This window comes from Callithrix jacchus, chromosome 8 (genome assembly GCF_049354715.1).
Source record: "Callithrix jacchus isolate 240 chromosome 8, calJac240_pri, whole genome shotgun sequence".
NCBI classification, from domain to species: domain Eukaryota; kingdom Metazoa; phylum Chordata; class Mammalia; order Primates; family Cebidae; genus Callithrix; species Callithrix jacchus.
In genome coordinates this window covers 56,323,302-56,395,390 of record NC_133509.1, presented here as the reverse complement: position 1 = coordinate 56,395,390, position 72,089 = coordinate 56,323,302, and the positions used below count along the sequence as shown (strand labels likewise).

The window sequence follows — 72,089 nt, the reverse complement described above, 5'->3', positions numbered from 1 at the left end:
TTTGGTATCAGGATGATGCTGGCCTCATAAAATGAGTTAGGGAGGAGCCCCTCTTTTTCTATTGTTTGGAATAGTTTCAGAACGGATGGCATCACCTCCTCTTTGTACCTCTGGTAGAATTTGGCTGTGAATCTGAACTTTTTTTGGTTGGTATACTATTAATTACTGACTCAATTTTAGAGCTTGTTATTGGTCTATTCAGGGATTCGACTTCTTTCTGATTTAGTCTTGGGAGAGTGTATGTGTCCAGGAATTTTAGCATTTCTTCTAGATTTTCTACTTTATTTGCATAGAGGTGTTTATAGTATTCTCTGATGGTAGTTTCTAATTCTGTGGGATCACTGGTGATATCCCCTTTATCATTTTTTATTGTGTGTATTTGATTCTTCTTTCTTTTCTTCTTTATTAGTCTGGCTAGTGGTCTAACTATTTTGTTAATTTTTTCAAAAACCAGCTCCTGGATTCATCAATTTTTTGAAGGGTTTTTCATGTCTATCTCCTTCAGTTCTGCTCTGATCTTAGTTACTTCTTGTCTTCTGCTAGCTTTTGAATTTGTTTGCTCTTGCCTCTCTGGTTCTTTTAATTGTGATGTTAGGGTATCAATTTTAGGTCCTTCCCATTTTCTCCTGTGGGCATTTAGGCTATAAATTTCCCTCTAAACACTGCTTAGAGTAAGTGTGATGTGGTACTGAGAAGAATGTATATTCTATGGATTTGGGTTGGAGAGTTCTGTAGATGTCTATTAGGTCTGCTTGGTCCAGAGCTGAGTTCAAGTCCTGAATATCCTTGTTAATTTTCTGTCTCACTGATATGTCTAATACTAACAGTGGGATGTTAAAGTCTCCCACTATTGTTGCGTGGGAGTCTAAGTCTCTTTGTAGGTCTCTAAGTACTTGCTTTATGTATCTGGGTGCTCCTGAATTTGGTGCTTGTGTATTTAGGATAGTTAGCTCTTCTTGTTGCATTGATCCCTTTACCATTATGTAATGATTTTCTTAATACTGTCGTTTGATGAGCACCATTTTAAAATTTTGTTCACATCCTGTCAGTTTTTCTTTTTTAATTAGTATATTTAGTATATATAGTTTTAAGTATACTAGTTAATATATTCCATATATATATATATATATACATTTCTCACTTCTAAACTTACATGTCTCAATTGAATTGTGTACAATTTCTATTAAATCCATTGGTATTTTTAATTATATTTATTTTAAAGTACATATGATAAATCCAACACCTGGGTCATCTCTTTTTGGGTTTGTTTCTATTAAATGTTTTCCTTTTTGACCATGGGTCACATTTTTGCATGTATGGTTTAATCTCCCAGTAGTTCTTTTTTTTTTTAATTTATTTCTTATACTTTAAGTTTTGGGGTACATGTGCAGATCATGCAGGTTTGTTACACAGGTATACACGTGCCATGGTGGTGGTTTGCTGTATCCATTGCCCCATCATCTACATTAAGTATTTCTCCTAATGCTATTCTTTGTGCTTCTTATATTTGAATAGACCATTTCTTTTAATAATTTTTTATTTTATTTTTTATTCATTTGTGAGGTTTTTTTATATCTTTTTTCCCCTCTTGAGAATGTGACTTTGATTATAGTTTACTGTAATCCAGTTTGGCTCCGGGTGCCTTCAGAGGTGGATTCTGTATGAGTTCCTTGGTTACAGGGTCTTTGCACAGTGGCTTTCTTGAACGCTGGTTGTAGTAGCAGTGTTCTCAGTATGTGAGCAGGTTCATTGTCTCCCATGGGGCTTGAATGGCAGAGGTCCCTTGGAGCTTGTCTTATTCTCCTGTGGTGTGCACCTTTTTATTCATTCACTTTTTCCCCCAGAATTTATTCACTGGGTGGAACAGTTCGGGCTTCAGGCCAGTAGGAGATGTCCAAGGGGGAAAAAACAGCTGTGGCTAAAGCAGATGGGTAAATGCAATATTTAGTGGTGGACAAAGGTCCTAGCCTTGACAGAAGCAACTGGGGGAACTCTTAGTAAGATGCACTGAGTCCTTTTCAAGGGGAAGGGAGAGAGCCATCTCAGCTCCCCTGCCAATTGAGCAGGAAAGTGATCTACCTCCAGTCATACTCCTGACCCAGTATTCCAGCTATACAGATCATATAGGCACTTTTTCTTCACCTGCAAGAGTGCTGATGTTCCATGCAGACAGGGATTGTGATTCTCCCCCTTGTGTAAGCCTGAACCTGGAAGGCATTTTTCCTGTAGGGGTGCAATTACCCTGAAGTATTCCAGAAAGGTTGTCTACAGATACACCGACACTGAGCTTCTGTGGGAGAAGCTCCAGATGTGTCTTCAGTGGTGGATGAGGGGGGAAAAGAATTCTGCTTTTCAAGACCCTTCACTAGCACCAGGGCTGCCTGACTGTTGAGTTACAGCCACAAGCTTTCCCTGCTGAGTCCAGCACTGCACCTGTGCCTCTGTTGAAAGAAACTTCCCAGAAGCAGAAAATTCTGGGACTCAAGTCCTGTCATCTGAATTCCTTTGTCCCACAGGGTGCTCCCTTGATGTGATACACCCCCTTTTCCCCTAGAAGTGGGAGTCCCTGAGAGCCAGACTACTGTGAATGCTGCTGCTCCTCTGGATCTGGCCACCCAGTGGGGCTGCTACAATCAAGCAAGGCTGGTGCTGCAGAATGTCTGCAAGGGATCTAGTGATGTGACCTGTTCTCAAGTCTCCCAGAAGTGCATACCAGCACCAGCTCTGATGGGAGTGGCAGGGGAGTGACTTAGACTCTGAAGGATTGCTTGGTTATGAATAGCCTTAGCATGTTGGCTTTCTCAGATACCAGGTATACCAGTAATGAACTGATCATGTGGACAGATTGAGGAACTCCTGGTTAGCCAGGGTGATAAAGGCAATGGTGATAGTTGAAGTCACACTCAAGTTTCCCCCTTCTTGGTGCTGTTTGTTCTCCCTACAAATGCCTTAAAGGACTGTGTTGGTTGGCCTCCAGCCAGGAGATAGTGCTTGCAAAGGGGCCTTATCAACTGTGGTAATAAGGGTGGAATATGTGCTTCCTTTATGTTACTGGGAGAGATACTCTTGTGTCTCAGCAATGGGAAGGGCTACAGAGCTCACAAAAGACTCTGTCCTTTGTGTTAAGCAATCAGAGCTGGTGGAGGGGCAAAGCTAGGTGGGGGCTAGGTCAGGGAAGCCCTGACCTAGCACATGCTTGTTCCATGTGCTGGCACATGCAGCGGCACAAGCTGGCACAAGCAGAGGAGCACAGCTACCTCTGTTGCACAGAAAGCACTTCCTCATGTGGACTTTTCCACATGGGGAGTGAGGAGTAGCAGGCAGAAGTAAGCCTCATTCAGCCCCCACACACTTGGCAAGGCAGGTCTCACACCTGCAGTGTGTCACTATCAGCAGCTAGCTGGATTTCACACAGCCTGTGCTCAGAACTCAAAGCTTTTCCAGGCCATAAACCTTCCCCATAGAGACAGAAATTTTGATTTTCAAGCTATTCCCTTCCTGATCCAGCTGCAAAGCAGGGGTATTTAGCTCCTGTGTTCATGGTTACAGTATACTTTCTGCTTGTACCTCAGTTCTGGCCAAGGGGATATATCCCCACTTGAGATTATATTGCAAATCTCAGTTGGGAGCTTCTCTCAACCACCAATTGAGCTACTTGGCAGAAGTCTGCGAGGTCCCCTGTGAGGATTAGAAATGGCCTCCCTCTGGTCCCCACTGGAGACTGGGAATGCATGCAAAGCACATCCCGATGATGCTCCTTCTCATGTACCGCCTGCAGCTCACTAAATCAGCTCCAGGGCTTGGTAGGATTAAGGCTTGTCCCGTGGCCTGGATTGACAGGTTCCCCAGTGGGTATGTGTATCCCAGAAGCAGTTTCTAGGCCTCTCACACTCTGGGGACTTATTTTCATCCTGGCTAACAGTGCAGGCTGCAACCTGCTGCTTCTTTCAAAGGGTATGCAATTTCTTTTGGTTTTCTTGTTGAGTTTCTGTGTTGCTTCTTGGAAGAAAAGCTTACAGTGTGAGTCTCTACACACTATTTTGTCTTTCCAAGTGGGAGAGGCATGCTGACAATGCTGCCAATCCACCATCTTGGAGAAAACAAAAACCAAAAGGAATCTTGACCCTGTTTTTATAAAATAACTTCAAGGGTATGTAGCTATCTAAGAAGAATGCAATAGGACTCTAAGAAGAAAGCACTAAACATCCATTTTATAGATTCACAACAATAATTGGGGCAATCTTCAATTATTACTTGCATCATTTTCTTCTTGAGTACAGATAATGATCCCAAATAATTCCAGGCACAACTTTTAAGTAGAAAAGTCTGAGGCCTCTTCCTTGCATATGTCCTTATAGTTCTCATGGGACAGAGAAAGATACATCTGCCTAGAAGTCCTCTCTACTCTCCTTTATTCCTTTGCCTGAATCGGTTCTATTAAGCCCCCAAGACACAATCAGCATGCCATTTTATAAACATGCTAATGCATGCTTGAAATGTTATCTACCGTGGCTCTTCTCAAATAATCTATGATAAGAATCAGTGTTTTCACCAATTCATCATGGACCGATACAACTGTAAAATACAACACAAATAAATTACTTTGACATTTGTTTCCTTGATAAATGTACAGTGCTACAGAAATTGATCTACAAATTAAAAAGCTGGACAAAATAAAGGAAATTTTCAGAGCTTGGACTACAGATAGTGCAGAGATAATGAAAATAAATGAAGTGAGTCCAAACATTGCTTCCACTTATTTCCTGGAGGCAGTTTCTAGGCAACAGCACAGGGAGGATTAACCACAGCTCAGCGCAGCTCCCTCATTGTGTTGAGGAATATAATAAGAGTTTGGGGATCCTAAAGCATCTAGGAGTGTGAACACGTGTACCAGAGAGGATAGACTTGGGGAGAGGGAAAGAGAGAGAGAGACGAGAGAGAGAGAGACGGAAAGAGAGAGACGAGAGAGAGAGAGAGAATGAGAGATGGGGGAGAGAGATTCAGAAGAGAACCCTGCTTCTGGAGGCGTCACTTTTGTCTTTGGCTGATCTGTACATGTATGAGAGGAAACTCAGGCAAAGAGAAGCAACGGGCCAAATAATTTCCAGAGTTCACACAGTGCTGGGCATAGTTTGTATTCCCAGCATCCAGGATTCAAGAGACATTGTAATACATGGAGCAGGCACTAGAATCCTCAGAAAGGTGATACATTAGTAGTGAATTAAATTAGTCCCAGAATAAAGGCTGTTCCAATAAAAATTAAAAGAAGTCTCAAAAAAATCAAAATAATAAGCAAATTATTTTAATGATTCATACAATGTCCAATGATGTCTAAAGTAATATAATGAAATCTGCATCCAACAGTGTAAAATAAGTAATATCAAGCACCCAATCCAAATTATCAGGCAGGTGAAGAACCAGGAAAATAAAGTCTCTTACCAGGAGAAAGATCAACAGAAAAGGAATTTTAAAATGACACAGGTTATATAATTATAAAAGGACTTTAAAACAGGGCATGTAAATATATAATAAAACTAAATTCAATTGTGTAAAGAAATATAGAAACATAGGAGGAGAAAAATGAAGACATAAAAAGATCCAAATGGAACTTGAAGAAATAAAAATAATTAAATAAATAATATGAAAAACAAGTTGGACCAGATTAATAGTAGATTAGAAATCACAGGAAAAAAGCTCAGAGAACTTGAAGAAAAAGCAATAGAAATAATCTAAACTGAAGTGAAGAAAAAGATTTTTTAAAAAAGAATAGTGCCCCTGAACTCTACAAAATCAAATAGTCTAAAATAGGTGTAACTGAAGCCTCAGAAGAAGAGAGAGAGGGAAGGATACTTAAAGAAATAATGGTTGAAAATTTTTCATGGATACAGGGAGGAAATATAGAGAAAATTACCCCAAGGCTCATTGTAATCAAGTTTCTGAAAACCAGTAATAAAAGGGAAAATTTTAACAGCAGTTGGGGTGGCAGGATAGAAAGATAGGGAAAAACACATTAGGTTCAGGGCGTCAAAACAAAGAATAACAGCCAATTTTTCATCAGAGACAATGTATTTCAGAACAGAACTTTAAAGTGCCAAGAAAAACTTTAAAAGATAATCTTTTAAAGGAAAAACCATTAAACTGCATTGTGGGGCTTTTAACCTATGCAGAACAAAAATGTGTTGACAACAATAGCACAGAGAAAGGAGGTGAAATGCTGTAAGTTTATTACACTGTGTGTGAAGTGGTCAAATATTATTCAAAGTCATATTTGTGATAAACTGAATTTGTAGTCTGTGAACCATCTGTTCTCAAACTTGTTGGTCTCAGGAACCCTTAATAGTTTTACTCAGAGATTACAAGAAGACTCTAAAGAGGTTTTGTTTATGTGGAATAGAGATAGAGGTAGAGTTATATTCCATTAACCATCAGGGTGATGACCTTATCACATATCATGTAGACTGGAAACCTTGCATATATGCCTGCAAGACTTTGAAAGTAAAAAAGGAAAATAATGTCTTTATTATCATTATAAAGATAGTTTTGGAATGCCAGACTCCCTGAAAGGTCTGTCTAAAAGGAAAGATTACACACATTGTATGTTTGCATCAGGACAGCTAGGTCTTGTAAGATAAGAATGGTGACTATACATTTTCTAGGACCACTCTGCATTTTAATAGTTGTTCTTACAAATTATGAAATGGCAATAATTCAGTGTCTAGGCCACATCTTCTAGACTATCAACCAGCAAAGCAGATGTCTTTTCTCACCTGCTTTCCTTTCAAAAAATACAGTCATAGGAGGTTGAGACAGTTTAGCCTGTGGAGATGGAAAAAGGACATTCTGTGCAATGGGGACAATTTAAGCACAGACACAAATCTGTGACCAGACGCAGTGTCATCCATATTTCTGTTAACAAGCAGAAGAGTGAGGAGGTGTCTGTGCTTTGGGGTGGATGAAACCTTCTCCTAGCTTCCTGGAACAGTTGTAAATCTCCTCTCAATTGCGTGACAGCTTGCATTTAAACTAAATACAGGATGAGAATATCTTCTGTGTCAATAATTACCTTATCTTACAAAATATATTAATTCAGCAATCAATAATATTTAAAGTATATTTTAAAAGTGTTTATATACTCTCAGAGTAAGAGGAGAAAAATCTCCATAACCTATATTTACTGCTTCACAAGTCATCTTTTAGGTGTATATTTGCTCAAGGGGAAAATGCCATTTCTTTGTTATTTTATCTTAATGTGTGGGACTTCACTGGGTTGTTTATTTCAATAGTGTGAAAGACTGAAACCAAATTGGTTTGAAGGCTGATGTGAATATTGATTACATCTTAGAGCATTTCTTCTTGGTCTGTTAGCAAATATGAGAAATAAGAAAATGTACCTCTAATTATCTAGCTAGGGGAATTGAAGCATCCCTGCCTGCTCCCTGAATACACTTTTATGTTATATATCAACCATGTGCAGCTTCTCTGATAGGGCCTGAGGTTTATCAGCAGGGTGGGTACTGGCGGGGGGTGGGGGACAGCTGTAAATAGGGATATTTACTGGAGGGCCTGGAGGCCCCTGTGGGGGTGATTTTCAAGCAGTGCCCAGATAACAATGAGTTTTGGCTCTTTCCTTTGAAAAACAGGTCAAGAAGCAGTGTGGTGTTATAAAACTAGCACATGATTGAAAATCTCATGTAGGCCCTGAGCAACTTTCACCCTTGACATGAGCATTGGCTGTCACAAACTGATGCTCTACTGCATCAACATGCCATGCTATGTACTGTGCAAAAACTGTATCTGGGTAAAGTCAGGTATTATTTAATTTAAACATATAAGTATATGTATATAATTTAATTGTCAACTCAACTTCATGAGGCAAATTCTATCATCACCATTTAATGGATGAGGAAACTGAGGGATCAACAGGTTAAAGAATATATCATTGTGTGCTGCAATGGAGATGACAGGATTTGAATCTAGCCAATTTCTATTTTTAATTTTATTAAGGAAAATTTCTCAAATATATAGAAAAGTATAGAGTATGGAACAATGAAACCCCATGTACCCATCACCTGTGTTCATCAAATATTGATTCTTGGTCAGTCTTGTTTTATTTATGCCCAGCTACATTTACCCATTCATATATATATATTTAAACCCATTCATATATTTTGTAAATCTTATATTATATTGGTTTTGGTTATTTTATTACATATCACTAAATTTTCACTTTTTAAAAACACAACCAAAATGGTAAATTTGTTCACATTTTCCTTCTTCTTCTTTTTTCTTCTTTCTTTTCTTCTTCTTCTTTTTTTTTTTTTTTTCTTTTTTTGAGTTGCAGTCTTGCAACTCGAGGCTGGAGTGCAGTGGCTTGCTCTCAGCTCACACACACAAGGTGTGTCTGGAAGTTGCCTTTGGTAGAAAAAGCTCAGCCACAAATCTTATACCGGAATGGTCTTTCCCTGGTATGTGGGTGCGTGTGCAGTAATACATTTTGAAAGAGCTTAGGAATCATTAGAAAATGAGGTCAGTGGCAACCAGCTGTAGCAATTTTAGGATCTCTGGTCCTGGCTGGGGATCCCACTTACTTAGAAACCACGAATCCTTGGTGAATTATTAGTTGTCCCCACCTCAGGGAGTGTGGGTCTGCCCTCTGTTTCTGCAGAAGGCCTGGGCTGCAGATCAATGGGTAACAGCCACCCATGAGGTTCGCAGGGTTAGTCTCTTAGTGAGATTCTGAGGTAGCCCCAGAGAGGAAGTTACAAGGACAAGTTTGCTATCTAAAGATAGATTCGATTCATCTATGGGGGCAGGTACAGAGTGCATATGGGTTGCCATTGCCTGTTGCCATTTCATCCTGGAACTCAGCAAACAGCTGGGGGTTCACCTTCCGTTGAAGGTGTTTGTGAAAGCACACCCTGAGGTTGCCCTTGGTGGTGAAGCAATGACTACAGACAGAGCGCATGAACAGTCTCTCCAGTGTGGGAGCAGAGGTGGATCTACGAGAAGCTATCAGTCCCAGAAACCTTGCTAGAGTACTGACACGTGTGCTTGAAGATGTTCTGTGGCTTTCCTTTCCCTTTCTCAGTTGAGTGTAACACCATAGTGGAGAAAGGACTCTGGAAGAGCACCAAGCCCAGAGTCTGAGGGAGTGAAGCACTCAGTAGGGGAAACATGATATCATCCTAAACAGGGAAGGGAAGGGAGCACCCTTTTCCCATCTAACTTCAGAGCACAAGGTATCAACCCTGGGGAAGAGTGTTGGAGGTGGAAGGAATATTGGCGTGTGGCATATTGGCCTGTCGCCATGATACCTAAAGACAGACCTTGGCTTCTAGCCTTCTGGCTGAACAAAGCCACAGCTGCAGAAACCTGCTGGTACATGTGGCCACCCAAGGTCTTCAGGGTGTCAGCACCTTCCCTGCCTCAGTGGAGGACATGGGAGGCCCACGTGTCCACCTCAACGTAGAACTGCTTGGTGATGTGGATCTGGATCTGCTGTTGCTGCTGTTGCAGATATAAGCTCTGCTGCAGGACCCACAGGATGCTGTTAGCACTGGGCCTAGGCTGGCAGTGCACCTGCACTCCACTGAATCACTGCCACTTTGGTGCCCCCAAAGAGCCTGCAGGGGCACATTAGTGTTGGCCACTTTGCCTGTGGATAAATAGCTTATTTCCTTAGGTATGGGTGGCAAGGCCATCACTGTCTGACTCCACACCCGGCTTCTCTTTCATGTCCCCTGAACTGCCACTGTTCTCCCTGTGGCCATCCTTACTACTTGGACTGGGTGGCTGGTCACTCAGTCCGGCTCCAGAGAGCTGTCATGGCCTCTCACTGTCATTCCTGATGTGGACAGGGGAATTTTTAGTGCAATTTTTCTTATGTTCCAAGAACTCAGAGATGCTAAAGAACTCCGCACAGTATCTCTCACAGGTATCCATCTCCTCCCGATGAAGCCATTTTACTACGTGGCTTTGTCCTCATGTGCTTCATCATCGTTCCCTTGGTGATCCATTGGAGCATCCCGGGCCCCCACCACTGGCACCATTCAGGCCACATCTGTGAACTTTGGATTCAGTTGCTGCTCACCCTGGTCCCCCTCCAAGTTGGCATGCTGGGGTTTCGCCTGCTTGCACCTCTACATGGTGTGAGCATGGGGCACTGGGAGAGCCACAGTTCTGGTTGATATGTTTTTAAAGCCTCCTTTATTCTGTAGATCCCCTCACTCATTCTTTGTAGCTTATTGTGGGAAGAAAAAAAACCCAGGCTGTTTGTCTTGCAGAGTTTTTCATACAATAAATTTTGCTTACTGTATACTTGTGATGGGTTTAATACGTTCTGCTGTCCTTTGTACTTACTATAAATTGCTCATTGGATCTAGAGGGCAGTATTTTTTTAAATACAGTGAATAAAACAAAGCTATTTTTCACTTCTGTGGGAAGTATATTAGATTAAGTTACTATTTCAAGTCCACCTAATTTTTCCCCACTGGAAGTTCTGACAAGAGACTGGAGGTTGTGGAATAAAGACAGTGTCATTAAGAATTCTACTCTACTTCTGGGAGAGTACACATTTGACAATTTACTGTTCACTCCCAAGGGTATCCAATTCTAGTGGGAACCTTTCCTCTTTTCCAAAGAAAAGGAAACTTTAGTTATGAAATGAGGTGGAAAAAATCAGTGGTAATGCTACCATTTGGGGTTGGAGCAGCACCAAGCTGTTGAACTTGTATCTTATTGTCTGGAATAAGACAGAAATGATGGCAAACACACAAAGGATGTAGCTGGTAAGTAGGTTGTACTAGGGGTCAGGCAGGAGGCAACTACTACATGTAGTTCAGAAAGAAAAGGTAAGGTTCAGAAATTATTGTATCACACATATTATGTGCTCAATATTTGCTTTCATTCTTTTATAAAAAAAATAGATCAGATCCAGAACAGAAGTTGTGTAAGCCAAGTGATTAAGGACCCTGGACAGCTCATTAGCTTGACCAGCTCTGTGTGTGTGTGCAATGTGCTTTATTTGAACTCAGTCAAACTTTAGCCCAGGGATACTGGAACAGTTCTTCAGTGAAGACATCCACCATATGCAAGATCAAAGGCTCTGTGATGTGGGGTATGAGGGTGACTAATTTCAGGGGACACCTGAAGAACTTCCCTGAAGAGAATCATTAGGAAGAAACAAGGGCTACGCCTAACGATATGGTCATTATCACTGACTTTATTCACAGAGGCTGAAATAAGCCTCAGCTGTCCTGCAGGCTATGATGGCTTCATCTCCTCAGCCCCTGATCAAGAGGCATTCTGTATTATAGCTCTTGTGCATTGGCCTGTCTACATCTAACAGCTTGTAGCCTGACTTAGATAGGACTCGGGCAAAATGACAAAGCTTCAATCTCTGGATAACCTTTCAGGACACCCACTCTACTTACACCCACTCTACTTATTCTTCATAAGGTTTACTGCATCGTTTTTGTTTATCCTCTGATGCCAAGACCCAGTGCCTAATGGAAAATTATCAGGCCTGCCTGTTTGATACACTTGGACAACCACACTCATTTCATTCTACTCTAGGCACCTATGAGCATTTGCATTTGCTACTCAGCTCTAGAGAGCTCTAATATTGAACCAACCTTTCCCAGTTACAATGCTCTTAGTTTCTTTAGGAACAGATGAATTATATTAGCTTTACAAGGGACAACTGGAATTACTAGAAAATATATCTCTTGACCTGCCTTAGAACTTAACAGGAGGAGCTGTGTCCTCTGGAGTTTCAGCCAGCTAGTCCAAGTTCAGCGTGACCGCATGCTTGTCAAATGGGAATCTTCTAATTTTTCTCATTCTCTCAAGCTGAGGAAAGAAAGTGTGTCTAATGCCTTGTAAAAGAAACAATAACTTCAAATTCAAATAAAAATATTTGCTTTTTTTTTCCCTCCCTCCTTCTCTGTCCCTCATTCTTCCCTCCTCCTCTCCCCTTCCTCCTCCTCCTTCTCATACTTCTTTCTTTTCTGCCCTTCCCCCTCTTCCTCTCCTTCTTCCTCTGCTACCTGGATACACAGAATAGTAGTTTCTGTGTATGGAAAGCAGGTGACTTCCCAAGCCACTCTCCTCTCCTACCGTTACATTATCATGCAACATGTGGAACAGTATAGATACATCTATAACAACTAATGTTCTTTCCCCCAAAAAGAGGGGTAGTTCATAAGTATTAGACACTCAAAAAGGCAGTGGCCTGTATGCTCTTGTGAGACTAGTAAAATTTTGGAAAGGATTATTCAATAGCAACTGCCTAATTAAATCTCTATGTTTTACAAATGAGAGAACAGGGTTAGGGGAGTTATAACTTTCTTAAGGTCACATAGATTGTATAAAACTTTAGTTCCCTCTGCCTGCCATTCTATATTGGATACAGCCCCCTAGATCATGACCTCCATAAAGGCAGGAACCATGTCTGTCTTATTAACTATCATTCTCCAATGCTTACTATAGCTACAAATATCTTCTGAATTAAGAATAAACTACACTTACGTTTCTCAAGCTGGAATACATATGTGATACATAAAATCATGAGGGAAAACAGGTGGTCTTGAAGATTAGTTCATGTCTTGTAACTAATAATTTAAATTTTTACTTTTAAATGAATTCATACCATGAAATGAATAGTAAATTTGCATAAATGTTAAAAATAAAATACGTATACATCAAAGCCATTATGTGTCTAAACAGAACTTTTGACCTCTACCCTAGGGAGTGTAATGTTCCCAGATCTTCCCATGTTTATAGGTAAGATAGAAATCCAGTTTTTAATCTGATGTCTTCTTTTAATGTGGAAAACTCAGGTTTATAAAAACTTGTGTGAGCAAAAGAAATAAAAATCCTTGTTCCTGAGCACCTGTTGTAAGAGCCAGGGAAAAATATATGTTTGGACAGGAAGTAGGCACTGGACATGCCATCTGGGCTCTGGTCACCATGGCAGCTGTAATTCTGGCCCTAACTACCTCTCAGCTTCAAACTGACCAGAACTCAAAGGGGAAAGGGTGAAGGCAAGATATTCAATAGATTAGGACAAGTTCCCACCTTAAACAGCTCTCTTTGTAGGCAGCCTCTAAATGAGGGCAAACTATTTAGATACTTTTTAAAAAATCATAATCATGTCACAAAAAGAGAAGCCAGAGAAAGGAAATTTGGGGAACATTTCACATCTATTCTGATGTACAAGAGGTTGCTGTACATCAGGAAAGAAGTCTAAATTTGATTGTTCTACCTCATTGAGTAATGATACCATTCTTAAGAAAAATCAATGACAGATATTTATATAACAGATACTTAGATTAAAGCATTCTAGATAATAATTAATGCATAAATGTATGAATGATTCTGGAAACTTAACAGCTTATCAATGGAATAATCCATTTAGTCTGAAGATAATTGGATAATTTTCCACCCTCAACAAAAGCAACACAAGATTAATATATTGCTATTGCACCTTTTGTTGCATAATTCTATATGTGATATAAAAATATGCACTATATATTCTGTCTCTATTCTAAAGAATGGAAGATACACATGCTTCTAATAAATGATATATCTAGACAATGGACATGAATTGAACTCAGGTTTCCCTGCCAAACCACCTGTGCTGACACAGCCCCTCCTTGCTTCTTCCTGTTTGTGATGGAGTCTCTCCCCAGGAGGCCTATCTCTTGTTGAGGTTTTTGTAGGGCTCCCACAGGCACCCATCTCATTGTGGCCTCACTCAGAGCACAGAAATACACTGCTGAGTCAATGACTTGTGAGGCTGTGATGGTTAGGTTGAAGGAACTGGTGGATCTCTGGAAGTTCCAAGAATACCGACCATTTATTTCATTTTGCTCATTAAAAGAGTTCTGACGAATAAGGAAAATCATTTCTCGAGTTGGTGGTTGCTTGTACCAGTATAAGTAGTAAGTAGTATCACTGGTTTTATACAAACAGTCCAAGGTCACATCTTCCTTCTCCACCACATAAATTTCAGTCTGAGCTTGAATTACCTTCTGGGCCATACTGGATCCTGCAGAAAATAGGAAAAAAAAATAGACCGATCCCTTATTTGTAACCCTGGGGATAAAACAGATTAAGTGGCTTAGGATCTAGTGCTCTGATTCCATTGCCCATTACCCCTTCTTTCTAAGCCTCATTAGACTACAAAGATCTGCCTCTCTCCATATCATTCCAAGCTAACAGGAGGCTGAGTCCTGTGCTGGTGGTCATCTTTACCAAGACAGATGGAGACTATGACTGCCCTCAGCAGGCTAGCAGTCAGCATGTTCGTAGGTCTTCCCAAGTGAAATGTTCCGTGCTGGGTCTCAAATCCAGATCTTAATTCTCCACTTTGCACTCAAGAGGTACTAGCAAAGTTGCTGGGCTGTGTGATGCTTCTGCCTTTTACAGGAAGTACAGTTACCCGATATGTGATGAGTTTGACTGTGCCATGTCACATGATTCCTGTGTAAGATGGAAGATGCTAGACCATCCTAAGTGCCAATTTTGTCTCAATATAGCTTACTGGACTAGAAATATACAATGGTAAAGTTGAATTGTGGTTAGTTAATTCATCTTTGATAAAAAATGTGAGACTTACAATTTATTATGAACCATAGCGAATACATGGGATGATATAGTTATGCACCTTTTGGTCTTATGTATGTCTTTTTCTCTAGATAAAATCAAGGTGCAAAAACCACACAGAGTTTTCACTCTCTAGAAGGAAGGCAAAACTTTTGTCTCAATCTTTGTTACTACTTTGCCAGTCACAGAATCCAGCAAAAGTTATATAAGAAATAGTTTATTGTTAATAAATGATTTAACATCATATCTCCTGAGTCACAAAATCTGTTCAGTGTTTGCCATGTCAAATAACAGCAGAGAAAAATACATACATGCTTATTTGCACACGTATTTTTGTGTGTAAACAGAAATAAATTCCAAAAATTCTACTCACTGCTCAGATACAGGAGTTTCTGTTATAACTCAATATGTGTGTTCCTGAAAATCCCCCTGCTAGTCCAATTCACACACATTAATTATGGTGGAGATTAGAATAGGAAAAAACCCAAAAATATATAATTCGTAACCAGAGCATTACCAAAAACAATAGAAATCCTGTTGAAACACCAGCAGCGCTCATTCTCCACTGGCTTTTGTCCCTTGCATCACAGTCATGAAATGAAACTCCTTGCAGTCTTAAATATCAGGACTTACGTTTCATCCCTCTAGATACAGGTTCATGAGAGGTCCTATATTTACATAAGACTAGGTTCATCAAAATTTTGGGTTATAATTCTTCATAAATCCATATTTTTATTTGATTTATGGCTAGGGTAAGAAAATAATGGGGGTGACTGCTAGTGGGCACAGAGTTTCTTTGTGAGGTGGTGAAATGTTCTGGAATTAAATCACAATAATGACTGGATAACTGTGAATATACTAAAACCACTGGATTACAGACTTAAAAGGATGCAGTTTGAGGTATGCAAATTATATGCTAATAATGCTACTTTTGTATGATAGAAGTGAAGATACTCGTATTAATGATGGCTAAAGTGATTCTAGTGCTGCTGTGGAAAAGAGGACTGGGGGTTAGGGAACCTCCCAATATCGGGGCAAACTAAGACTATTATAATATTTCAGTCTTAAAGAAGACGATCTCTATGGAACCCCAAATGCAGATTTACCACGAAGTATATTAGGCTTTGACTTTAGGGACCCTCTCTACCCCAGAACCTAGAAACATATATTTATAATTTAATTTTCTTTTTCTTAAAGAGAGCCCCAGAAATCAAAGAAGCATCAGGCCCCACAAAACCCTTATCTTTATGTGTAAAACTCACAGAATCATGCAGGATAGATAAAAGACAAACAAGGCTCACAGAGCTCCAGAATATTAGGAAAAGTTTCTCATGGTGAGCTACATCCCCAAGAGTTTCAGTGAGGGGCCCACATTTCTGTTTTGTGCTCTTTGATGTGGAGAAATATGAGATTATTTTATCCATCTGGGGTCCCAGTGAACAAGTGTCCATGTTCATTCTCCTCTTTTTATAAACAGTCTTTCTTGGCTGCTAAATTTGATGCACTTTAGAAGGTTCACGGGCATAAATGCAATGATAAAAATAACACGTTAGTTCCTGCAGTTAAAGTCATGTCCCAAATCCAGAACTTCTCATAAACCAGGTCCTCAAGTCAGAAATCCAGGTCATGATTTAGTGTTACAATAAACAGCTGCCAGGCCAACAGGAAGATCAGCGCGGAGCGGTGTAAGCAGTGTGGGCATGACATGCCATGGACACGGCCTTTACAGACTGGTCTGTTCAGAAACCACGGTGCCGATGACATAAGTAAAACCTCTCAGCAGGACGCTCTCCTCGTAGAACTTACTCAGGTAGCAGAAGTTCTAAGCAATCAGAAGAGATGGAAAAGTCAAGGGAAGAGAGGATCAATGCCGCAGTCACTGGAGATGGGGTTTCTGCAGGTGAAACTCAGCAAGACAAACAACCTTGGTCTCAATTGTAAACACAGGGGAGTAGATTCAAGGTGGCACATTAGTCCATGAACTGTTTTCCCTTAGAGTTTGTATAAACAGGTTATCAAGTATTTCACCATAGACCAACTGAACTGTCACGTAGCAAAGTTAATGTCACTTATCAGGAATGTATGCCATCTGGGAAAAGAAGAGATATCTGGGCTGAGGACAGAGGCATTTCTAGAAAACGGAGCTTAGGTTCTGCTTTAGACTGTTCCTCCCCCAATTCCTCTGTAGGGAGGAATCCAAGATCTCCATGATTCCTTGGCACTGAAGAATCAGAGCTGGAAATACTTGGAGGAAGCCTCCAGCATAGAACCCTGGAGAGGGAAAACAATGCCCCCTCCCAAAGCGGCTCACACCCAGGCCCCGGGGTTTTGTGCTGGGCTCTCACTGCAGTCCCTCCCACTGTGCCTCTCAGAGCGCAGTAGTACACGGCGGAGTCCGACAGCTGCACCGAGGACTTCTCCAGGTGGAAGGAACTGTCACTCTTGACATGACTGGCCTGAAAACCTCTGCTGTCCGTCTCCTGGTTTTCTGAGCTTTTCAGGAGGAGCTGAGGCTCTTTATTTAGATACTGGACATACCAGAATAGAAAAGCTGAATAGCTGCTCTGATAAGTGCAGTTTAATGTCAGAGCTGCCCCCTCAAGGAGGGTAACTGGACCTTCCGTCTGGGTCACCGAGTCTCCACAGGTCCCTCCTTTAAAAAAGAAAAGGCTTTGTTATACTGGCAATAGAAGAGACATAGATTCCAATTTGGAAGGGGTGAAAGGTCATCCTAAAGCTAAGGAATAGAACATCTCAGAAGTTCTGGGTAAACATTACTCACTGAATATCAACAAGATCACAAGTCCTGAGCAGGAAGCAGACAGCATGGCTGGCTGAGAAGAAGTAGAAGGTTTTGTTGAGAGATACCCCAGACGAAGAGGTATGTTTCTTTATGTTCTTAATCCTTTGGTGGGATCTTCTACAAAATCTTGACTCACGTGTTAACCGGGCAGGTTGCTCTACAAGATCAGGCCGCAGGCTGGAACAAAGAGATGTGCGCAGGAAGAAAAGATGAAATTTGTCAAACCACAACCTGAAGGGAGCAGCGCCCTCTTGAGGCTCTTCGCTGTCGCTGAAGCCTGCGCTGCGTCTCGGGATGATGCTTTTTCACCCTGCGGTGCGGCTTAAGCTGGAGACATAGAAGGAAAACAGTGTCCAAGGTGAAGGGTGGGAATCGAGGAAGGCGCATCAAACATTCTGCTGACTTCACCGTGTGGGTGATTTCTGTTACCTTCTTTAAGGCGCAGAGCAATAGGACTCCCTTAAATCTCCGCAGTCCCGCATCTAATGTGGTCACACCAAGTGGTAATTTAGTTTTAGGCATCTTAGGATATCCTGAGAATATAAAAATATATATATTGTGATATTTCTTCTCGGCATATTCCCCACTGGTCCCTCGAAACCAGGGGGTGATCACCTTTGCTTAGAATGCCCTTCCCTCTCCCCGCTCCCCTTCACTTGGACGACTCCTGTTCATTCTTTGAAAACCAATGCATCACCTCCATGTGAAAACATTCTCCCGTCTTCCGAGCTGAGTTAGTGCTCACCTTTCTTCTCACCATACTTTCTGTCCTTACCACATCATATCGGAGTCATTTCTGTCCCGTTTCTCAAGCGGCACTTGGTGCTCCTGAGATCAGAAATTGAATCAGTAGCCCTTTTTCCAGGCCTTTAGTTCATAGGAAACGCTTAAAACAAAAACTTTAAAATTGGTGGAAAAAAAAATAAACGAATGAATGGCTGTGTCTCGTGGGCAAAATTATCTTTGATGAAGGACAGTCTGTGGGAAGATGCATCTTAGGTCCCTGGTGTTACTGGCTTCATTTAAAAGCAGATCCAGGACCTGGTAGCAGGTACATTCAGTGTGTTTTAGAAAATCAAGTAAGATGCAGGTCTTCTTATAAGGGGCCACTCTCATACTGACTGTTTCTTAATATTATGGTGCTTTCGTATATCCAACAATAGAATTGAATATCAACTTTTTAAGCTCATAGGTTTTATACAATTATCAAATCAGACAAAAATGCAAAAATATATAAAATCAATAAAATTCTAATTAATACATTAGTGTGAGAAATGATTCTTCACTGAAACTAAAGGGTTAGTGTGGGCTTATTAAAAGAAAGCTATGGATGTGTATAGTTGAATAACTGACTTGATTAAAGTTATTTGAAGCTTGATGTACTGTTGTCTGAGTTACTGTGAGTAATGATTACAAGGATTTTTTTCTTCACTTCTCCTATTCAGAAATATTCATGTTAGTCACCATTATACAATTTTATTATTTAATGAAGCACCCAAGAATTCATCACTAAAAAAAAAAAATATGTTTTGTATTTACTGCTACTTTTATGTCTATTGAATTGCATATTGATACATACAAACAATGAATGTTTGCAATACATCCTCTTTCATTGCAGGTTCTTGGGAGTGTGGCCTATCTGTAGTACCACGTGCTATATCTGTAGTACTATGTGCTGTGTGCTGTATCATAACCAAAATTTTCTGAAAACTTTTCACCATTTAGGCAGCTGCAATGTCTTCATTTGTAAAGTATTATTATCCCACTGGCCCTTAATTTGGTAAAAAGGACATAAATCGTCAAAATCAAGGGGACTATTCTATTGGTTATCTAGATGATTACAAATACACCTTTTTATTTTATTTTGTCCTAATCACACAGAAAATTGCAAATCTAAAAATTCTCATTTAATTTCTATGCCTGAGGGATTAGTTAACTTTTCTCTATAAAAGGGAAAATAGTATATATTTTAGGCTTTGAAATCATACACTCTCTTTTGCAAGTACTAAACTCTGCTGTTATAGCAAGGAAGCCATCATATGCAGAGTGTAAATAGATGGGCATGGCTGTTTTGCAATAAAACTTTACAAAAACGGGTGGCAGCTTGTTTTGAATGCTGAACCATAGTTTTCTGACCCTGATTAAACACCCACGATTTGTTCATACAATTCCAAATATCCATGGATTGCAGTTTGAAAAACTCAGTTCTATTTTCTTGTTGTTCTTCAACTACAACACTATTATAGCTCTTTAAGGAGGCTTAAAATAAAGGTGGCATATTAAATAAATTAATAGGAAGAAGAGGGAAATTGATTATCTTAGTGCTTAAGATACTTTGGTATGATGGATTCAAGGCTGAGCACCACAGATAATGGTCCCTGCCCTTAAGGAGCACATAGAGTAGCAATACAGGCAGTAACACCTTAAAAACCCTAGAATAAAATCTAGGCAAAACCATTCAGGACATAGGAGTAGGCAAGGACTTCATGAACAAAACACCAAAAGCATTGGCAACAAAAGCCAAAATAGACAAATGGGACCTAATCAAACTCCACAGCTTATGCATGGAAAAAGAAACAGTCATTAGAGTGAATCGACAACCAACAGAATGGGAAAAAATTTTTGCAGTTTACCCATCTGACAAAGGTCTAACATCCAGAATTTGCAAAGAGCTAAAACAGATTTACCGGAAAAAAACAAGCCCATTCAAAAGTGGACAAAGGATATGAACAGACACTTTACAAAAGAATACATGAGGCCAACAAACATATGAAAAAATGCTCATCATCACTGGTCATTAGAGAAATGCAAATCAAAACTACATTGAGATACCATCTCATGCCAGTTAGAATGGTGATCCTTAAAAAATCTGAAGACAACAGATGCTGGAAAGGATGTGGAGAAATAGGAACACTTTTACACTGTTGGTGGGAGTGTAAATTAGTTCAACCATTGTGGAAGACAGTGTGGCGAGTCCTCAAGGCCTTAGAAATAGAAATTCCATTTGACCCAGCAATCCCATTAGTGGGTATATATCCAAAGGATTATAAATTGTTCTACTATAAGGACACATGCACACGAATGTTCATTGCAGCACTGTTTACAATAGCAAAGTCCTGGAACCAACCCAAATGCCCATCGATGATAGACTGGACAGGGAAAATGTGGCACATATACACCGTGGAATATTATGCAGCCATCAAAAACGATGAGTTCGTGTCCTTTGTAGGGACATGGATGAACCTGGAAACCATCATTCTCAGCAAACTGACACAAGAACAGAAAATCAAACATCGCATGTTCTCACTCATAGGCGGGTGTTGAACAATGAGAACACATGGACACAGGGAGGGGAGCACTATACACTGGGGTCTGTTGGGGGAAATAGGGGAGGGACAGCGGGGCGTGGGGAGTTGGGGAGAGATACGATGGGGAGAAATGCCAGATATAGGTGATGGGGAGGAAACCAGCAAATCACACTGTCATGTGTGTACCTATGCAACTGTCTTGCATGTTCTTCACATGTACCTCAAAACCTAAAATGCAAAAAAGAAAAAGAAAAAGAAAGAAAAGAAAAGAAATCCAAAAAAAATAAAGAAATAAAAGGAGAAGTTGCACACTTAAAAAGGCAGAGATCCGAGATTCTAAGAGAGCATATTGAGATTTCTTCTGTTACTGACTCTTGAGCAGATGTACAAGAAGAAATAGGAATTCACTAGGTTTTACTCTCAAGGGAAGAAAAAAGAATTTTTTAAAAAGTAAGAAAGTACCCTAAAATCACTTTGAGGGGGTTATATAAGACAAACAAAGGGCTTTCAGGAAACGTAGATAGGACGAGTATTGAAGAAAAAATAAATTAGGAGCATATTGTGAAAAGAGACTGGAGAAGCCTTAAGAGCCTAAATTATGCAAGGTTTTGTAAATCACATGAAGCCGTTTTTTTCTACTCTAAGAACAAATGAGGACCCGGAAGGTTGACAGGATCAAGTTTGCACTCAAAAAAGGTCACCCTCACCATGTACAAAGGACTATACTGAGAAGTGATGGGGTCTGTCAAGTGTGCTGGGGGCAGAGGAGCAAGGGATTAGGGAGGATTTTAAATTAGGGTATGGAGGTCAATTAGGTTATAGAGGTTGTGATGTCTTCTGCAAAACCTAATAGGTGGTACACTCAATAGAACTTGGAAATACATTGGATGTGGTCATTCAAAAATAACTATGGTCCAAAACTATCGTATGAGTTCTAATATGCCCTAAACTGAGGGTCTGGCAGAAACTTCTGATTGTCTGTAAAATGTTCATTATTGCCTTTTTACTAATGGAACCCCAATTTTGATGTGAATGGAAACATACTTAGATAATAATCCTGATATCCTGCCTCCCTTGCAGATGGGACGAAGTGGGAACATGGAATAACACTAGTAAATGAGCGTAAGGAGAAGACATTGGACAGAGCTTCCTGAAAAGGCGGACTCAGCCGGCATGTACAAGTGCCCTGGACTTTCTCCTTCTTTCAGTCTGGAAGATGTGTAAAGTGGAGAATCTCTGGCAGTCTCTTGAAAGTATAAAAGCAAGACACATTAAGAGTGAAAAACAGCAAGCTAGAAATACCCTTGTTCCTTTGTAACATGATGAAGCAACTTCACCAGCCCTGCATATTACAAAGCTCCTTTATGTGAGGGGGAAAAAAACCTCAATCTTGTTAAAAACATTACAGTTTGGGTTTTTAAAATGTGAATCTGAGCCAATCTCTTACATATATTGAAGGTATTTGTTAAAAATTGAAATTCATGACTTTATCAGAGACTGGTTGAATAAGCCAGAATTGAGCCTGATAGTCCAGATCTTCAAAGGTGCTCTAGTGATTCTGGTATAGCTGATATTGATGGATCAAGGTCTGACTTGTGGGAACCACTGTCCTATACAACCTTTCCCTGCACTCCCCCACTTTTCTCACCAAAGCATGCTCCTAAATGCAAATGCTCTAATTTTCTCTACAAACACACTTTCGGTAGTATCAAAACTGTGTCAAGAAAACTACAGTCAGTCTCAGTAGGAGCAAGAATAAATGGCTGAAAAACTGTTATGTATTTGATACTAGAAATGCCTGCTTTTGAAACACAGAATTTTAGGACCTGGCAGTGGCAAACACATACCTCTCCTTTGGATGGAAAAAAGTTATTACTTTCTTATAAACTCCCATTTTACCTAATAGAGACACTGAAGCTTGGGCATCATACAACTAATAAATGGTGAAATCAGATCCAGATATTTGTCACTGTCACTCTGAAAATTCAGATCTTTGTCTCTCTTATTATGTAATGGTGTCTCTCCTCAGATTAAAATGAAAAGCTTGGTTGAGAGTCCTAGGATCCCTTCCAATTCTAATGCTTAATGAATCTACTGCTTCTTATATAAGAATTAGAGGATTGTAAGAACCATCTTGTGCATTTCAAAGACCCACTGATGTCTTGGGAGGGCTGCATATTGCACAAATGTGACCTTCTAAAACTGAGCAGCCTCCCTCCTCTTCCACAAGTGCCCAGTGATTGGTTTTTCTCCTTAATAAAATTAGGGCTTAGGTAATATTTTGGGCTCATTGATCCAAATCCTTCATTTCAAGTGAGGAAATTGAAGGCTGCTACACTGACCATGTCCCTACATAGCCAGGATCAGCAGAACTAAGCCTGGCATTTCCATTTCCAGTTCCAACTTTCATGTCTTTTCCCCTAGTCCAAGATGCTTTTTTAAAAATTATGAATTTGAAAGGTTCCCCTTACACTTTGCCAGCTGTTTGCAGATTCTTCTTCACTGAAAGACATAACCACCAACTCTACCCACTGTTAGGGCTTCTAAGAAGCTGCTTTGGCAGGGTTTGTGTAGAGGCTGCAGGCTCCTGGTGAACACTGTGCTTCTGTAGCACAGAAGTAAGCAGCAGTGTCTGCTGCCTGGGCAGCCGCGATGAACAAGGAACTACTTTTCATGGACGTGTCAAGAGTGAATCTTAATCTTCCACTATATTTCTCTCTTTCATTTGAGCGTATTAAAACTAGTTGGGTAAGGCCTCTACTTGAATCTTGTCTATACCACTGTAAACTGCTTATACTAGTTTTGTAACTGCAGTTCATGGTGGCATTTTCACCCTCCTGGATGCTCAAGGTCTGAGGTTCCTCTTCTCCTTGTTGACTGTTCACCCCTAGGAAGAAACACAGGAGAGGGTCCAGGAGTCAGTCATCGCATTTTCAAATTACATTTCCAAATTAATAAGAACATTTTACCCCTCAGTCCTGTCAGCTCTAAACTTTGGACTTGCCATTCCCATCACCAAAAACCCCAACTCACTGGCCAGTTGAAGCCATAGAATCACCAAAGACACTCCCAGGAGAAGCTCCATTCTTCTTCCTTATTGAAATCCCAGAAGACCTGAAATGGAGCCAGGCTCCTCAGTCAAAAGAAAGCTCTCTTTACTGGGTGTGTCTCAGGTTCCTGCCTAGCCAGTCAGAGGCAAGGTCAGTCCTTTGCTTTCAACACAGACAGGCTGATGTAAAGCCAAGTTAGTCTGAGGAGAGGGAGGCACTGCCATCTTGTGATGGCAACATCATCCTACTGCTAGAATGTGCTCTGGACCAGCCATGTGTGTTCAGAGCTCACTCAGAGGAAATTACAAAGCTATTCCAGTCTCTGCCTTTATTGAATTCTGGTTCTAACTTAGAATAGGAACAGATACAATTCAATTCAGGAACGAACACAACTACGAAACGAGGTCGGTGCCCAGTATTTGCAGACTACCTCTGAGAAGCACTGTTAGAGTCCCTGTGGTTACTATAACCTCGGATCATGTATCTAAGAGCTGCCTTCTAAAAATTTTTCCCTGGAATGAGATTTTATACAAGTCAGGATTTTTATTGGTAAGCAACAGAAATAGACTTGCCTGAAGTAAGTAGAAAAGGAATGAATTAATGAATACTGGATTTGCCTCAGAACCGAACTCAATAGTCAGCAGCAGTACAGAAAATCACTCCGGAGAACCACTCCTCTGAGTATCCCGCTGGCTCCTCTCCTGCGCTCCAGATACTGCATGTAGTTTCTTCGAAACTGTTCATGCAGGACAATGTATGCAGCTACAATTCCACTGCCATCCAACTCTGTAAACTCTCATCTCCATCTTGTTGCAATTACCACCACTCTCAAAAAGGAAACTCTTACTTTTTCCTTTTATTTTTTTCATAAGTCTATCCTGAGTGAAAGTTAGGGAATAATTCTTCTAATCCTTGGAGCCCAAGCCATGTGCCCACATCAGTCTGCTCAGTAGGCTGGTTATGAATGTACTGTGTTCGTTTACCGGGGCTCCCATAATAAAATATCACAGATTGTATGGCTTAAACAACAAACATTTATTTTCTCATGATTTTAGAGACTGCAAGTTCAAGGTCAAAGTGCTGGCATTTGGTTTCTTTTGAGGCCTTTCTCCATGACTCATAAATGGTTTTCTTCTTCTTGTGTCTTCACACAAGATTTAATTTTCAAAATTAAATCTTGACCCTTGAGAGTACCCCTTTTTAATATTCTGTGTGATGTTATAGGACATATAGGACATATGCGTAAAGCCCATCTGGGGTGCACTAACACAGTGGTGTCTCAGGAGAGGATAGCACTGGAGCACTACTTGAGTTGTGAGCTAAACTAGCTGTTTTTTCATGTAACTCTTTTTTTTTTTTTTTCTTGAAAGCATGAGTGACAGAACAACAGATTTGGGTAGCTGGAAGATATGTTCTTGAAAATGATAAAGTGTGAACCTACAATTTTAAGGAAAACAACTAATAGTGATTGTTGCCAATGATAATATTTGAGCCTCCAAAGGAAAATTAGAATTTTGTAAAATTTGGATCCGCTACCCTGGGCTTGACACCTTGTCAGTTCTTAGTGGTTTTGCTGATAAGATTGGTGGTGATAGTAAAGAATGCAACTTTTGAAGCCACAGTACCCTATTTGTTTTGCAATTATTATAAATCCATAAGAAGCTGTCAAAATAGTTTATAGAGCCCTTTGTACTCTTCACATAGCTTCTTCCAGCGGTGGCATCTTATCTAACTGAAATGCAACATAAATACCAGGAAAGTGACATTGTTCAAATACCACTAACTGGGCTACAGATATTATTCCATTTTCACCATTTTCATGCTTTTCTCTGTGTGTGTCCACGCATACATGTGTGTGGTTCTTGGTTTTATCTCATAAAACCACCAACACAGACTTCTCTCATCCTAACCCTCTATCTGCACAAACACTCTCCCATCCCCAATCTCTGTCCTCTAGTAACCATCTCTTATAGTTCTGCTATTTTTGAGATCGTTTTATATATGGAATCAAACTGTATGTAACCTTTGGGAATTGACCCATACAGGTTGTTTCATGTATCAATAGTCTGTTTCTTTTGTTTCATATTATTCCATGGTATGAATTACTATAGTTTATTTAACCATTCACCCACTGAAAAATATTTAGGTTGATTCCAGTTTTTGTCAGTTATGAATAAGGCTACCATGAATGTTGTATAAGACTTCATGTGAATGTTACTGGGATAGATGTTCAATGCACAATGGTGTGGTCATATGATAAGTGCATGTTTCATTTTATAAAATACTGCCAAATTACTTTCCAGAATGGCTATACTATTTTACAATCCCACCAGCAATGTATAAAAGTTTCCATTTCTCTACATACTCACCAACATTTAGTATTATTACTGTTTTGTATTTTAGCTGTTCTAATATGTTTATAGTGATACCTCATTATGATTTTCATTTTCATTTTGCTAATGAAGAATGATATTGAACATTTTTATTTGCTTATTTTTCACCCATATTTCTACTTTGGTGAACTCTCTGTTCTATTTCTAATTGGATTATTTATTTGTTTGATTTTTACATTGAGATTTGAGTGCTCTTTATTCTAGATATAAGACCTCTATCTAACGTGTAATTTACAAACATTTTTCTCTCTGTCTATAGGTTGCCTTTTATTCTATTAACAAGGTCTTTTCACAATACCAAAGGTTTTATTTTATTGAAGGCCAATTTATCAATTTTTTCTTTCATAGAAAAAAATTTTTTAAGAAAAAATTAATAAATTGTCCTTCAATAAAAGAACTTTTGGGTTCATGTCTAAGAACTCTGGTTCTCAAATATTTTCTCCATTTTTTAACTTTTATATTTTACATTAGAAATATCTCAAATAAGTAAGTTATGGAGCGATATTTACAGGGTTTTGTTTGTTCTCAAGCAGTTTAATGTAGGCATTTCAAAGCTGAGAACCAGTTTGGAGTGAGCAAAGTTCATGATATATGAGTTTAGGATTGGCAGAAGGATATACCAAAAGTCTTGAGGTGAGTTTTACCGATAATACTATTGTCTTCATAAGGAAGCTATTTTTCCAACTAAGCAAACTCTTTTAGGCATCTGTTTGCCCAGATGAACATACTGTTTGCTTATATTAATTGGTTTGACATGGTTCCCTGAAGAAATCAGTGAAATCACATTAGTGGAGGTCGACTCACACGTTCATACAGAGGATTGCTAATTTTTATATGTGTCTAAACGAATTTATTTAGCATTCCTTTACGGTGTACATATTGTGTGCTCCATACTGTGTTAGAAGGTTAAGTAAAAGCCAGAGATAACATAATGGCTCTTCTCTGGAACATTGTGCTCAGTAGGAAGAGGAGATAAGATAAAGTGTTAATATACTGTGATGGTTACCAGAACATATTGTAGGGTTGTCGGGGAGGGGGCGAGCAGCTCCAGAAGTCATGACATGCTCAAAATATAAGAGACTCCTGAGCTGGATGTCGAAGATCAATACCTTTAAAGATAAACCCCACAAAACTTCAGGACTTGGCACTTCAGTGAAGTTTCTAGAGGTTCAACAGCCCAGAGAACATTGAGACATCTCTTCCAAGGTGGAAGACATGTTGCTGCACCCCACACCACCTACCACAGAAAAAGAGGCACCTAATTGACTGGCTATTTTGAATTTGGAGGCCATCAATACCACATGGGGGTGTGCTATTTTGGCATATTTACAGAGTCATCTGTAAAGCTGCCAGTGTTCAGTGGACACCAGAGCAACAGGAGGCTCTACAATTTCAGTTTCAGCACAATCCATTTCACCACATTGGTCTTATGATTCAGCAAATCCAACAATGATATTCAAAGTTTCCATGGAAAGTAAGAATGCTCTGTGGAGACTCTGGGAAACACCAATAGGAGAATCACAGCATAGTCCTCTAGTAGTTGGGAGGCATAGTTTCCCTTTTCTTTAGATAACTATTCTCCTTTAAAAAACAGCTTCTGGCTTGCTAGTTTACCTTGATGAAGTCTGAATTTCTCATTTAGGAAAAATAGATGACCAAGAACCAAGTGTTGTCTGACCTAATCAGCTGTAATGTTGGGCATGCCCAGAAGCAACTGATCATCAAGTGGAAATTGTACATAAGAGACCACATTGAGGCAGATCCATAAGGTGCAAGTTAGCTCCGTGAGTAGGTGGCTCAGATTCCTTTGACATCAACTTCTCTTATTGTCTCTTTTTCTGTAATCCATGCTGTATCCTCCTGGGGAGGTCCTTACTCCTTCTAGTGGTACATTTTGGTTGTCCAAATTACCTGGTGAAAGATGGCCAGAGGTGGTGACCTACACTGATTCATGGGGAGTTGCTGATGGTTTAGTGGATGACAAGAGACCTAGAAGGAATAGGCTTAAAAGATGGATGACAAGGGAATTTAGGTAAGAGGTATCTTAATGGACCTCTCAGAATGAACAAAGACTCTCAAGATAATTTTGCTCAATGTGAATACTGACCAAGGGAAAACAAATGCAGTAGAAACTATTATAATGACACAATGATGCCCTTCATGGATTTATCAGCATTCTCCCCAGCCATGCCAGTGCTTGCTCAATGGTCACATGAAAAAAATGGCCCTGCTGGCAGGGACGGATGTTATGCTTGAGCTCAAAAGCATGGATTTCTCCTTATTAAGGCTAACTTAGCTAATGCTGCAGCTGAGTGCCTAATCTGTAAACCGCAGAGACTAAAATGAGCTCCTTGCATGATGTCATGCCCCAGGGAACCACCCAGACACCTGTTGATTGCTCTTCTATCATAGAGATGACTGAGATATGTCCTCACTGAAATAGACACCCACACTTGCATATTAATTTGTCTTCCTTGTATGTTATGCTTCTGCTGACCCCTTCTTCATCAACTTACAGAACGCCTAATTCACCGTCAGAATAATCCTCACAGTATTTATTCTGATGGAGGAACTAATTTTACTGCAAAATTGTACATGCTTATGGAATCATATAGTCTTATCACTTATCTTACAATGCACAAGTGGCTGGCCTGTTGAAATGTGGAATGGCTTATTGATTGAGCTGTGGCACTAGTTTGAAGACACCCTGAAAAGATAGTGTTCTATCTTACAAGATGCAGTATCTGGTTTACATCAAAAACCATTATATGGTGTTGTCCCCCTCATAGCCGGAATGCATGGGTTCAGACACCAAGGAAGCGGTCCTGAGAAGGGATTCTCTCACTCCGGTTACCAGTAGCCCTTTGGCAGAATTTTTGCCTCCATCTTTGTGACTTTGAGCTGTATTCGTTCCAAGGTCTTATTCTCTAAAGGGAAGAATATGTCTACCAGGAGACCAAACAAAATGGTTCAATTGCATTGAAAGATGGCACTGCTATGTGGCCATTTTGTCCTATGTATGCCTCTGAACAAACAAGTAAGAAAAGAGTTATTGATACCAAGTTTGATACCAAACTGGCTGGAGTCATTGATACCAATTTCTAAGGAGAATTGAGATGTTGCTATACAACAGGTATAGAGAGAGCTACATCTGAATCCCAGGGCATATTTTAAGTAGTGCCTATTGGCACTTTAATGCCCAGTGGTAAAAGTTAAGGGATCCCTATAGCAACAAATTGAAAGGCAGGACTGTTGAGAACTCAGACTCTTTGAGAATGGAGATTTTCGTCATTCCATCAGGCAAATAACCCCAATCCACTGATGATGTGGCTGAGGGCAGAAGAATATAAAACAGGTAACAAGAGAAGGAAACTGTCTATATCAATTGAAGCTCAGGATCAAGTCTGGAATCAAGGAATGTAGTAGCTTTCTGTATTTTCTTTTTGCTCATTATATGTAGGTGTTGCTTTGTATATGCTGCCATTTTCTTCTCTCTCTTTCTTATCATAATTCTTTTATATGTAAATTATTGGAGATTAACTTTATAATTTAGTCTGTACATAACAGCATATTCAGTTGAACTTCCTCTGAATTTGAGATATGGCTAATATAGTCAGAGATTCATACAGCGGTTGTTGGGACTATGGTTCGTCTTATTTGGGAGAAATAATGAAAACTTCACTTGTTCAAGGACAGCTTTAGCTTGTTAGGTAGAAACATAATGTCAATTCACCGTTGTCTGGAAGTTCAAATGTGCATGTAGGAATGCATAGGGGCCAGGTGCAGCGACTCATGCCTGTAATCCCAGCACTTTGGGAGGCTGAGGAGGGTGAATCACCTGAGGTCAGGAGTTTGGGGCCAGCCTGGCCAGCATGATGAAACCGTGTCTCTACTAAAAATACAAAAGTTATCTGGGCATGGTGGCAGACACCTGTAGTCCTAGCTACCTGGGAGGCTGAGGCAGATGAATCACTTGAACCCAGGAGGTGGAGATTGCAGTGAACCAAGATCACACCATTGCACTCCAGCCTGGGCAACAGAATAGACTCCATCTCAAAAAAAGAAAAGAAAAGAAAAGGAAAAAGGAATGCATATGAAAGATCAGGAGCCTGAGGGATAGGGTGTGACAGTTATCAGTGTATTGCCTCTCAGCTCCAAATCCACCCTCATTACCTTATTTGTGAACTGGATCTGGAACCTCTAAATATTTGATATTAAGCTTTGTCAGTAGAGAGGGCTGGAAGGGCCCTGCAGAAGGATGACGCTTCTCTACCTGTTTCTGGTAAGTTTTCCACACTTCTTGTCCTACATGCTTGGTAGGGACACACAGCGACCCTCCACTCCCGTAAGGTTCATGGCAGCCTGACAGGTGGTTTCTTGGCAAATTTCACAACCACCACAAGCAGGTTCAGCAGCACTCTTCTGTAGGCTTCCTATGAATTGTGTTGGAATCCTGGTAGGTATTTTTCTACTTGTCAGTATTTTTCTCTGGCACCTCAGCAAACTTCTCCACCATCCAGCAAGCTGCAGCTGCCCACTCCCAGTGAGATCTGAATCATGCCTTGGCAGGAGGGGTAAGGTCATGCTTATTCCAATGTGTTTCTTTCCTGGGATTCTACCTTAGTCCTAGAGACGGGAACTTCTGCTTACATGTGCGTTCCTATATTCTTTTTACCCATTAGCAGTTATTACTTATTATTATTATTTAATAAATCTTTATATTAAACTTCGTTGTTCAAATTGCTGGGTGTCATTTTTCCTGGCTGGACTCTAAGTGAGTTACTCCTATCTCAGTCTATGAAACGCAAGGGAAGAAAGGTAATAGATACAGGAAGATGAACAATCAGAATCTGTGAAACAGCAGAGCACTTTAAGGAATTATGCTCAGGTGTGTGGTGACAACCACATGCAGGGATCATGCGGGGAAGCAGAGGAGCTGGAGAGGTAGGACTGTGCCATAGAATCCTGGATGGGACCTCTGGACCAAGAAAATGATACTTTCTATGCCGTGCGAGATAGTTTTTATTTCAAAAGTATGTTTCCAATACTACTAGACAAAATAAATGCATTTACTATTCTGAAAATTAATTTAAGCAGGGTACATAATGAGAATTTTTTGGACAAAATTATTAGGTAATTCTATAGCTGACAGCTGATAATATAATATCCAGGGAACAAAATTAATGTTAATATCTGGAGAAAGAACGCCCCACTGTGGCCATACAGAGCGTTTACAAAGAAATAGCTCCTGTAACTAAAGGGTTTGTGTTCTGCTTCCTTGCAAAACCAGCTACTGTGTCACTTAGAGCACAATAATACGTGGCTGAGTCTTCCTCTTGAGCGAATGGTTTCTCCAGATGGAAGGATGTCTCGCCTTTGTTAAGGTCAGCAGTGAAGCCTTTGACGCTCTCTCTAGAGATGTGTTTCAGGAGTAACTGCAGGCGTTGTTTGGGATAGTGGACATACCAGAAGAGGTCAGGATTCCCAGAATACGAGTAGTTGCACTTCAGCTGCACTGGGGCGCCTTCAAAGACAGAGAGGGTCTTCTCGGGCTGAGTCACTCTCTGGGCTGTTGTTCCTCCTATAATAACAATTGCGAATCAGGAAGAGCCTTACAGACTGGGGATAATATTCATTAACATTATTCTAAATCAGAAGACTGTAGAAAAATAGATTAAAGAGAGGCTTTACTCACTGAGTGTAAATGTTATCACAAGCACTGAGATGAGGGTGGGCTTCATATCTGAGCGGTGGAGAAACTGGAATATATTTTCTGGAGGTCTTTTCCGGAAACAATTCAGCCAAATGGACACTCTGACAGAGAGGTGGATGAGTTTACCCAGCCTGCAGAGCAAAAAGCTCTTCTTCAAAAAGATCTGATTGTTTTGGGCTATCAAATTCAATTTGTGTAACATCTCCCTCTAGAGGCCAAATACAATACTGCAGCTAACTCAGGCTTCAGGAAACCTTCAAATACAGACTGAGAATTTCCTCCTTAGTAAGAAAAAGTGTGATGCTGTACTAATTGAAATAGAAGGCTATTTTTTAAATCCACAATACGGATTAATGAAGTATAAAGTCCAAATATACAAATACATATGGAAATTTGGTTTAAATTGGGGAAAATGTGTAATTCTAACAATCATTTGGAAGTTGGCAGATAAGTTAAGATGCCTCCCTTAATACCTGTTATAAAATAAAGTTTAAAGGACAAAATGTTTAATACTTTAAGTAAAATAAAAAAACTTGTAAAACAAATTTAGAATGGTCATGGATTTTCTAATCATGAAAGTCAAAAACCATAAGAGAAAATATTGATAGATTACATTCCATAGAAATTTAACCTTCTATTCAGATGTTTTAATGAAATGTTTAAACATTGCCAAATCAAGTTATTCTTTTCTTTTTTTGTTATTTATTGCATTTTAGGTTTGGAGGTGCATGTGAAGAACATGCAAGGCTGTTGCATAGGTACACACATGGCAACGTGATTTGGGGCCTTCCTCCCCTTCACCTAAATCTGGCATTTCTCCTCATACTGTCTCTCTCCAACTCCCCACCCCCACTGTCCCTCCCTTAATCCCCCAACTGACCCCAGTGTGTGATGTTCCCCTCCCTGTGTCCATGCGTTCTCTTTGTTCAACACCCGCCTATGAGTGAGAACATGCAGTGTTTGATTTTCTGTTCTTGTGTCAGTTTGCTGAGAATAATGGTTTCCAGATCAAGTTATTTTATTTTCCATCCACCATCGATTCTGACCTTACTCCTCACACATGAAGTGGCCCTTTAGGATTGTAGTTCTATACGCTTTAAAAAAAAAAATGTAAGTAAGAAAGAAAGAAAAGAAAGGCCATAAAAAGGGAGGAACAATCATTTGGCTTAGAAAGAGGAAAATTCGAGAAAAAATGATAGATTAAAAATGTCCCCAATCCCTAGTCCTTAACCAAAGAGTTTCTCTGGCTACCAGTCAAGCTATGCTGAGAGAGCTCAAGTCAGGTGTCCCATTTTGGGGTCAGATATAAATCTGGGGTCAAGTAGCCAGAAACTCCAGGATTAAAAGCAGAAAACCATGGGTCATGGAGATAGCTTGTCCTGCAGATATCTTTTCTTCTAAAAAGAAAACTAATTATCTTGAGAAAGTCTCTTCTCTGGCTTCCAAATAGCTCAGAAGAAAGTAAGAGATATGCGTTACTTAAATGAGGTGGAATACAATGAGATCAGAGAACAACGAGATTTTCCTCCAGTTTTCCTGCAGTGTGCTGGCATAGTAGCTGATGTCAGTACTCTGCTGAGCTCTGCGTTGCTGACTGGAGACACAGAAGTGTCTAGGTTTTTTATGCTCTTAGCATTGTCTCCACTTAAAGTGCCCAGTAATCAGACATGTCAGGAGGGGAGTGAAGAAAGGGAAAAGATACCTCAGAGACAAATGGGAGCCTCATCTGGATCAAGTATAGCCTGAAAAAATTATCAGGGTCAATGGCCCAATTACCTTAGCTAAAAAATCAGGACATGTGATTTGAAAAGTGATTATAATTTCATTTATAAGAAAGCCTCACAAAGAAAGAATATCTCTTCCAATGCATTATTTATTTAATTATCTTTAAAGGAGTAAATACAATACAATTAAATTAAGAGAATTCTGTTAACATAGTACATATGGTCATGATGAACATATACAATGTCTCCGACAAGACTTCGGTTGGTAGAGAAACAGCACATGTGTATGATGGCCACCCCAGCTTATTTCCATCTCTCTTCTCTTATCCAGCACTTTCTCCATTCACTTTACAGCCCAACCTGCCAATCCTGCTCTGTGAACAAGAGGTAGAGGTCACATTTTTTATTGTGGTAAAAAACACATAACATTAAATTTACCATCTTAACTATTTTAAAGTGTGAATTCAGTAGTGGTAATTATCTTCACACTGTCATGCATCAGATCTCTAGAACTTTTCAATCTTGCAACATGGAAACTATATGAGGCATAGGCCACATTTTGAAATTAATTAAATGTATCATCTTTCTTTTCTCCTTATCTCTTATTTCTTTTTCTCTCTATTATCCTCTTTCTGAATATTTTCATAATTTTTTTCTTATTTCTTCTCATTTCCTTTTTCTTGCTTCTCTAGTTTCAGAAGAGGTATAAAAGGAGGTGAAAATTATTGAAATAATTTCAAAGTCAGAATAGAAACTCATATTTTAGAAGTTTGAGTCATAAAAATTAAAGCTGCAAAGCTTCCAGCTTTATCATTTCCCTTGCTAATTTCTATGATCAATCTTCTTGGGAGACCATCTCTGTGACACCCATCACAGCCACAGAACATCTTCGCAGATGAGTAAATGGAGACTCCCCCTGTCCATTTCATATATGACTAGCGCAGATGCTTTGCTAACTGATGCTCTCGATTTTTCACTGAGTCAACTATCTCAGAAATTGAGGGAAAAGTTCCTCATTTAGAGTAGAGCCTAGAGAGCCTCCTAATGGTCTGAAACCATCAGGCCAACTAGCTCATCTGTGGAGTCCCAGAGCCTTCATCCCAATTCTCTCCTGAAGACCCGCCCACAGATTGTCAAGAGCAAAAAACTGTCAGGCTTATGGTGATTTTTTTTAAAAGAAAAGTAAACTTCTTTTTTCCTCCAAATTCCATATACTAGAGATTACCATCTTAAAATACTTTTGTCAAACTACATATTCAAGTTTTAATGTGATTTTTCCAATTTATGTCAGAATAAGTCCTTAGTAATGTATTGAAGTCGACTATAAGCAATATCTTGTGCTAGGTCCTAAGAAATTAAAAAATTAGTAAGGCATTTTCTCTATTCACAAGACATTGAGGTTTAGTGGGAAAGACAAATGTGTATATGTGTGTGTTTTTATATATATCAAGTAGCACCTCAAAAGGTGCAAAATGAACTCAGAAATAAGGAGACATTTCTTACAACAAAGGATGGTTAGATAAAGATTTGAGGAGAATATGATCATAGTTGTCTGCTCCTAGAAAAGATAAAACAGAATGAAATTGAGAGCCTAAATAAGCTTGGGAGTTGAATAGAGACCCTTACAAAATGAAAATAAAAGAAGAGTAAATGGACAAAGATGTAGAAAGAAGTTGGAGCCTATTTTTATTATTAATTTTAAAATATTGTGGAACATACAGATGAATACATACTCTCTCTCTCTCTCTCTCTCTCTATATATATATATATATATATATATATATTTATATATTTCTATCTGACTATAACTTTCAAGCACACAGCAGTTTGCAATGTGTTTGGTACCCAATTATGTGTCCTGATAACCTATTGATATTAACATATTTTCTTCTGAATATTCCATTTTATAGATTTATCACAGTTTCTGTAGCCATTCTCTGAGAAACACCTTGTATTTCAATTTTCGCTATTACAGAAAGAATCTTCAGTAAATACTTGCTTGTCTACTTCGTGGAATAAAGTGTAGAAATAAGCCATGTGGTTACCTGGAATACTAGTACACAAGGCAGAGAAATGGGCGGCTGCAAAGACCTGAGGCAGGAAGATAATTGGTATGTTAGAGCTATAGTAAATGCAGTGAGGCTGGAAAGAGGGAATAAGCAAGAGGGTGGTAGCTGATGCCAAATATCAAAGACATGGCAGGAAGCTAAATTCATTTGTATATTATAGTAAAAAATTTGGTTTTCATTTGCATGAGATGGTAAGACATTGTATAGTTGTGAGCACAGAAATGAAATTATCTGAGTTATGTTTTAAAGACATTACTTCTCCTGCTGCACGGAGAACAGACAGAAGAACCGTGGTGAAAGAAGGAAGACTAGTTAGGTTTATCTCAATCAACCAGACAAGAGATGACTGTGGCTTGGATCAGGGTGGTAGCAGTAAAGGTAATGAGAACTGGTTGATTATGGGCATATTGTGAAGAAATGGCTGATAGGAATTCCTAATGGATCAAGAGGAGGTATGAGAAAAGTGATAAGGATGATTTCAAAGCTTTTGGCTATAGGGATTAGAAGATTTGGTAGATGGAGTAATATTTTACCAAAATGAAGAAGCAGTCACAAGAAGGAAGTGTGAAATAAAGAAGGCTTGGTGAGTATATAGGTCTAAATCAGTAGACTATTTTCAGATATATTAAGTGGAGGATGTCAAAAAGAAGATTTCAAACAGATTGTTTCATACTTGAGTCCAGAAACCAAAGGAGTTATTTGGGATTCAGTTATAAATTTGGGTATTTAAATGGGATTTAAAGCAAGAGACTGAATAAAACCAGCTCTGAATAAAGTATTTATAGAGGAAAAAGAGTTCCAAGTATAAATTTCTGAGGCATGACAATGTTTAAAGATTAGATAAATGAGGAATGAAAACAGAAAAAAAGACTGAGAAGGAACAACTGATAATACTGGAGGAGAATGAAAAAAAGATTGGGGTTTCTAAAAAGCAATAAAGAAAGTATTTCAGGAAGGGAGTGTTTACAATGTCAAATGTCACCATGACAAGTAAGATAAGTTAAAAAATACCAGTTGTCCCAATAAATGCATGTATATATAAATTTAAAAGGCTAAATTTTTCTATTAAGATATAGAAATGATCTGAATGATTTACATATCCAGCCTTCTACTGTTTAAGAGGCACAGCTAAAAGAAAAGTCAAGGAAAGTTTAAATTATATTATTGGGCTCTCATTGCAGGGCTGCCTGCTGACACTCAGGCACCACCATGCCCACAGTGAACATCACATTCAGCTAGATGCCCAAAAGGAGGTCAGTTCTGGTGAAGAGCAAACAAGGAAGCCCACAAGGAGAACAGTAAGAATTCTGTCTCTGAAAGGAGTGATATCAGCAAGATGGCAAAGCAGGAATCCCTTAACCCTCTTCTCCCCAATAGACACACCAATTCAATAGCAATAAATAAATCAATTCACCTGTGAAAAACCCAGTAACTAGCTGAGAGTCTCTAGCACCTGAATAATCAAGAAACCAGCCACATCAAAGATGACAGGAAAGTTTGTGACACCTTCTTGCCCTAATTCCTACCCCTAGCACAGTGTCCCATAAATGAGAGGAAAGCCCCAGTTTCAGCCTCTCCCTGGAGAGGGAAAGAGTTGGACATTACATCCAACACTAGCTTTTCCACAGGCTGCCTGAGAGACTGGCTTCCATCGCACCTGTCAGGAGCATTGATAGAACCCAGTGTATTCCTGATGCCTAGGGTCACTGAGAACAAAGAGGGCATTTTAAAGTACCACATAAGCACTCACCATAGCCCTTCTCCCAATTGAGTGCACACACAGTGGGCAAAACAATTGCCAGCTCCCACATTCTCCTTGGGGAGGGAAAGAGCTGAGCCAGATGTCCAATGTTCCAACTTTTCTGGGAGTTCTCAAGGAATTGGTTTCCATCTCACTTGTCTCAGAACACTGATGGGACCAACATACTCTAGATGCCTGGGGACCACTCACAACAAAGATGGTGGTTTGGACTAGCACAATATTTGAGAGGCCCCCAAACTATCTGGCCATGCTGAATAGTGAGGGTCTTCTCCCATATAAAGTCAGTATACACAGAATATACAGTCTTCTTAAGTACACGCAAAGCAGCCTCCAGGGTGGATCACATTTTTGCCACAAAAACAAGTTTTTGTTGTTTTGTTTTTTGAGACAGGATCTCATTGTGTTGTCCAGGCTGGAGTGCAATGACACCATCATGATTCACGGCTGCCTCAAACTCCTGAACTTGAGTGATCATCTTACCTCAGCTGAGACTACAGATGCACACCAAACCACTAGGCCAATATTTTTATTTTTTGTGGAGAAGGAGTCTCACTGTTACCCAGACTGATCTCAAACTCTTGGCCTCAAGCAGTCTTCCCACCTCAGCCTCCTAAAGTGCTAAGATTACAGGCATGAGCCACCATGCCCAGCCATAAAACAAGTCTCAACAAATTTAAGAAAGTGAAATCATGCCACGTATTTTTTCTAATGAGAATGGAATAACACTAGAAATAAATAGCAGATGCAAAACTGGAAAATTAAAAAAAAAAAAAAAGAAAATTAAACACCATATTCTTAAGCAACAAATTGGTCAAAGAAATCAAAAGGGAAATTAGAAAATGTTTTGAGATATAAACACAAAAATGCAACATATCAAAATTTATAGAATGCAGCAAAAGCAGTATTAATGGGGAAGTTTATAGCAATAAATGCTTAAATTCAAAAAGATCTCAAACAAACAACAACATTTCAAATGAAGTCCAAATTTAATGAAAAGAAGAAAATAAATATTAGAGCAGAAACAAAACACAGAGGATAAAAATAGAAAAAATAAAACAGTTTTGAAAACATAAGCTATATTGACAATCTTTTAGTTAGACTGAAAAAGAAGAGATAAGATTCAAAATAAACTAAAACTGTAAAAGAAGACATTACAAAAGATGCTACAGGAATAAAAATAATCTTAAGAGACTATTACAAACAATTATACGCTAACAAATTGGATAACCTAGAAGAAATGCATAAATTTATAAAAACATACAGCCTACCAAGAAATAGAAAAATCTTAACAGATTTATAACTAGGAAGGAAATTGATTCAGCAATCCAAAACTTCTTAACAAAGAAAAGCACAGGACCTGATGGCTTCACTAGTGAGTTCTACCAACCAAATAAAAAAGAATTAACTGTAATCATTCTTAAATTTTTCCAAAAAATTGGAGGGGGAATACTTCCAAACTTATTTTATGAAGCCATTATTAACCTGATACCAAAACCAGACAAAGCACTACAGAAGATAAATTACAGACCAATATTCCTGATGAACATAGATGCAAAAATCCTCAATGAAATACTAGCAAACCAAATTCAATAGCTCACTAATAGGATTGTATACAATGACCAAGTGGAAATGATCCCTGGTATGCAAGGATGTTTCAATATACACAAATGAATTAATGTGACCTACCAAATAATAAAATTAGGGATAAAGATTACATGATCATCTCAATAGATGCAAGAAAAGAACCTGACAACATTCAACAACCTTTCCATGCAGGATGGTTCTCCAGGTGGTCTTGGACCAATCCAGTTTTCTTCATTTTCTTGTTTGTGGTTCTTAAGAATAACTGTAGAATGTACTGGGAATGTAACATCTTCAGACAAGAATGAAATGGCTGAAACAGTCTGACTGTATTTCAGTTGCCCCCTAGAAACAGAGTGTCCTTCAGTGTTTTTAGCCCAGGGTGTCATATCACCCAGGGGTCTAAAACCCAGGTGCATGCTAATTTCTGGGGTCCCTCAGGTGTGGTACAATTGGGCCACATGCAGATGATACTCCATTCTCCCTAGGCAGCTCTCCTGATTTGGGGGACATTCATGTTGCAATGAAACGTAAGCTTCTGTTGTCCCTTGCTTATCTGTAATTAATAAACCTACTTCATGTACCTTGTTATATACATGGGTGTTCTGTCTCACTGGACTCAGACAAATTGGTAACCAGTGCACAGTGAAACTGCTTCACATTTCATGATAAAAATATCCAATGAATTAGGAAATTACTCCAACATAGTAAAGGCCATATATAAAAAGCCCACAGCTAACATCACACTCAATGGTGAAACACAGAAAGCTTTTCCTCTAAGGTCAGAACAAGATAGGGATTTCACTCTCTCCACTTCTATTCAGAATAGTACTAGGAATCCTAGTCAGAGTAAATAGACAAGGAAAATAAATTAAAGGTACCAAAATGAGAAAAGAAGTAAAATTATTTCTGTTTGTAGATGACATAAATTCGCTAAAAACCCTGGAGACTCCACCAAAGAAAAGAAGTCTATTAGAAATAATAAATGAATTCAGTAAAGATGTAGGCTATAAACATCAACACACAAAAATCAGTGCCATTTCTATGCATTAACAATAAACTTCCTTTAAAAAAAATCAAGAAAACAATCCCATTTATAATAGCTACAAAAGACTAAAATGTTTAGAAGTAAACTTAACTAATTAGGCTGAAGGCTTGTACACAGAAAACTACAAAACATTAATAAGAAAAATTTTAAAAGGCACAAATAAATGAAAGATCATCTATGTTCATTAATTGGAAGTTTTAATATTGTTATGATGTTTATACTACTCAAAGCAATCTACAATGCTATCCCTATCAAAATCCCAATGAAAGTTTTATGGAAATAGGAAAAACTAAAATTTAATTCTAAAATTTCTATGGAATGACAAAGGGCCCAGAATAGCTCAAACGATCCTGAGAAAGAAAAACAAAGCTAAAAGCACCCTACTTCTTGATTTCAGAATATATTACAAAGCTACAGTAATTAAAACATCATAGTATTATCACAAAGACAAACAGAAAAAACAATGGAACAGAATAGAGAGCTGAAAAATAGACCCACACATATACACTCAACTGATGTTTGACAAAGGCATCAAGAATACATAATGGGGAAACAGTAGTCTCTTCAACTAATGGCGCTGTGGAAACTGGATATCCACTTGCAAAAGAATGAAATTGGACTCCTGTCTAACAAAATACACAAAAATCAATTCAATAGTAGTTAAAAATGTAAAACCTGAAACTGTAAAACTGTTGGAAAAATATATGGGAAACTCTCCAAAACTGTGGTCTAGGCAACAGCCAATTCTTGTATATGACACCAAAGTCACTGGCAACAAAACCAAAAGTAGGTAAGCAGGACTATACAAAATTTAAAAGATTCTGCCCTTCAAAGAAAAGAATCAATATAAAAAAGCCAAAATATGGAATGAAAGAAATATTTGCAAACCATATGTCTGATAAGGGGTTCATCTTCAAACTATATAGGGAACTCCTACAACTATCAATGTTTTAATAACTTGATTGAAACATTAGCAAAGGATTTAAGTAGATGTTTCTCCAGAGAAGACATACAAATTGGCCAAAGTTATATGAAAATGTGCTCAGCATCCTTAATCATCAAAGAAATGAGATATCACAATGAGTTATTACCTCTCACCTTTTAAGTTTGCTATTGTAAAACGACAACAACCATGTTGATTAGAATGTGGAGAAGTTGGAACCCTTGCTGCAAAATGGTGCAGCAATTATAAAAAACAGTATGGAGTTTCACCCTCGAATTAAAACTAGTACCAGATGATTCAGCAATCCCACTAATGGTTGTTTATCCAAAAAAGTTAAATTTAGGATTCTGAAGAAACATTTTCCCTCCCATGGTCACTGAAACATTATTCACATTAGCCAGGATATGGGAACAATCTAAAATCTATTAGTGGCTGAATGAATAAAGAAAATGTGATACACACATAAAATGGAACATTCTTCAACCTTTAAAAAAGGAGATCCTGCCACATGCAAAAACATGGATTAACCCTAAGGATATGATGCTAAGTGAAATAAGTCAGTCATAGGAGGCCTGCATGATTCCATGTATATATGAGATACTAAAACAGTCAAATAGAAGTAGAGAGTAGAATGGTGGCTGGCATTCTTGGAGCTGGGTGAAGAAGAAATGGGGAGATGTTGATGAAGGTGTGTAAAGTTTTCATTAGATATGACAAATTACTAGAGATCTGCTATACAACATAGTGCCAATAATTGAGTTGTACACTTAAAATTGTGTTAAAATAGACATCATGTTAAGTGTTCTTGGCCTGTAAATTTTACACATAATCAAAATAAAGGGCCATAAACGGCACAACAAAAGGACAAACCTGTCAGAAAAACTACAAACAAAAATGGAAAGGGGGACAAAAGTAAAACTGGAAGAGGTGGCACTCTAAGAAGTAATTAAAGAATGTCAGCCGCAGCCTGCCATTGCCGAGGCAACCCACCACAACTGAGAGACCCCGCTGCAGGGCGTAGGCCGTGCCAACAGGGCGGAGACCACAGCAGCAGGGCAGAGCCTGCAGCAAAAGGGCAGACCTCATACCAGCAGGGTGGAGACTCGGCAGGCAAATAGTGACTAGACTGCCTCCTAGCTGGGCAGGACAGTGCAACGGACACTCATAAAGAAAGCCCCAACTCCCCGAGACAGAGTATCTGAGAAAAAAAGGGTTTTTTTAATGAGTTCTGCTGCAGCAGAATTAAACGTAGCAGCCTAACAGCCCTGAATGAACAACAGAGCTCACAGCTTAGCAATTGAGCTCCTATAAAGTACAGACTGTCTCCTCAAGCAGCTCCCTGACCCCTCTATATCCAGAACACTGACATTTGGCAGGAATCATTCGGGGACAAAGATAGCAGAAAAAGAAACTGGTAGCATCCCTCACTGTTCCACAGCTGCTACAGGTGCACCCCAGACTAGCAGGGCCTGGAGTGGACCTCAGCAGTCGTACAGTAAAGGGACTAGACTGGTAGAAGGAAAACCAAGTAACAGAAATACTTCATCATCAACAATCTGGGCATCCACTCAGAGACCCAATCGAAAAGTCAGCAACTACTCAGACGACAGGTGGATAAATCCACAAAGATGGGAAGAAACCAGCACAAAAAGGAGGAAAACACCCGAAACCAGAACACCTCGCCGCCTAGAAGGGACCAAAACTCCTCACCAGCAAGGGAACAAAGCTGGACGGAGAATGACTGTGACGAAATGACAGAATTAGACTTCAGAAGGTGGATAATGAGAAACTTTTGTGAGCTAAAAGAACATGTTTTAAATCAATGCAAAGAAACTAAAAACCCTGAAAAAAGATTTGAAAAAAGATTCGAGGAAAAGATAACAAGAATGGATAACATAGAGAGGAATATGAATGAATTGAAGGAGCTGAAAAACACAATACGAGAACGTCGCGAAGCATGCACAAGTTTCAACAGCCGAATTGACCAAGCAGAAGAAAAAATATCAGAAGTCGAAGATCAACTCAGTGAAATAAAACGAGAAACCAAAATTAGAGAAAAAAACACAAAAAGGAATGAACAAAGTCTCCAAGAAATGTAGGACTATGTGAAGAGACCTAACCTACATTTGATAAGCATACCAGATTATGACAAAGAGAATGAATCCAAGCTGGAAAATACTCTTCAGGATATTATCCAGGAAAATTTCCCCCACCTAGCAAGACAGGCCAACACTCAAATGCAGGAAGTAGAGAGAACACCACAAAGATATTCCACAAGAAGAGCAACCCCAAGGCACATAATCGTCAGATTCACAAGGGTTGAAATAAAGGAGAAAATACTAAGGGCAGCCAGAGAGAAAGGTCGGGTCACCCACAAAGGGAAGTCCATCAGATACACAGCAGATCTCTCGGCAGAAACTCTACAAGCCAGAAGAGAGTGGGGGCCAATATTCAACATCCTTAAAGAAAAGAACTTTAAACCCAGAATTTCATATCCAGCCAAACTGAGCTTCATAAGTGAAGGATAAATAAAATCCTTTGTGAACAAGCAAGTACTCAGAGATTTTGTCACCACCAGGCCTGCTTTACAAGAGCTCCTGAAAGAGGCACTACACATAGAAAGAAACAACCAGTACCAGCCATTCCAAAATCACACTAAATGCTAAAGAGCATCAACATAATGAAGAATCTACAACAACTAACAGGCAAAACAGCCAGCTAGCCTCAAAATGGCAGTATCAAATTCACACATAACAATATTAACCCTAAATGTAAATGGACTAAATGCACCAATCAAAAGACACAGACTGGCAAATTGGATAAAAAAACAAAACCCATCAGTGTGCTGTATCCAGGAAACCCATCTCACATGCAAGGATACACAAAGGCTCAAAATAAAGGGATGGAGGAAGATTTACCAAGCAAAAAGAAGCAGGAGTTGCAATTTTCATCTCTGATAAAATAGACTTTAAAGCAACAAAGATCAAAAGAGACAAAGAAGGCCATTACATAATGGTAAAAATATCGATACAACAAGAAGAGCTAATGATCCTAAACATATATGGACCCAATACAGGAGCACCCAGATATATAAGGCAAGTTCTTAATGACTTACAAAGAGACTTAGGCTCCCACACAATAATAGTGGGAGACTTTAACACTCCACTGTCAATATTAGACAGATCAACCAGACAGAAAATCAACAAGGATATCCAGGGCTTGAACTCAGACCTGGAGCAAGCAAACCTGATAGACATCTACAGAACTCTCCACCCCAAATCCACAGAATATACATTCTTCTCAGCACCACATCACACCTACTCTAAAATTGACCACATAATTGGAAGTAAAGCACTCCTCAGCAAATGCAAAACAACTGAAATCATAACAAACAGTCTCTCAGACCATAGTGCAATCAAGTTAGAACTCAGAATTCAGAAACCAACACAGAACCGCACAGCTTCATGGAAACTGAACAACTGGTTCTTGAATGTTGACTGGATAAAAAATGAAATGAAGACAGAAATAAAGAAGTTCTTCAAAACTAATGAGAATGAAGACACAACATGCCAGAATCTCTGGGACACATTTAAAGCAGTCTCTAGAGGAAAACATATAGCAATAAGTGCCCATATGAGGAGAATGGAGAGATCCAAAACTGACACCCTATCGTTAAAATTGAAAGAGCTAGAGGAGCAAGATCAAAAAAACTCAAAACCTAGCAGAAGACAAGAAATAACTAAGATCAGAGCTGACCTGAAGGAGATAGAGACACAAAAAACCCTTAAAAAAATCAATAAATCCAAGAGCTGGTTTTTTGAAAAAATCAACAATATAGACAAACCACTAGCCAGATTGATAAAAAAAGAAAAGAGAGAACAGCCAAATACATGCAATAAAAATGAAAAGGGGAAATCACCACAGATTCCACAGAAAATCAAACCATCATCAGAGAATATTACAAACAACTCTATGCACATAAACTAGTAAACCTGGAAGAAATGGATAAAATCCTGGACTCCTGTGTCCTCCCAAGTCTAAACCAGGAGGAAGCTGAAACTATGAATAGACCAATAACAAGGTCAGAAGTAGAGGCAGCAATTAAGAGCCTACCACACAAAAAAAAGCCCAGGTCCAGACGGGTTCACAGCCTAATTCTACCAGACACACAAACAGGAGCTGGTACCATTCCTTATGAAACTATTCCAAATAATCCAGAAAGAGGGAATCCTTCCCAAATCATTTTATGACACCAACATCATCCTGATACCAAAACCCGGCAGAGACCCAACAAGAAAAGAAAACTTCAGGCCAATATTCATGATGAACATAGATGCAAAAATCTTCAATAAAATATTGGCAAGCCAACTGCAACAGCAAATCAAAAAACTTACCCATCATGATCAAGTAGGATTCATCCTGGGAATGCAAGGCTGGTTCAACATATGCAAGTCTATAAATGTAATTCACCACATAAACAGAACCGAAAACAAAAACCACATGATTATCTCAATTGATGCAGAGAAGGCATTTGACAAAATTCAACAGCCCTTTTTGCTAAAAACCCTCAATAAACTCGGTATCAATGAAACGTATCTCAAAGTAATAAAAGCTATTTACGACAAACCAACAGCCAATATCATACTGAATGGACAAAAACTAGAAGCATTCCCTTTGAAATCTGGCACTAGATGAGGATGCCCTCTTTCACCACTCCTATTCAATATAGTACTGGAAGTTCTAGCCAGAGCAATCAGGCAAGAAAAAGAAATAAAGGGTATTCAAATAGGAAAGGTGGAAGCCAAATTGTCTCTATTTGCAGACGACATGATAGCATACCTAGAAGACCCCATCGCCTCAGCCCAAAAACTCCTGAAACTGATAAGCAACTTCAGCAAAGTCTCAAAATATAAAATTAATGTGCAAAAATCACAAGCACTCCTCTACACCAATAACAGAATTAAAGAAAGCCAAATCAAAAACGAACTGCCATTCACAATTGCTGCAAAAAGAATAAAATACCTAGGAATACAATTCACAAGGAACGTAAGGGACCTCTTCAAGGAAAACTACAAACCACTGTTCAATGAAATAAAAGAGGACACAAACAGATGGAGAAACATTCCATGTTCATGGTTAGGAAGAATTAATATCGTGAAAATGGCTATACTGCCCAAAGTAATTTACAGACTCAACACTATCCCCATCAAACTACCATTGACTTTCTTCACAGAACTGGAAAAAACCACCATGAACTTCATATGGAACCAAAAGAGAGCCTGCATAGCCAAGTCAATTCTAAGCAAAAAGGACACAGCGGGGGGCATCACACTAAACAAATTTCAAACTATACTACAAGGCTACAGTGATCAAAACAGCATGGTACTCGTACCAAAACAGAGATATAGACCAATGGAACAGAACAGAGGTATCAGAGGCAACACAACATATCTACAACCATACAATCTTTGATAAACCTGACAAAAACAAGCAATGGGGAAAGGATTCCCTGTTTAATAAATGATGTTGGGAAAACTGGCTAGCCATGTGCAGAAAGCAGAAACTGGACCCCTTCCTGACACCTTACACTAAAATTAACTCCAGATGGATTAAAGACTTAAACATAAGACCTGGCACCATAAAAACCCTAGAAGGAAATCTAGGCAAAACCATCCAGGACATAGGAGTAGGCAAGGACTTTATGAAAAAAACACCAAAAGCATTGGCAACAAAAGCCAAAATAGACAAATGGGACCTAATCAAACTCCACAGCTTCTGCACGGCAAAAGAAACAGTCACTAGAGTGAATCGGCAACCAACAGAATGGGAAAAAATATTTGCAGTTTACCCATCTGACAAAGGGCTGATATCCAGAATTTACAAAGAACTCAAACGTATTTACAGGAAAAAAACAAACAAGCCCATTCAAAAGTGGACAAAGGATATGAACAGACACTTTATGAAAGAAGACATATATGAGGCCAACAATCATATGAAAAAATGCTCATCATCACTGGTCATCAGAGAGATGCAAATCAAGACCACATTGAGATACCATCTCACGCCAGTTAGAATGGCGATCATTAAAAAATCTGAAGACAACAGATGCTGGAGAGGATGTGGAGAAAAAGGAACACTTTTACACTGTTGGTGGGAGTGTAAATTAGTTCAACCATTGTGGAAGATGGTGTGGCGATTCCTCAAGGCCTTAGAAATAGAAATTCCATTTGACCCAGCAATCCCATTAGTGGGTATATATCCAAAGGGCTATATATCGTTCTACTATAAGGGCACATGCACACGATTGTTCATTGCAGCACTGTTTACAATAGCAAAGACCTGGGATCAACCCAAATGCCCAGGGATGATAGACTGGATTGGGAAAATGTGGCACATATACACCATAGAATATTATGCAGCAATCAGAAATGATGAGTTCGTGTCGTTTGTAGGGACATGGATGAATCTGGAGAACATCATTCTCAGCAAACTGACACAAGAACAGAAAATGAAATACCACATATTCTCACTCATAGGTGGGTGATGAAAAATGAGAACACATGGACACAGGGAGGGGAGTACTAAACACTGGGGTCTAGTGGGGGGAAAAGGGGAGGGTCAGCGGGGGGGCGGGGAGCTGAGGAGGGATAGCCTGGGGAGAAATGCCAAATGTGGGTGAAGGGGAGAAAGGAAGCAAAACACACTGTCATGTGTGTACCTATGCAACGGTCTTGCATGTTCTGCACATGTACCCCAAAATCTAAATTGCAATAAAAAATTTAAAAAAATAAAAATAAAAAAGAAGGTGTTTAATCAAAAACAATAATAAATAAATAAAGAATGTCAACAGCCAAAGAAACCAAAAAGCAAGAACCTGAGTGTCTGGCGCAACAGAAGAAGCCAAGTATAAATACCTTTGATTATAAACTTCTACCCTCTTTAACTTAATTCATAGGAATATTTTTAAACTACTTTAAATGCGTGTTTTATAATAAGGGAAGATTACCACTTCATCTCATTTTAAAAGAGGAGACAGACCATTGTAAATATTTTTAAGAAGCGAGATGATTCATTTCATAATTTTTGTCAAGAAAAATTATAAAATCATCTCGCTTCTTAAAAATAAAATCTGTGAACATTTTATAGTATTTTGGGAAGCATTTTTAAATCCTACCATGTGATCAAACTACAAATAAAAATTTTGAGTCATAATCATGTACAAAAAATGTCTTAAACATGTTGGTTTTTTGATATAATTATTTCCAAGTAAATAAGAGTGGACCCTGGTCTTGGATACCCCTATTAGAATTAATGTACTCTCTGATAATGTAACTGGAAACTTTGGTCATGTAATTTTATATAATAAATTTGTGCCATCTCTTAAAATAAAATCCCTCAAGTTTTAAAGTAGTTGAATCTACTGTATTTGATATCTTTTTATCGGTTACATTTTTAACCCTCAAATTTGTAACCTGGAAATCACTAGAATAGCTGCTACAAAAAAGATCACAACTTAGTGGCTTAGTTTTTCAATATTTTATTAAGATTTATGTTTAATTTCCTGGCATAATGCTCACAAGATTAAAAATCTTGACATTATGTCTAATTTAGTTTAAATATGCCATTACCACACAGTGAGATATTATGTACGTGCTAGAAGTTAAGGTTCAAATCTAGGTTGAGAATCTACAGTATGCTGATAGAGACTCTGTGCTGTATGGGTTGCCCTAATTGAGAATCTGTCCTGCACAGCTTTTAGCTAACATTCTAATCAATTACATCAATTATCCATGAATTAATCAATTCTGAGGCAATACTAATCATAACAAATACTAGAAATAATTTTTTATAAAAATGCTGTTGCTTTTTATTTCAGAGCTCTGACACCTTGTGATGTACTTTCTTCAGAGTGTGGAAGAGGTCCCTCCTGGAGAAATTCATCAGGAAACCTCCATGTGGGACAAAGTGTATCTGAATGTGGCATGACACTGACATTGGAGCAATTATTCCAGAGACAAACACTCTCAAGGATTCAGCCTACCCTGTCCTATATGCCTTCAAAGGGGCACAGAAAAAGAGAGAGCTTCTTGAAAAGTTCCCAGGTTGAGTTCTTTAGTCACAGAAGGTCTCAGCATCTCGGGGGTTTGCGTTCAGCTCTCCTGCAGTCTCAGGCACTGTGGCATTCACAGCACAGAAGTACTCAGCCGCGTCGCTTATATGGGCTGAGGCTTTCCTCAAGTGGAAGGAGGTCTCATTCTTCTTAAATTCAGCTGCAAAACCGTTGATGCCTTTGACCAGGGTGGGTCCTGATGCATACCTCAGAAGAAGCTGGAGTCCTTGGTTGGGGTATTGCACATATCAGAAGAGAGACAGTGAAAAAGAAAATGAGTAGTTGCACCTCAGCTCCACAGGGGTTCCTTCAGAGACAGGGACTTGGTTGTCAAGCTGGGTCACAGACTGGGCTCTGGTTCCTCCTGCAACATCAATGCTTTGTGAGTAGAAAAAAAAGTATGTCTCAATTTAGATTCTGTAATTCCTTCTGTGGAAGGAAAAAGAATGGAATGTTACTCACCCAGGATAAAAATCATCTCGAGCACGGCGACAAGCAGCGGGAGCATGGCTGAGCAGTGGCAATCCCGCAGGACTATGAGCAGGGCGGACAGAAGCCAAGGACGCTGAGCATCAAGAGTTGGGAGCAGTGGGGAGACTGGACTGGACAAGTCTCTGGCTTTGAAAAGTTTCAAAAAACAGAAAGAGGCCTTCCCTCGAGGAGTCTGGATGTGTCCTGACCTCTTGCTCTCGTCACAGCTCCCTGTCTACACAGACATCAGTTAGCTGCATCAGCCAGGTTCAGGGAGGTGGGGCTCAGTGGATGCGGATGGCTGCGATGAAAACAGATGCCTCTCTTGTGCAACGTCGCCCTCTGGAGGCCACAGGTGGAACCATGGATCCAAGGAAGCATGCTGCTGCTTTCTCATTTCAGACATGATTTCAAAACATCAACAGAAAGTGTTTATTTCTTCCTGGATCTGTGATGATGTCACCTCTGTATAGTACACGGTATTAATCTCAGAATACATGAGAAATTGCAGCCATAAGGCAAATCTCAATAAATTCAAAAATACCAAAATCATACCGAGCATACTCTTGGGCCACAGTGTAATAAAATTAGAAACCATTACTAAATAAAAATAGAAATCATTACCAAGAAGAGCTCTCAAAACCACCCAATTACACGGAAATTAAACAACTTGCTCCTGAATGACTTTTGGATGAACAACAAAGCTAGAGCAGAAATTAATGAAAACAGAAACACAAGATTCCAGAATCTTTGTTTTGCAGCTAAAGCTGTTAACAAGAAAGTTTATAGTGCTAAATACCTACATCAAGAAATTAGAAAGATCTCATGGGAAAATTCTAGCATCACAATTAGAGAAACTAGAAAAAGAAGAACAGACCTCAAAGCTAGCAGAAGAAAATAAATAAAATCAGAACAGAACTAAACAAAATTGAGACTTGAAAATCCATACAAAGATCAATAAAACAAAAGTTGTTTTTCTGGTTCTGATACCAAAATCCAGCAGACACACAATGAAAAAAAAATATCAGTCAATATCCCTGATGAACATAAATGTAAAAATCCTCAACAAAAATGCTAGCAAACTGAATCCAGCAGGATATCAAAAAGTTAATTCAAGATCAAGTAGGTTTCATTCCTAGGATGCAAGGTTGATTCAACATAAATAAATAAATGTTACTGACCACATAAATAGAATTAAAAGCAAAACCATATGATCATGTCAGTAGATGCAGAGTCAGCTTTCAATAAAATCCAATATCACTTTATGATAAAAACCCCCAACTAACTAAGCATCGAAGGAACATACCACAAAATAATAAGAGCCACCTATGACAACTCACAGCCAACATCATACTCAATGAGAAAAAGCTGGACCCATTCCCCTTGAGAACCGGAACAAGACAAGAACGCCTACTCTCCTATTCAGTCCTCCTCTTCAGTATAGTACTGGAAGTCCTAGCCAGAGCAATCAGTCAAGAGAAAAAAATAATATGCATTCAAATAGATAAAGAAGGAGTCAAATTATCTATCTTTGCCAACAGTATGATTTGATATCTAGAAAACCCTCCTAAAGTTTCTGCCAAAAGGGTCCTAGACCTGACAAAAGACTTCAGTGAAGTTTCAGAATGCAAAACCAATTTGCAAAAATCAGTAACATTTCTATACATCAATAATGTTCAAGCTGACAGCCAAATAAAGAAATTCCATTTGCAATAGACACAAAAAGAATAGACACCTAGGAATACAGCTAACCAAGGAGGTGAAAGATCTCTACAAAGAGAACTACAAACACTTCTAAGAGAAATCAGAGATGGTGCAAATAAATGGAAAAATATTGCATACACTGGATTAAGAGAACTAATATCCTTTAAATGTCCATACTGCTCAAAGCAATTTACAGATTCAACGCTATTCTTATCAAAGTCAGAGGCATAGTACTACCCAACTTCAAACTACACTACAAGGCTACAGTAACCAAAACAGCATAGCATTGGTACAAAAATGAATATATAAACCAATGGAACAAAATAGCAAACTCTGAAATAAAGTAACACACCTATAACCATCTGATTTTTGACAAAGTTAACAAAAAGGAGAAATTGGGAAAAAACTCCCTAGTCAATAAATAGTGCTGGGGATAACTGGCCAGCCACAGGCAGAAGAAGGAAGCTGGACCCCAACCCATCACTATACACAAAAATTGATTCAAGATAGACTACAGACTTAATGGTAATGCCCAAAACTATAAAAATCTTAGGGGGAAAAAAACCAGGAAAATACCCTTTTGCCATCAGCATTGGCAAAAATTTATGGCTAAGTCCTGAAAAGCAATTGCAACAAAAACGAAACTTGACAAGTGTGACCTACATTGAGTTTGTGCACAGGAAAATAAACTATCAATTTAGTAGACAGACAACCTACAGAATGGCAGAAATTATTTGCAAACTATATATCCAAAAAAAGTCTTATATCCAGAATCTATATGTAAAAGACTGGGTGTGATGGCTCATGCCTGTAATCCCCACACTTTGGGTGGCTGAAGCTGGAAGATTGCTTGAACCCAGGGGTCGAAGACTAGCTCTGGTAACATATCAAGAATCTGGCTCTACAAAAAAAGAAAAGAAAAAATCAGCTGGGCATAGTGGCATGTGCCTGTAGTCGCAGCTACTCAGTAGGCTAAAGCAGGAGGAGCCCTTGAACCCAGGAACTTAAGGATACAGTGAGCTAAGATCATGCTATTGCACTCCAGTCTGAGCAATAAAGTGAGATCCTGTCTTTCCAAAAAAGAAAGAAACAAAAGTAACTTCAACAAATCAACAAGCAAAAAGTACCCCCATTAAAATGTAGACAAAGGACGTGAACAGAGACTTCTTAAAAGAAGACATATATACAGCCAACAAACATGAAAAATGCTCATAACTTATCAGAGAAATGTAAATCAACACCACAATGAGATACCATCTCACACCAATCAGTATGGCTTTTGTTAAAAAGTCAAAGAATAAAAATGTTGACCAGGCTGTGGAGAAAAGGGAACACTTATGTACTGTTGGTGGGAATATAAATTAGTCTAGCGACTGTGGAGATTAGTCTTGAGATTTCTCGAAGAACTTAAAACAGAGCTAACATTCAACCCAGCAATCCCATTACTGGTTATATACCCAAAGGCAAATAAATTTTTCTACCAAAAAGACACATATATTCATCACAGCATTATTCACAATAGCAAAGAAATGGAATCAATCCAGGTGCCAATCAATGGCGATTGGATGAAGAAAATGTGGCACATATACACCATAGGCTTCTATGCAACCATAGAAAAATGAAACCATGTCCTTTGCAGCAAAAATTACCCAGCTAGAGGCCATTATCCTACAGGAATTAATGCGAAAGCAGAAAACTAAATGCTGCATGTTCTCACTTATAAGTGGGAGCTAAACACTAGGTACACATCAACATAAAGATGGTAACAATAGACACTGGGTAATACTAGAGTTGGAAGAGAGTGCAGGGGAAAAATCTGAAAAACGATCACAATCTGGGTGACAATGCATTTATAGTCCAAATCTCAGCATCATGCAATATGCCTTTGTTACAACCCTAGAAATGTACTCCTGATTCTAAAAGTTGAAAAAAAAAAACTTTAAAAATTAGAAAATAAATTTTTCTAATCAAAAAAATACACAAGAGATTGGAGTTATGTAAAAATAGAAGAGTAATTTACTTCACTGAGAAATTGATCACATAGGACAATATTCTATACTTTGGAATACCAATAAGAGGCTCCATGTTATTTTTTAAAGCCTCTCATCAAGGGGAGAAGATCAATTGCTTCAGACTGAGCTAAGCTTCACATGGCCCTGTGCTAGTGGATTCTCATGTGCAATAAGTGGATGAAAGAGATTTCTCTCTTTTTTTCACAGAGATGTTTTTATTCACACTCCATGTTGTTCCAAATTTACCAAGGTTACAGAGCTAGTGAGAGCTATAGGCAGATTCCAAAACCAAATCTGCATGAGCTAAATCTGAGCTGTTTCCACCACACTGATAGTAGCCAGAATGGTTCTAAGAACTCTTAGAACAGTACAAGAAGAAATCAATTTTACTGTAACATAAAATTTAAAATTTTAACATATATATACATCATGGCCCCTTCCCCAAAATATGAGATTTCTCTTTTATTAGGTGCTGAAGGAAAAAAAGAAATGACTAGAGACTCATACATAAAATTAGCCTGGATCAATATCATTAGCTAATTAATCAATGCAAACTAACAGGTAATAATTTTCTTTATGAAGCAGAAAGTGTGAAAAAGACTTCTTGGTTTCACATCAACTTTGATGTTTGTAAGGCTGGGAGAAAAAAGACTTAGAGAAGAGTCCCATTTGAATTATCAAGGCTCAGAATAGACTGAAACATTATGCAAAATTATGGTATCTTACCCCAAAAATAACATCAAAAGAAGCCCATTTGAGGAGAAATTTAAGCAGAATAATGAAGGTAATCAAATATAACATACAAATAAGTAATTCTAGGACGAATTAAAGAGAAAGAAAAGTAAGCCTACATGAACTCAGTAAAGCTGGGAGGAGTGCAACCAGCAGACAAGAAATGAGAAGACCTTGTGGGAGATATGGAAGACTTGAGATAGGTTGACAGTGACTCTCAACAGAGCTAGGCAAGTAGCAGTTCCCGTGGGTAGGAGACAGGGTGTGTTGAACCAGAGAGGTTGACTCTATGGCTAAGAAGACGAAAGTCTTGAGCGAGAAGACTTCCTCACCCAAATTATTTTAGCACAGAGATCATTGGATCCTAAAAATGAAATAACCAAATCTGGAGAGAAATCTCAGGTGAAATGAGAATCTGGCCAACGAGAATTGTTTTCAAAAGTCAGAACAAACTCCCTCCTTTCTGTGTACTCCATTCACTCATGCCACCCTGAAATCAGTTCTCCCTTGCACTTCTGATCTATTCCTTGATTCTGCCAATATGCTTTCTTTTCAAATGTAAGACAACATAATATAGTTTATTTGAAATATTAAACTTTACTAGAGTGGGCTGAATCAGAATTTCTAACTGAATTGTATATCCTCCTCCTATCTCTCAGAAATTCCCACTGAAATAACATTTAGAAGTATAAACAGGATGATCTGAATTCATACTGGTAAAAATAATAAAAAGATGAAAGATATCAACAATTCCCATTAGATGGAAAGTGGATGTGAGCATACTGACGAATGAAACAGAAAGGGAAAAAGTCCAGCCCAGAACTAACTATGAAAAGATTGCAGTGGATGCACTCCATCCTGGGTGACAGAATGAGAGTCATCTCTAAAAATAAAATTAAAAAATTATAACCAACTTCACAGGTATGAAGCAGTATTTCCTAAATGGCTAGTAATGTTGAGCATCTTTTTATATACCTGTGGGTCATCTGTATATCTTTTTCTGAAGAAATACCTATTCATGTCTTTTGCTTATTTTGGAATTGGGTTTTTTGATAAGTTATTTATATATTCTGGATGTTAATCCCTCATCAAATAAATGCTTTGCAAATATTTCCTCCCCCAGCCACACACACACCAAAAAAGAAAAGATTACAGTGGAAATGTGAGTGAAGGGAACCTACTGGTTGGGACCCTGGAGAGGTTCTGAGAAAGAGTAAGTGATGGAGAGTGGGAAGGACAGCACACAAGCGAACACAGTGAAGGTCCATAATTGAAACAGCTGCACTAGCCTCCTGTTCTGACCATTCTCGGGCTCTATTTATGTGTGAGAAGCATAGTAGGACAATTTTACTGTGTGCGTTTAATCTTTATGAGAGTTTAAATGAACCAGCTGGGAAGGCTACAGTTTTCATTGTAAATAGCTGACAGAGTTAGGCCACCTTCAAATGGAATTAAGTGCAGAGAAAGAAGAGGAGCAACTTAATTACCGTTTTCCTGCTCATTCATCATAAAAGAAGCCTGACAATTCATGTATTATGTCACATATCCACACTACTGGCTAGGCATCCCATTTAACAAAAACCCTGTGGGGAACATGGGCACAATGACATGAGGAGTTCATCCTGCTACCCAGTTTTTGTTCTTAAATATAACCAAGAACAAATTTGCATTAGTCATGTCTAAGTATAGATGGTATTTCCTTCTTTCGTTCTCTCTACACGCGGAAGCCCAGAGGCATCAACTGTGAATCATCAGAGCCATTCCTACCTGGATACACACTGATAGACAGAATGTCATCTAATCGTTCCCAAAAGGAACCAAGATAATATAGTGGTTCCTTAGTCATTATTCTTTAAAAATTCTGTCTTTGCTTTTAACAATGTTTTCTAATATTTATTCCCCATATTTATTTAGGTGGTTTCTGATAACAAGCATTTTAACATGCATTATTTCAACTCTTTAAGATTAGTAAGGCCAGCTGCAGAAATCCTTCAAATGGAGAAGTAAATTAAAACTCAGAATATAATTACAAAGTCCATTATTTATATTTTTCTTGGAAAGATAATTTGTAATAGACAAATTTTTAAGACCAGTTTTAGATATACAGAAAAGTAGAAAATATAGTGGAGTTCCCATAGACCCTATACCTGGTTTCCCCTACTATTAGCATCTTGCATTAGTCTGGTACATTTGTTAGAATTTATTAACTATATGGATACACATCACTAACTACAGTCCATACTTTGTTCAGATTTCCTTAATTTTTACCTAATATCCTTTTAAATTTTTTTACTTTAAGTTCTGGGATACATGTGCAGAACGTGCAGGTTTGTTACATAGGTATACATGTGCCATGGTGATTTGCTGCACCCATCAACCCATCATCTAGGTTTTAAGCCCCACATGCATTAGGTATTTGTTCTAATGTTCTCCCTCCCCATCCCCCCCAAACCCCCAACAGGCTCTGGTGTGCGATGTTACATAGGTATACACGTATGATGGTGGTTTGCTGCACCCATCAACCCGTCATCTACATTAGGTATTTCCCCTAATGCTATCCCTCCTCTGGTCCCCCATCTCCTGACAGGCTCCAGTGTGTGATGTTCCCCTCTTTTTGTCTAAGTGTTGACATAGTTCAGCTGCTACTTATGAGTGAGAACACGTAGTGTTTGGTTTTCTGTTCTTGCGTTAGTTTGCTGAGAATTGTGGTTTGCAGCTTCATCCATGTCTCTGCAAAGGACATGAACTCATTGTTTTTTATGGCTGCATAGTACTCCATGGTGTATATGGACCACTCTTTCTTTAACCAGTCTATCACTGATAGGCATTTGGGTTGGTTCCAAGTCTTTGCTATTATAAACATATGTGTGCATGTGTTTTTATAGTAGAATGATTTATAATCCTTTAGGTATATACCCAGTAATGAGATTGCAGGGTCAAATGGGATTTCTGGTTGTAGATCCTTGAGGACTCGCCACACTGTATTCCACAACGGTCAAACTAATTTGCACTCCCACCAACAGCGTAAAAGTGTTCCTATTTCTCCACAACCTCACCAGCAGCTATTGTTTCCTGATTTTTTAATAATCGCCATTCTAACTGATGTGAGATGGTATCTCATTGTGGTTTTGATTTGCATTCCTCTAATGACCAGTGATGATGAGTTTTTTTCATGTTTTTTGGCTGCATAAATGTTTTCTTTTGAGAAGTATCTGTTCATATCCTTCTCCCACTTTTTGATGGGTTAAATTTGTTTAAGTTCCTTACAGATTCTGGATATTAGCCCTTTGTCAAATGGCCTAATTTGCAAAATTTTTCTCCCATTCTTTAGGTTGCCTGTTCACTCTGATGATAGTTTCTTTTGCGTGTGGCAGCTCTCTAATTTAATCAGATTCCATTTATCTAATTTGGCTTTTGTTGCTATTGCTTTTGGTGTTTTAGTCATGAAGTCTTTGCCCATGCCTATGTCCTGAATGCTATTGCCTAGGTTTTCTTCTAGAGTTTTTATGGTTTTGGGTTTTACATTTAAGTCTTTAATCCATCTTGAGTTAATTTTTGTGTAAGGTATAATAAAGGGGTCCAGTTTCAATTCACTGCATATGACTAGCCAGTTTTCTCAGGACCATTTATTAAATAGGAAATCCTTTCCCCTTTTCCCATTGTTATTTCTGTCAGCTTTGTCAAAGATCAGATGATGGTAGATTTGTGGTGTTATTTAGGTCTCTGTTATGATCTACTGGTTTATATATCTCTTTCTGTACCAGTACCCTACTGTTTTTTTAACTCTAGCCTTGTAGTATAGTTTAAAGTCAGGTAGCATGATGCCTCCAGCTTTTTTGTTTTTGCTTAGGATTGTCTTGATTATATGGGCTCTTTTTTGGTTCCATATGAAATTTAAAGTAGATTTTTATAATTCTGCAAAGGAAGTCACTGACAGCTTGATGCAAATAGCATTGAATCTGTAAATTACTTTGGGCAATATGGCCATTTTAATGATACTTACTCTTCCTATCCAAGGGCATGAAATTTTTTTCCACTTGTTTGTGTCCTCTCTTATTTTCTTGAGCAGTAGTTTGTAGTTCTCCTTGAAGAGGTCCTTGTAAGTTGTATTCTTAGGTATTTTATTCCCTTTGTAGCAATTTTGAATGGGAGTTCACTCATGATTTGGCTCTCTGCTTGTCTATTGCTGGTGTATAGGAATGCTTGTGACTTTTGCACATTGATTTTGCACCCTGAGACTTTGTTGAAGTTCCTTATCAGCTTAAGGAGTTTTGGGGCTGAGACAATGGGATTTTCTAAATATACAGTGATGTCATATCAGAGACGATTTGACTTCCTCTCTTCCTATTTGAATATGTTTTATTTCTTTCTCTTACCTGATTGCCCTGGCCAGAACTTCCAATACTATGTTGAATAGAAGTGGTAACAGAGGGCATCCTTGGCTTGTACTGGTTTTCAAAGGGAATGCTTCCAGTCTTTGCCCATTCAGTATGATATTGGCTGTGGGTTTGTCATAAATAGTTATTATTTTGAGATATGTTCCACCAAGACCTAGTTAATTGAGAGTTTTTAGCATGGAGTGCTGTTGAATTTTGTTAAAGGCCCTTTCTGTATCTAATGAGATAATCATGTGGTTTTGTCATTGGTTCTGTTTATGTGATGGATTACATTTATTGATTTGCATATGTTGAACCAGCCTTGCATCCCTTGGATGAAGCTGACTTGATCATGGTGGATAAGCTTTTTGATGTGCTGCTGGATTCAGTTTGTCAATGTTTTATTGAGGATTTTTAAAATTATACTCTAAGTTTTGAGGTACGTGTCCAGGACATGCAAGTTTGTTGCATAGGTATACATATGCCATTGTGGTTTGCTGCATCCATCACCCCATCATCTACATTAGGTATTTCTCCTAATACTATCCCTCCCTTATCCACCCACCCTGTTATCCCTCCCCTAACTCCCCCCCAACAGGCCCCAGTGTTTGATATTCCCCTCCCTGTGTCCATGTGTTTTCATTGTTCAACACCTACTTATGAGTCAGAACGTGTGGTGTTTGGTTCTCTGTTCTTGTGTCAGTTTGCTGAGAATGATGGTTTCCAGCTTTATCCATGCCCCAGCAAAAGACATGAACTCATCCTTTTTTGTGGCTGTATAGTATTCCATGGTGTATATGTGCCACATTTTCTTTATCCAGTCTATCATTGATGGGAATATTGAGGATTTTTGCATCAATGTTCATCAGGGATATTGGCCTGAAATTTTCATTTTTTGTTGTGTCTCTGCCAGATTTTGGTGTCAGGATGATGCTGGCCTCATAAAATGAATTAGGGAGGAGTCCTCTTTTTCTATCATTTGGAATAGTTTTAGAAGGAATGGCACAAGCTCCTCTTTGTACCTCTGGTAGAGTTTGGCTGTGAATTCATCCGGTCCTGGGATTTTTTTTTTTTTTTTTTTTTTTTGGTTGGTAAGCTATTACTGCCTCAATTTCAGAACTTGTTATTGGTCTATTCAGGGTTTCAACTTCTTCCTGGTTTAGTCATAGGAGGGTGTATGTGTTCAGGAATTTGTTCATTTCTTCTAGATTTTCTAGTTTATTTTCATAAAGATGTTTATAGTATTCTCTGATGATAGTTTGTATTTCTGTGGGATCAGTGGTGATCTTCCCTTTATCATTTTTTATTATATCTATTTGATTCTTCTCTCTTTTCTTCTTTATTAGTGTGGCTAGTGGTGCATCTATTTTGTTAATCTTTACAAAAAAACAGCTCCTGGATTCAATGATTTTTTAAAGGGGTTTTTGTGTCTCTATCTCATTCAGTTCTTCTCTGATCTTATTTATTTCTTGTCTTCTGCTAGCTCTTGAATTTGTTCCCTTTTGCTTCTCTAGTTCCTTTAATCATGATGTTAGTGTTTCAGTTTAGATCATTTCCGCTTTCTGATGTGGGCATTTACTGCTATAAATTCTCCTCTAATACTCTTTTAGCTGTGTTCTAGAGATTCTGGTATGTTGTTTCTTTGTTATCATTGGTTTCATAGAACTTATTAATTTCTGGCTTTATTTTGTTATTTTCCCAGTAGCCATCCAGGTGCAGGTTATTAAATTTCCATGTAATTGTGTGGTTTTGAGTGAGTTTCTTAATTCTGAGGTCTAATTTGATTGCACTGCAGCCTGAGAGACTGTTCATGCTCTTGCATTTGCTGAGGAGTGTTTTACTTCCAATTAATGTAGTTGATCGTAGAATATGTGCTATGTGGTGCTGAGAAGAATCTATATTCTATTGATATGTGGTGGAGAGTTCTGTAAATGTCTGTTAGGTCTGCATGGATCAGAGCTGAGTTCAAGTCCTGAATATCCTTGTTAATTTTCTGTCTCATTGATCTGTCTAATACTGACAGTGGGGTGTTAAAGTCTCCTGTTATTAGTGTGTGGGAGTCCAAGTCTCTTCGGATGTTTCTAAGAACTTATTTTATGAATCTGGGTATTGGGGTCATATATATTTAGGATAGTTAGCTCTTCTTGCTGCATTGATCCCTTTACCATTATGTAATGCCCTTCTGTATCTTTCTCTAATCTTCATTGGTTTAAAGTCTGTTTTATTAGAGACTAGGATTGCAATCCCTGCTTTTTTTTTTTTTTTTTTTTTTTTTTTTTTTTTTTGCTTTCCATTTGCTTGGTAAATGTTTCTTCATCCCTTTATTTTGAGCTTATGTGTGTCTTTGCACATGAGATGGGTCTCTGAATATAGCACACCAATGGGTCTTGTCTCTTTATCCAATTTGCCAGTCTGTGCCTTTTAATAGGGGTATTTAGCCCATTTGTATTTAAGGTTAATATTGTTATGTGAATTTGATCTGGTCATCATGATGCTGGCCAGTTATTCTGCACGTTAGTTGATGCAGCTTCTTTATGTCATTTGATCTTCATATTTTGGTGTATTTTTGCAATGGCTGGTATCAGTTTTTCCTTTCTATTTTTAGTGTTTTTTTCAGGGAGTTCTTGTAAGGTAGGCATGGTGGTGACAAAGTCCCCCAGCATTTGCTTTTCTGTAAAAGATTTAATTTCTCCTTTGCTTATGAAGCTTAGTTTGGCTAAATATGAAATTCTGGGCCAAAAATTATTTTCTTTAAGAAGGCTGAATATTGGCCCCCACTTTATTCTGGATTTTAGGGTTTATGCAAAGATATCTGCTATTAGTCTGATGGGTTTTCCTTTGTAGGTAACCTGACCTTTCTCTCTGGTTGCCCTTAGCATTTTTTCTTTCATTTCAGTCTTGGAGAATCTGATGATTATGTGTCTTGGGATTGCTCTTCTTGAGGATATCTTAATGGTGATGTCCTCTGTATTTCCTGAATTTGAATGTTGGCCTGTCTTGCTAGGTTGGAGAAGTTCTCTTGTTTAATATCCTGAAGTGTGTTTTCCAATTTGGTTCCTTTTGCCCTGTCAATTTTAGGTACAACAATCAATCATAGGTTTGGTCTTTTCACATAGTTCCATATTTCTTGGAGGCATTGTTTGTTCCCTTTCATTCTTTTTACTTCTCTAATCTTGTCTTTACACCTTATTTCGGTAAGTTGATCTTCAATCTCTAATATCCTTTCTTCCACTTCAAGTCTGTTATTTCTTATATACTGCACACATACCAGGCAAGTTCTATGCTAATAATAGATTCCCTTCCCCAGGACAGTATAGTCATCCCCAGCTACTGCGAGTGTTGGCTACTCTTGGCTCACAGTTGCCCCTTTACCTAGAAAATCAGCCTCGGCCCGTGAGAGTCACCATTGTCCAGTAGCATATACCTCTACCCCAAGAAACAGCACAACCAATGATGACTTTATTCTTACCCACAATAGGTCAGAGCAGTCTGGTCTCCTTGCCTCAGTGTGGGAGGAATTAACCCTGTGATGTATTTCATGCTCCAGAGCTCCCATGAGGTCAGGCTGAATCAAGACTCCCGCTGGACCATGTCTGTGCTTAGACATTTCCCTGTCTCAACATGGTTTCCCCAATAAATTACGGAAAGAGAATTCCATATGCAGTCTTTGCTTTTAAGTAACTCATCCCAAGACAATATTTTCTTACTGAATCCTGAAACCAATCCTGAAATATACATAATAGTATAACTTAATATGAAAAGGGCCATAAGTAACATAATCAATATTCAAACCAGCACCACAGCCTGAGTTCTTTCCAGAGTGCCATGAAGCCAGAAGGCATATGATAAAAGTGAAACTAAAATTTAAGTATCTTGATTCTAGCACAACTGTTTGCTCTTCCTCACTGCTTTTTAAATCTTTATTCCATGACTGGGAAACATTTGTTCATCGTCTTCACTTCTGCAGAGTAAGAAGTTGTAGCAACTTCTGACTTGGCTGCATCCTTTTCATCAGTGACTATCAACAAAACTGGACAGAAATCTTTATTCTTCATTTCCAAGATTTTCCCAACTTGTGGACTATATAAATAATGTCATGCCTATGAGACCACAACTTCAGTTTTATAATAAATGTGACTTTCAAATGTTTCACCTGTAATTTAAAGTAATATATACTCAAAGGCCTTATTTTATCAGGCCACAAACACTTTCCCTGTGCTTGACATACATTGCGGGGCAAATCTGTGGTGCACCTAATCAGGGGATGGAGATATTCATATGACCTTCAGTGTTTTCAACTCTCCAGACAAACATTTGCTGAAGCAGTCTCAATTCCATATGGTCTTTGTTCTCTTATTCATACAGGTCTTTACTCAACATAACAAAGACCCTCGGTGTCTTTGGACCACTTTGGATACTTAGAGACCCTTCTCGAAAAAATTTTAAGTCCTTCTGTTCTCTCATATCCTGCTGGGGAGACGAGGTACTCTGTAACTATAGCTAAAGCTCCCTCCCATCTCCATGCCACACTCAAGTACATAGGAATCAATAAACTGTCCCATCAGACTCAAACTGGGAGTTTTGAATCTGATTCAGACTTTGTCCCAAAATGACAACATAGACCCTTTCTAATCTTTAGTCTGTGCAACTAATTAGACTTTTTTTTAACCAGTTCTCACCCTGTGACTCTAGTTCTTCCAGCTATCCATCAGATGCACATTTAGGTAACCCAGGAGTGATGTTGCCGTTGAGGCTGGAGATGGAGTTAGGGTTCTATAACTAAAAGAAATTATGACTTACAGGATTTTTAGAGTAGTTTGCTTATGATTTTTCTTCACTTTGCATTTCTATTCTGCTGTTTCATTCCTAAAGCAATGTCTATCAAATGCCTTGGAAAAGAGCAAAGTACTTTAGGAAACATGAGAGCAAATCTGTTATTGTATAAAAATATTTTTCTTGTCCTTGATAAAAAGAATCATAAAACCAATCTCATAAAGTAAAGATGTGGCATAAAAGTAGAATGGGCATACATTAAATAAATGCACCTTTGGTATAGCAATAATAATAAAAAAACAAGGGAGGAAGCAAATTTTTAGAAACGATATGTTTACGGCATGATTGTCTTGTCTGTATAAAGTGAATATGTGGACCTTTTTGTATGCCATGATACCTCAATGAAAATATTTTGTTTTGTTGTTTTGTGTTTTGTTTTTGTTTGTTTTCTGAGACGGGGTCTCACTCCATTGTCCAGGCTGGAGTGCAGTGGTGTGATCACAGCTCACTGCAGCCTCTACCTCTCTGGCTCCCACCTCCGCTCTCCCAAGTTGCTGGGACTCCAGGTGCATGTCACCACTCCTGGTGATTTTTTTTTTTTTTTGAGACAAGGTCTCCCTATGTTTCCCAGGCTGGTCTCAAACACTTGGGCTCAAGTTTTCCTCCTCCGTCTGCCTCCGAAAATGTTGGGATTACAGACATGAGTCACCAAGACCAGCCAAAAAAAATATTTTAAAACTTAAGTGGAAAGAGAAGACTAGAAAACATTTCAAGTAGACCAAATGTCATCTTTCATTTTCCTTTGGGCTCTCGATTATTTTCAGAATTATGAAAAGATTTCCCAAATCAATCAAACCTTTAATACTATTACTTTTAATTTTCATTTGCATCTAGAGAGCAAACAGAACTTCATTGCCTTGCAGTCTAAGCTCTACATCAGGCATGCCTGGGGCACAGCAGGTTTGGGTACAGACTGCAGGTGTCTGGAGAGCACTGTGTGCTCACTGCACAGAGGTAGGTGGCTGAGTCACTAGGCTGGGAGTCTCTGATGAACAAGGAAATGTACTGGCTGGATTTATTGAGCTGTGCTGTAAACCTTCCATCTTCTTTTTTATCACTGGAGTATGTGAACATCAGCAACTCAGGACCTTTTCTGGAATACTGTCTGTACCACATGAAGTATTGAAAAGCACGGTTGCTGTAAGTGCAGCTGAGAGAGGCAATGGCTCCCTCTGGAACATTGAGGGGTCCAGGATTCTGCTCCACCTCCTTCTGTTGGCTCCAAACCCCTGTGAAGAAGACAGTGGACAGACAGAGAAGACAGATTGTGTGTGGACACTTAGTCCCCAGAATTTAAATTATCTTTTCACAGGTCCTCCACTCTCCCCAGTTTCACTTTGTTAGAGAAAAAAATCACTCATGTTTCTTCCCACAGGCCTAGAATAGACAATAATTGCAAACGATGTACATGTACATTATGTTTCTATAGAGATGCCCAAAACTCACAGCTTAACTGAAGCCACAGGATCGCCAGTAAAATTCTCAAAAAATTCATCATTCTTTTCTGCCCTGGTTCACTGAGGATTCAAACCTTACACCCTAAAAAAAAAAGAATGTAGCTCAGACACTTCTCATTTTTCTCTTTAAAACCTCTGCTCCATCACTAAGCTCCTCCCTCATATCTCCCTGTCTCTTTCTCATTCATGTGTGTGTGTGTGTGCACTTGCACGTGCACCTGTGTCCTCCCTCTCCTCCCCCTACAGGAGCAAAAGAAAGCTTTCCTCAGGGTACCTGAGAAGACACTGCCATCTTGAGGACTCATAAAAGTGATCAAAGATGTATTCAAACTACAAATCCATGTTATGTGAACTGTTAAAAGTGAAAATGACACTTTAGTTAAATTCAGAATATACAAAGTACTCAAACAACTCCACACACACACACACACACACACAAAAGTCAAACAATCTCATTTTAAAATGGGCAGAAGATCTAAGTTGACATTTCTCAAAAGAAGACAAATGGCCAATAAGTATTTAAAACATGCTTGACATCACTGATTATCAAGGAAATGCAAATCAAAACCGCAATGAAATATCATCCTATCCCAATTAGAATCACTATTATTAAAAAGATAAAAAGTAATAGATGTGATGAGGATGCATAGAAAAGGGAACTCTCAAACATTGTTGGTAGAAATGTAAATTAGTACAGCTACTCTGGAAAATAGTAGGGAAATTTCTCAAAAATCTAATAATAGAACTACCATACAATCCAGCAATCCAACTATTGAGTATTTATCCAAAGGAAAGGAAATCAGTGTATTGAAGGCATATCTGCCTCCTCACGTTTATTGCAGCATTATCACATTCTATGAGGCCAGCATTATTCTGATACCAAAACCTAGAAGAGACACACACAAAAAAAGAAAACTTCAGGCCAATATCCTTGGTGAATATACATGCAAAAGTCCTAAACAAAATACTAGCAAACCAAATCCCACTGCTAATCCAACACAATCGAGTAGTCTTTATTTCTGAAATGCAAGGTTAGTTTAACATACATAAATCAATAAATGTGATTCATCATATAAACAGAACTAAAAAAACTACATTATCAGCTCAATAGGCATAAAAAGTATTTGATGAAATTCAATATCCCTCCAGGTTAAAAATCCTCAACGAAGTAGGCATTGAAGAAACATACTTCAAAGTAGTAACAATCTGTCAAAATAAGAGCCATCTTTGACAAGTCCGCAGCCAATATTATATTGAACAAGCAAGAGCTGGAAGCAATCCCTTTGAGAACCAAAATATGACCAAGATGCTCATTCTCACCACTCCTATTTAACATAGTATTGGATATCCTAGCCAGAACATTAAGGAAAGAGAAAGAAATAAATGGCACCCAAATAGGAAGAGAGGAAGTCAAACTCTTTCTTCTGAGACTACATGATGTTTTACCTAGAAAACCCCATGGCATCTGCTAAAAGCCTCCTAGATTTAATTTTTAAAAAGACTTCAGCAAAGTTTCAGGATATGAAATTAACGTACAAGAATCAGTAGCATTCTATAAACCGAAAACATCTAAGCTGAGAGCAAAATCAAGAATGCTATCCCATTCATTATAGCCACACAAAAATGTTATCTAGGAACAGCTAACCAGGGAGGTGAAAGATACCTAAAATAAGAGTTACAAAACACAGCTGAAATAAATCATAGACCACATGAACAAACGGAAAGACATTTCATGCTCATAGATTGGAAGAATCAATGTCCTCAAAATGTCCATATTGCCCAAAGAATCTACAGATTCAACACTATTCCTATCAAATTATCAGAGTCATTTTTCACAGAATTAAATGAAACCATCCTAAAATTCATATGGAACCAAAAAAAGAGCCTGAATAGCCAAAGTAATCCTTAGCAAAAGAAGGAATGAAACTGGAAACATCACATTACCTAGTCCCCTGTTGTTCCACCTCCAGCCACAGTCTAAGTGCAACTGCATTAAAGTCCTAGCCAGAACTGCCCAGCTGAGCACTTCCCAAATTCCGGACCCAGAGAAACCAGAAAAATGGTTGCTGTTGTCTTAAGCCACTAAGCTTTGGGGCAATTTATTATGCAGCAATAGGAGGCCAGAATGTCTGTGTTCCACTCCTAGCTTCCATTTTGCTGTAATTCATGCTTTGGGTAAGTGATGCTGTCCCTGTTGATTCTACTTTTTTCATCTATTAAATGAGGGGCATGAGCTGGATCAGTATTAGTGTTTTCTCGACTGTGGTTAACATAGGAGGCCATGATAGGCAGTACACAGGTGTTCTTTTTAATTGTTATATATGTAACATTATTTTAATTTGTATCAGGAACAAATATAGCCTGCACATATAGATGTATAGTTTATTTCAGGCTTTCAGCCTGAAAGCCACACTTCATTCCAGGAACAATAGAAAGCCATTGAAGCATGTTTGACAAGTGGAGAAAGCTCTTTATTTATACTTTAACAAATCATTCTGGCAACCCATCAGATGGGTGCTTCTTAAACTTTGCTGTGATAGAATTGCCTGGAAATCCTGAAAAAATGCAGATTCAAATTCAACCAGCCTGGGGTGGAGCCTGAGAATAAGCACAATTTCAGACAATGCTGGTTCATACTTTGAGTAGCAAGGACATAGATAATTAATTACCTTGAGAAAAAAGAGACCAGTTAGAAGGTAGATTGGATCATAACAGTATTTTTCACACTTTCAAAAAATACATGTTACCATATGAAAGGATACTTATTCTGTGTGATGAAATCTGATGATTTCTTATCCAATTTTATTTATTTATTTTAACAATAAAAGGTACAAAATCTCAAGTTAAAAGAAAAGAATAATAAAAAATGAAATTTTTACTTAACAAAATGGAAGCTAGTTTAAAACAATAACGTTTACAATCTGTAAAATATTGGTAAATCAGCATCATCATGTGCTACTGTTGAAATTACTGTTGAAGTTTGGTGAGAAATAGCTTCATGGAAATTAGGGATTCAGTATCATGTGTTTTTCTTTTTGCAAGCAACTCCACTTCCATTAAAGCTACAACTTTAACAGTGTTAATAAAAACATTGTCTATAATACTGTATAAGTGGAAACAATACAAAAAAAGATTTTTTTAGAAAGCACATTTATATAATGGAAACTAGGCAATAATTTACTATTATTCCTTCAATATATGCTTCCTGAGTTGAAAATGCCTAAATATAAAATTGAAAGAAAACACTGTTAATAAACTTGATGTATTATAAACCACATTTATGTAAAAACATAACTTTATATGTGCACCAAAATTTTTTCTCCATGCAGATAGCCATCATTTCTAGGTTATGAAATTATAGGAGTGTTCTACCTTTTCTGAGTGTTTATAGCTCCTATCTATTCCAATGAACATATAATTAAGTAATAAAAATATAATTTAGTTTTAAATTATGACATATCACTTCTTTTTTCAAACACTGAATCCTGCTTTATATCCTTCATGGGAAAAGCAACTGACAAGGGGCCAGAATGTCTGTGTTCCACTCCAAGTTTCCATTTCTCTGTAATTCATGCTTTGGATAAGTGATGCTGTCCCTGTTGATTCTACTTTTCTCATCTATTAAATGAGGGGCATGAGCTGGATCAGTATTTTCTAAATTGTGATTAACATAGGAGGTCATGATAGGCAGTACACAGATGGTCTTTTAAGTTGTTACACACGTAATGTTATTTTAATTTGTATCAGGAACAAATATAGCCTGCATATCAGATGCATAGTTTATATTAAATATGGTTTCACTGATATTATCCATTAAAATAAGAATATTTTACATAGTTTTGAAGTCTACTCAACATAAAAGTTAATCTAATATTAAATTAAGTAAATGATAATACAGATGATACAAATACAAGAAACATCATGAATTTACAAGCAAATGGGTAAAATACTGTTGGTAAGAGTACAGCGTGGGGAAAACTTTCCTCAGAGCCTGTCCCACAGTGGGCTGTCCCTTTACAATAAAGGACAGACCAGTGGAAGGGATCTGTGGGTACACAGGCCTGAAGCCAGCAGAGTACAATCTACACTGAGGAATGAAATTTCAATAATAACGAAATGAAGTTTAACTTAATATAAACTCAGCTTCATCACATAAGAAAGATGGTGTATTACCTTCAGTTCTGTTTGGAGACAGAGGTTATAAAGAAAGTTCTTTCTACATATAAAGTCAACACCTTCACTCCCACCTGTATGGCTAAGCCTGTGTCAAGGGTCCCAGCTGCAGGTTGTGGTACAGGCTGCAGGTACTTGGGGACACTGTGCCACAATGCACAGAAGTGGGTGCCTGGATCTCTGGGATAAGAGGCCAACCTATTCAAAACACTATAAAATTTCTCTTTTCCAAGCACTTGTCTAAAATGTTTGTCTCCCTGCTTCTTATGGCTTGATTTAATTAAGGTCAAAGACACAAGTTCTTTTCCAGAACTGCAGGAACCAATGGAAGTTGAAGAACATTCTCTCCTCATAAGTACAATTAAGAATCATGTGCATTCCCTCCTGGATACTCAGGAATGAAGGACTCTGCTTCAGTGTATGGAAGCTGTTCACCCCTGTTTAAACAGAGAAGCACAGACAGAGGACATTCATTCACGGCTGACCACTTTTGGAGGATATACTCTCCTTTCAAGTTCCCACAGGTGAGCACAAAGGCCCTAACCACCCTTCTATAACTTCCAGACTTTTAAAGAAGATACTACAATCTGCCCTTTCCAGTGATATTTCCAGAGCCCCAAAACTCACAGCACAGCTGCCAAAAGAAAATTAAAAATGAAACTCCCAAGGGTATCTCCACTTTATCCATGACACTTATTTAGGACCCTGGTTGAGGTCTGGGAGCCCAAAAACACTACCAAGCCAAACAGCTTGTTTCTCTGAGTGAATATTCATAGTTCACTCAGTTCATAGTCATAGTGAATATTCATTGTTACAGGAAGCTGAGATTCCCCCCAGCCAACCAGAAACAGGATCCATTTCTTCATGCACAGATCATACAGCTCCTCCTGATGTCACGGAAAAGGACATTACTAAGACCAGGTGATTTGTTGGAGAATGACACTTGTTTGTCTGCTAGATTATTGTCTTTCCTTTTTTTCTTCCGTAATACTTCCTGAGCATCTACCATGTATGTTGAAATTATATATTGAATAAGCAAAAAGCTTTCTTCCTGTTAAATGAGCTCCCAGATATGATCTAATTATTGGCACTGTAGCTTAATATAGTAGTAGTATATCTGAGACATGCTCCATAAGGCTCATGCAAATTCATCTTAGAATTTGCACCAAGTTACACGAGAAGCAAGAACATTTCATTCTGTGCATAAAGCCTGTGATCTAAAGAAACCAAACAAGAAAGCCCTTACCGTTAGTTCAAATAATTGGATGGAATAAGGTCAGTACAAAATAAAGAGTGACTCAGCCATAACCATAGTAAAATAACATAATCAATAGCAGGAGAGTGGAAAGCAAAGCCTTAAACTATACTTAAATGTTTGTGTTATTTTATTTTATGTTCTCTCTTATCCACATTTCAATCACATTCCAGAATAACTATCATCAGCTGAAAATTATTTTTGACTACACTCAATCATGTAATTAAATTCATTTAATTAAATTCAGTCTTTACCATCATGTGGTAAGGTGTATGTTCTTAAAACTGATGATGTCTAGATGCTCTAAATTGAGTAATTTGTCCATGGTCACAGAATTTAGTAAGCACTTAAATACCTAGACCTTGGCCAGGTATATAGCATGGGCCTACAGTCCCAGCTACTCAGTTGGCTGAGGCAAGTGGATCGATCGCTTGAGCCCAGGAGTTTGTGACCAGCCTGGGCAACATAGTGATATATGATTCTAAAAACAAAACTGAACAAAAAAACCTTACCTTCTAATCACCACATGAAACAGGCCAATTATTATAGTAAGCAAGAGAAATATCTATGTTAGAACACAAACTTCACAAGATATTTCTGTTAGAGAAAGTTGAGCAGTGTAGGCAAAGCTAGACTCAAGCCTCATGAGGGAAGCTCTTTTGGTGTCTGAACTTGTCTGTTTTGTTTATTATTCTACTCATCGAAGCTTCAAAAACACCTGTTGCTTATTTAAGAAATAATTGTATAATGAACAAACTTAATGTGTGTCTACCCTTTAAAACTTAATTAAATTTTCTATTTCCCCGTGATACCTCCCCTTAGAATTTTAACTATGGGTTAAGTTTTTATGTATTTTATCTTGTTCCTTACTTAATTTATAAAATTGTTTCTGATAAGTTCATTCCAGGTAAAAGCAATTTTTTATACTGCTATCAGTAGACAAATGTCCTGATACAGCACGTTGTACATATACAGGCTTCATTATTATTTTAGATCAACATGTATTCTTCTTTTCTTGCTTATTTACAATGATTAATTACAGAAATGATAATTTTTCTCTCCCTGAACAAAAGTGATTTCTTAGTTTCTCAATATTACAGATTTTATAGTAGTTTTTATAATCAGCTAACAATTACTGAGCATTTATCATTGGCCAGAATTTCAAATATATATATTCGTTTAATTCCACTACAAACAGTAGTCAGAAAGTTAAGTAACTTAGCCAAGATTATACAGTTATAGGCATCCAAAATCAGATTCAAACCCAGGCAAACGGGCTCCTAAATTCTTACTCTTAGCACTCACTTGACTACCTCTCCTTGTTCCCTAATCAACAAATCACATGGAAAATGGTGACATGCCCAAAGTGTGAATTGAAATGCTTCTCTTGTTTACCAGTTTGTGAAAAGATGAACTATTTCTCATGGATTCAGCTGAGAAGGACTCAGCCCCAGGGCATTATTTGATTTCAAAGACATGAAAGTGACTGAGCTGAGAGAGATAAAATTTGCAGAAGAGGAAATTTCCTTAAGAAAGGAGAGGATGAAATTTGCAGAAGAAGATGCCAAAAGGCTACTGCTAAAAACTCTATTCAACTTGGATTATTTGATGTTGTGGCTTCTACTTTCATATGAAACATAAATTATTCACTTCTATGCTAGAACAAATACCACCTGTTTTTATCATAAGAGTTTTCCTCTGTGACTAATTAAAGGAAATTGAAGAAATTTTGTAGAATTGAGGAATAGTCTAAAAATTTAAATAAGTTTAGAACGGAAGTGTTATGCCTACATGGAAAAAGAAATGCTTTGGTAAAGGCTAAATTTTCAAGACTTTGATATAACTAAGAAAAAACTAAGGCAGAGTATCATTTTCTGCACATTTACAAGAGAAGAATAAAATTTTATCAGTGTCATTTACCTTTTATTTTTATATACTATTTTTACAATGTTTTGCTGAGTTCAG

At 38.4% G+C, this 72,089-nt stretch overlaps 1 gene segment (V, D, J or C); it reads right to left on the bottom strand.

The window, feature by feature from the left end:
- Positions 1-31,234: 31,234 nt before the first annotated feature.
- On the bottom strand, positions 31,235-32,021 carry LOC100411923 (T cell receptor alpha variable 16-like). The segment is given in 2 exon segments: positions 31,235-31,742; positions 31,857-32,021. Coding segments are annotated over 2 exon segments (396 nt in total).
- Between the last annotated feature and the right edge of the window lie 40,068 nt (positions 32,022-72,089).